Source organism: Xiphophorus maculatus, chromosome 9 (assembly GCF_002775205.1).
Source record: "Xiphophorus maculatus strain JP 163 A chromosome 9, X_maculatus-5.0-male, whole genome shotgun sequence".
NCBI classification, from domain to species: domain Eukaryota; kingdom Metazoa; phylum Chordata; class Actinopteri; order Cyprinodontiformes; family Poeciliidae; genus Xiphophorus; species Xiphophorus maculatus.
Genome location: NC_036451.1, coordinates 19,806,747 through 19,878,835, shown reverse-complemented (window position 1 = coordinate 19,878,835; position 72,089 = coordinate 19,806,747). Strand labels below are relative to the sequence as shown.

General features: G+C 41.6%; 1 protein-coding gene across 1 annotated transcript; it reads right to left on the bottom strand.

The window, feature by feature from the left end:
- Nucleotides 1-33,135: 33,135 nt before the first annotated feature.
- Nucleotides 33,136-57,982, bottom strand: midn (midnolin). Its single transcript, XM_005795708.2, has 8 exons — nt 57,654-57,982; nt 55,498-55,726; nt 53,954-54,041; nt 53,760-53,822; nt 43,126-43,692; nt 42,252-42,375; nt 41,823-42,137; nt 33,136-34,235 (listed from the first exon to the last, which is right to left on the bottom strand). The coding sequence occupies exons 2-8, from the start codon at nt 55,716-55,718 to the stop codon at nt 33,973-33,975; spliced, it is 1,641 nt and encodes a 546-aa protein (XP_005795765.1). The 5' UTR covers nt 55,719-55,726; nt 57,654-57,982; the 3' UTR covers nt 33,136-33,972.
- Between the last annotated feature and the right edge of the window lie 14,107 nt (nt 57,983-72,089).

Here is a 72,089-nt window from a genome sequence, read left to right as displayed (position 1 = left end):
TTCATTGTAAAAGTGTATTTAGTGAGTGCTAGTCCAATTAGTACTCGCTGAATGCTAATTGGGCTATTGCTACAACATAGTGCTATCCATCGCTGCTTTTAAATGGTGAATGAAATGTTGTATATTGTCTCTGCGTAAATAAATATATAAACAGCATAAGGAAAAAGTAATATGTGGGAGCAAAAAAAATGCATATATTGAGACAAAAAGTAGTGCATACCAATTAGGAAAAAAATAACTCAATGCATGTTATAATGGAGCTATTGTTAATGTTTCCATTAACAATATGGAAACATTAACACTATGTTTACATAGTGTTAATGGAATATTGGGCTGGGTATATACCAAAATATACCAAAAACAATATACAATTGTTTTTGGTATATTTTAAAATATTCCTAAAACAAAAATTCTGCTTTACTCCAAAGGGCAACAGCATCACAATTTGAGGTAAAATGGAAATACTAGCAGCATAAAAGGCTGTTTCTCAACTGCCGTTTTAATAGGCCAGCCTCTTCCTCTACCACCCACCACATCATTCCTCTTTACTGCTGTTCTTTCACCTCGCCTTAACACACACGTAGAACTATCACAAGGACGCACACACACACACACGCAGGCAAACATTTGCCTGGCTCATTAATTAACAGTACAAACAATTTACCGAAGTCAGCTCTTCCAGCTTTTCAGAGGAAGGAGCTTTTTTTCCCCCCCATTTGCAGAGGAATGTGAGGTGATCTAAACTGTCTAGTTAATGTAAATAATTTACCTTTACCTTTATCCTGAAGGGATCTTAATTGTGACTCCCTGGCTCAGCTTGCTGTAATTTATCAATGTCCTTCTTTGCTGGAAAAAAAAGATGCTCTGTCTATCGATGGGAGGGGTAGAAAGAAAAAAAATCCTTGGACTTTGAAATAAAGTGGAAGACATTGGAAAAGCATAAACACAATACAAAAGAAACATGCATACACAGTGGATTAATGGCAACTCTTCGCCAATTAGATGAGAGTTTGTTTGTTTTTTTTTTGTTTTCATCCGATGCTGCTGGTCATCTGCTGTCTTGGGATATTGATCTATATATCAATGGAATAAAGAGCAGAGGGAAGAATATAAACATTATGGACTGGGGCCATTCTAGCCTGAACATCTGAAGCATTGTCTGTGAATCTGCTCACTCCAGTTCAAGATATGTTTTATTCCTCGAGACTGAATAATGCAAAGATGAGTTGGGGCCGTCGGCCATTCAGAAGGTAGGACAGTAACTGGAGCGCATGTGTGTATTTGCAAAAAATGGGAGAGTCAGAGTGGTGGAGTAAGTGAAGGGAGGGGGGGGGCTGCCTCAATATTTTTCATTCTCGGCATATCAGCCTTGGAGGGCCTCGACGGCGCAGTAAAAAGCCATGTATCTTGGTCATGTGACTGTGCAGAGCGTAATTGCAAGTCTCTCCAGTTGAAATGAAAGTAGACTTTGGCCATTTCTCAACACAAGGGCTAAAAAGAGACCGCAAAACCTAAGCACTTCCCTTAGCGAGAAATGTCCCTGCACACCCACAGCCTGCGCACTTTACCAGAAGCTGCAGCAGCTGACAAGGCAACCATGGCGGGGTGTGTGTGTGTGTGCGTGCGTGCGTGCGTTTTCACACTCAAACTTTACACTGGTGTATGCTGATTTATCTGTGTTTTATTATGTTGCAACGATTAGTCACAAATCGGTTATTTGCCCTGTGAAAATCTTCTTAAACAGTTCTCAGCAAGTACTAAAAAAAAGGAGCTAGTTGAGCTTCAGAAAAAGTGAACAAATGTGCTGTGACCGGATTATATTTGACCTTCACAAACCACAACTGTACAGTTTCAGTCATCTTGTGATTTTATGAGCATGACTGGTTTGAAGCGAGATTATTTTAAGTGCAAAACTACACCCACCACCCACTTTTTGGGTTAACATTACTAAAACCAGTTTGGGTCCCTTTTTGCTTTCAGAACTGCCTTAATTATTTCTTAAATTGATTCAACAAGGTGTTGAAAACATCCTACAAAGATTTTGGTCCAAACTAACATGAGAGGATCACGTTTCTTGAAGTTTTGCAACTTTTCATTGCACCATGTACCAAAGGATCTCGCGCTACAATTTGGTCACCATGGAGTCCACTGGATTTAAGTAACAGTAAACAAGTTTGAGTTGATTTTAATATTGTAATAAGATGCTTTATCTTGCAGGCTACATCATGAGAAGGCTACAATGTGGTCATAAAGGCATAAACATGGCATCGACATTACTCAGGTAGTTGACACAATGCTTGATTGGCACTAAGGGGACCAATCAAGTAGTAAAGCCTGGCAGACTTTACTAAGAAAAGTCCGCCAGACCATTATGTTGCCTCCACCAGTTTGTTGATAAAAGGCCACATTTCAACTCTACCATCCAAACATCACAGCTGAAATCAACACTCATCAGAACAGCCCTCATTTGGTGCAAATTGTAGCCTCCGCTCCCTGTTCTTTGCTGACTGGAGAGGCACCCACTGTGGTTTTCTGCTACTTCAACGTTCAATCTGTTGTGCATTCCTCACACCTTGCAACAAGTGGTTATCGGAGCTACTTTTTTTTGGACCATTCTCTGTAAATCGAAAAGTCTGGTAGGTGGCTTAGAGCTACTTAAATCTTATTCCTTCAACATTCTGGTGCTCAGTCTCTTCTAGCAAGCCATCTTTACTGTTGTTAGATGCCCAAATGCATTAAGTTTGGTTGATTTGCTGTTTGTGTTCACTACTGATAAATGTGTGTTCATTTGTACACAGAACATCAGGCAATTTTTTCTATATGTGCACAGGGGCTATAAGACGAGCCAAAGCTATGGTGATGATAAGGGGTCAGCTAAGGGCCACGCTGATCCACTTACGCTCGTCATTGATCCCTTTGATACGCGGCGCTTTCTATATTGACATCTAAACATTCAGGCCAATGCTGGAAGGAATACAGTCTTCCATGTCTGAGCTCTTTATTGAACACAGCGAAAGACTCTAATGACGAACATAGCTTCCAGTAAGACTTGTGCGCTGTTCTCCTTCACCTGCTGCGACCCCCGTTCTCATCTCAGAAGCAAATTTCTGTCTTGCGGACTTTTATCAATAATTACCTCTGTCTTGGTGTATTTTGTTGGTTTTGTTTTGCTCTTGTTTTATTCCAGCTTTAGTCTCCATTTTCATGCCTGTCTGCATCTCTGTTCCTACCCCCCAACCCCTTTCCTGTGTTTCCCCACCCAGCGCACCTGCTTCTAAGACCCAGCCCTGTGCCTCACAGCCGGGCTGGGTGGAGAACAGACGGGGCCCTGTGTTTTCTGATAATCATCACATAGCTTGCATGCCTGCTCCTCTTCTGTGTCTCTGTGTTCTTTATCCTCAGTGCCCTGCCTGCCAGCTTACCTCAGACACCCAGCCCTCTGCATCTGTCCCGCCATAGATCAGATGCCTGACAGGCTCACTCAGCACCCACAATGCCTCTGTTTCATTCTTTTCTCCTTTTGTCATGAATTGCATCAATTGCAGCTGTCAATGGCAAAGCACACATGTGGGATAAGTGTTCCCTTCTCAGCAAGTATGAGCAAGTTGAAGGATAACTTTTTTTTTTTTAAGCAACAGTTCAGGGTTGTTGTTTTTTTGAAAGCCGAACATATTTAATTTTATCTCGAAAGACCCGCATTCCTTCCCGTTCACGCCTCGTGCTTTCCGATTAAAAACCGCGACGTAATACGACCAACGAGTCTGAACTGCTTGGCTCCACAATTGCATGTTTGAAAAAGACGATCTGATAGAAAAGTATAACTAATCTCTGTCAACTGCCAAATGAGCCATAAAAGTAAACTGTAAAAACTATGCTAAGCGTCTAGTTTTATGACTTAATGTCAGCAGCGGCCTCCGGTCTTGTCTTGCAGGTACGCACAGCACATGAGTGAGACAAAACTGGAAATTGTGGACCCAAGAAAACTGAAATGTTTACAAGAAATGACAACTAAACTTGTTATTTTAGGCTGATTAAATCTCTCGAAGGAAGCATGACGTTACTTCTTAGAAGTGCTGCGTCATGTCTTAATATAATTTGCTTCACAATGTGGTTTTTACGCCTTATAGTTGTAGGAATGTAAAATGTATAGGTGGCTTGGTTGATTTTGGCTCACTGTCTCAAATATTGCATAAATAGCAGACGCAGGGAATGTAATGCTCAGGGAGAGGAGCCGTGGAGAGGATTCATGTAAAATACCCACATTCCTAAAACTCATAATCCTTTGCTTGAATTCTGTGGATGAGTTTTTGCATTCTTGTATGTAAACAGTTTGTCTTTCACAGAGAAAATTCAAATAAAAAGGAATATCAGCTTTTATAGTTTAAATGGGATAAACTCATAGTTGCTTCATCAGCTCCATTGCTACAAATGTGGAAAGGAGGTAAAAAGACTTATTTTGACATCACATTTTCTATCCATCCATTTCCAATACCTACTTGTCCTTGCTGGGTCACAAAGGAACTGGTGCCCATGTCCAACACAAGATATTTTCTATGTATTAAACAATTTTTAGAGGTATTACTATTGTTGTAAATTGAAAAACAGACTGGAAGACTTTATCCTGGCTACTACTCGACAGTGCTTTTAATCATTTTCAGAAGCCAACATATTGAGCCTAGCGAAGAGAAGAACCAAAATGTAGGACCAGGATTTTCCTCCAGAGCTATTTTTGTAATGTAAATGGAGAAAACAAGCTTAGTTCAAAAATTAGATGCCATGTTTGTCTTAATTTCATGTTTGTTGGTAAATGATAAATCATCCAACGCTGGCAACAAAAGTCCTGATTTACTTGTGCGTTTTTAGCACGCACTGATGGAAGGGACAGGACAGGAATACATATTCTCCAGTACTTAAATTGCTTTAAAACCTTACATTTAGAAATGTCAGTGGGTCACTTAAATTTTACCAGAAACTGAAGCTGATCAGCTGTGTTGACTTTTTACAAACCACACATAACGGCAAAAAAAAAAAGAATCTTTTTATATGGAAAGAAAATGCAATTCTGCCTTTCTCCCACTTACAGCATATTTCCAGCTCTAAACCACCCTGACACTTCTTTTTTCTCCTTTTTTCCCCCTGCAAGTCCCTTCGCTCCCCCTGCCTCGCCTGTCTCTTGATGCAGGTGTTCCCATTGCTTGGGTTTGAAAAGCAAAGAAGCTAGTGAAAGCTGAGGGTATTGAGCTAATGGTTCCTCATTCCCCACCCACGCTGCTTATTAGGACCTGCTTTAAATAACTGGGAAAAAAAAAAAGAGAACGAGAGAAGCGGCAGTCGCTTCCCGCCGAAAAAACCCAATTCACGGATCCCCACCCGTGTGTGTTACTCCGGTTGGCGGCATGAGCGAGGATACCATCTTTCGGTGTCATTATGCGATCAAGTGGTTCTCAGTCATCCAGCGGCCTGCGCAGTTTGTACTTGAGGGAATGAAAACCCCCGCGGGCCCCTTCTAAGTATCTATTGTGTCTGTGTAAAGAAACCCAGATGGAACAGGGGGCCCCTGTTGTAGGCAAAATTGCTCATTTATTAATTCATGCTATCAGGTTGCTGGGTTTCATGTTTTACAAAAAGTGCCAGCTAGGAACAGATTAGCTATCAACACCAGCTGTTCAGGATCGACAGGCTGGACTCTCTGTCCCCCTCCAGCAGCTCCTGATGTACCAAACGATCTGCATTCGTATGTGTTTATCTGCGCTCTTATTTTCTTTCCCACCGAAATTTATCTTCTCTGCGAATGAACTTATAGCGACATTAGGATCAGGCAGATGGACAGCAACTCAAATCAATAGGGAAGATCAATACTTCGCAGACTGGCTGAAAAAATCCGGACTGACTGACAGACGTCCGATCCAGTCTGCTCAGGTCTACGGGTTTGAATCCTGCCTGGTTTTGTTCAGGCTGGACATGTTTAGATTTCACTTTGAAATGTTGAACAGTTTGTGGATGACTTTTGTTTCCAACTCAGTCAGAATTTCAAAAGCTGCAAACAAGCTATAAATCTAATTTAAAGTATATTGAAAGCCAGTTTTTTTCCCTACCCCACTTACTTTCTTTTGTTTTTGAACAACCTTCATTCGCAAATAAGTCTTGGAAACAGAAGTCTGCAACAAAATGACACATAGGTGCACATGAAAGCAACATACTTCACCACTTAGTTCTCTTCATTCACAGCACATTAAGTGAAAAAACAGCCCTGTAAAATGTCAAAAAGCTGCACAGGAAAGCCACAGAGAGAACCCGGTTTCATTGTTTTTGCTTTTTGATTATACACAGGTTGAGTGGAAAGTCTATCTTCATCCACTGAAATAACCTTTTCTCTTGGAAAATTGGCATGTGCAGTTTTTCATAATTGCCATGCAGAAAAAGAAAAGAGGCTTGCAGATGAATGAGACCACTGTAACCACTTGACACCAAGTTTGATCTTCTCATTTTCCCTCCTCTATTTATCCGTCTTCAGACATGTCTGAGCAAAGCAACATTCTTACAAAAAAAGAAAAAAAAAAAAAACGGTCTGTATATTAGCTTACATCCTTTCCCCACCTGCCTGACACCCGTTTGTTCTGAGACTTTTTTTTTTGTTTTGTTTTTTTTGATGATAGACAGTGACAGACTTTAGAGTTTCATGGTTCCTGCCTGTCTTCCGGCTGCAGCGTCTGGTGTGTGTTTGATGTAATCCAGGCTCGCTGCCGGCCCCGTCACTGACTGTTAGCCCGTGACACCAAACTCAGACAGAGCTGAAGTCTGAAGGAGAGGAAGGAAGTGAGAAAGGAAGCAAACTTCCAAAAGAAAGAAAATCAACAGTGAATCTTCACCGTGTCGGCGACGTTATACGCTGTCACGTGGGTTAAGGATTTTCATGAGTTTCAAAACATGAAATGCTACAGAATGAGACTGAGGACTCCATTTCATAAAATGCTTAGAATATAACTAAATATTTATTTATTATGTAACTGTGACTTTGTGTTTGTCATTAACATCTTTAAGATAAACGCCACACCAAAACTGGGACTTAAATTCTCACTCTATGCCCAATTCTTCAACTTGGAAGAAATTGCAATCTTCAGCATAAGCTATGTTGACAAACCTATTGGCTCACCCTTAAAAATCATTGAATTCAGGTTTTCTAATCACATCCAAGGACACAAGCATATAAACCCAGGCATGCAGCCTGCTTTTGTAAACATTTGCGAAAGAATGGACTGCCCGATAACTTGCCTGCCTGAAAGTGTTGTAACATGATAGTATCCGACCTGTGCAATGAGTCCAGTCTTTGCTCACTCTTAAGTATTTCACAGTCAGCTGTTACTAGCATTATCACAAAGTGGGAGTAGAAACACCAACAGCTCAACAATGAATTTGTAGACCACATCAGAATCACAGAGTGGGGTCAGCGGATGGCGAGGCCTACAGTGTGCAGAGATCGCCAACCTTCTGTAGCATCAGTAACCACAGACCTCCTTCGTTTTGCCTTCAAATGGGCTCAAGAACAGCCTATACAAAGATTTATGGAATGGATTTTCAAGGCTAAATAGCTGCAAACCTTACATCACCAAGTACAACTTGCAGCGTCTGATGCAGTGATATAAAGCATGCGGTACTGAACGGCAGTAGAGACTTGTTCTCTAAAGTGGAAAATCATGCCTCTCTGTTTGGCAGTCCACTGGACAATGTCCACTGGCCGTTTCCAGAAGAATGGCATTTGCCTGATTGCATTCTCAGGAGTAAAGTGATATGCAGAAGGGATTTTGGTGTGCAGATGTTTTTCAGGAGTTCCAGTAAAAGTAACTCCTAAATCTGCAGAGTTCTGAGATATTTTGGAAAATTTTATACTGCCAACCTTGTGGGAACAGTTCGGTTACGGCTTCTTTCTGTTACAACTTGATTGCGAACCAGTGCAAAAAGCTATCTTTAAAAAAAAGATAGCTTCTAAGTGGAGGAGCAAGATTGGGGTTGATGGACTTTACTGACCATCTTTTGAGGTGAATTAGAGCTGAGACCGTATGTCAAACATCCCTGTTTGACCTTAAAAATGTGATTCTGGAAGAATGGTCAAAAACTCCTTTGAACATTTTCTAAGCTTCATTTTATGTAAAAACTCTTCTAGATGCAAAAGATGGACTGACATCATATTACACCCCATGGAATAACAATGGCATCTCATTCAAGTTTTTCATTGTGTGAAGACAGTTAAGCAAATTCTTTTGAATTTAGGTCTGCTTTCAGTACTTTTCTGTTTCAAAATGTTCTGTACATTTTACAGAGGGTGTAAATTGTGTGTGTAAACTGCAAATATGTTGCACTTACAAATATTTAATCTTGATATTTTAAATGGTACAATGCCAGAAACAACGTTATATCTTAAATGGGCTGATCTCTAAATAAAATCAAATAAGCCAAATGTCTGGATTTAAAAGAAGTGCAATAAAAAATACTTTTTTTTTAATGAAAATTCAAAATTTTCTGCAGTATTTGTTTATATCTCAAAACAACATGTAAATGAGACAGAATCAAAAGCAACATCAAACAAATTGCAATTTATGATTCTCTAACGTCCAGAAATCAGTGGGCGTAAAGCAGTGAAATAAATTGCCAATTTGTATGTTTGTCTGTTTATTCTGACTACATCAGTCACACACTGGCAATGTAGGAAAGCCGCTGTTTGCTTGAATTACTGAGTGGACTTGTAACTTAGTTTATTGAAAGAACCAACTTACAAACCATAATGGTTTCCCAAACTTTAAATAGAACATGCTCAAATTGGCTCTGACACAATTCCCAGGTTTGAGTTTAAACCTTCGAACGTAAATGGAAAGCGGCATGCGGATTTGATGAGAGACAAAAAACAGACCCAGCAAATCATAACTGAGTCAAACAAGTAAATACTTTTCAATTTAAAAAAAGAAAGACACAATCTATTGTGAATTATTTAAAATGTAATAAAAGGGATAAACATTTCTCCAGGGGATGTGGCTCCAGATATGCACGACTTCCTATATGAGAGAGGAGAGTGAAACCAGGCTACGACTGTGGAAGCAAATAGGTTTGCTTGAAAATGCTGGGCAGGTCATAAAAATAATCTACGTCTACTGACACAAATCCACAGGTGTTCTGTCAACAATAATCTTTTCATATAGAGTATTTATGGATGGGCCTGTCCAAAAATGTACCATTTATTTAAACTTTGACAGCAGAGGAATAAATTTAGTTCTTAATGACAGCTGAATCAGCCTTAATTTGCCATGATTATGGGGAATTATGGGAAAGTAATTTTATAAGAAGTGTAAAAAATTACTCCTCCCAAGGACTAATGATATTGCTTTCAAGTGAATAACAAGAAATTAGCAAGAAATTATGTTTTAATGCTTGCCAGGGGTTTGAAAATCCACATGTGCTGATATTGGACTGTGATGGCTGAAGTTATTCATTAGGTCCATAATTAGCGTCGTGCGTCTGAACTGCCTGTAGCACTAACCTTTAAAAGTAAGTTACTGCTCTGTAACGTTTTACATAGGGTTTCTGGGAACTCTTCTCAAAGTGATCTCCACTTCGATTTTGCTAGCTAATTGAAGACTCATTTATGTTTATTTTTGTAACGTTTAAGAGTTTTTACAAAAAAGATATTTTATCTCTTGTTATCACCTTTAAAGACAGTGTTTAGCTACAGTATGATAACATTGAGCATTGCTCAAAACTACATTTGTTTGACAAGTGCATGCAAGAGACATTACATGCATTAGTTTAAAAAATTATTGTAGACCAATTTTACAAGGCATATAGTGAGGGCAAAGTTTGTCATTCTGCCAAAGAAGAAGCAAAAAACAGAATATCTAAGCATTGTGGGGTTCCAAAAAGGCTTGGCTTTGGAAAATTTAGTACCAAGTGAGAGCTCCCAAACATTTTGATGATCTCAAATGCTTGGAAATGCTTGTATGGAAATTATTCTGTAGTCTTCTGAAACAACAACAGAACATTTTGAAAGGTGTGCATTACATGACATGATGCTGCTTTACTCTTTCAGAACCTGGTGATTCTCTGTGCTCTAGCAAAAAAATCCAGATGTGTAGGCACAGTTTGAGTTGTTATCGATGGTCTGCCTCTTTAGTCACAATAGTCACCATCAAGTCATCACATTTAAATCCACAAATCTCTTTACCTTAACCTGCTTCGTGCAGGCACTGGGCGAGAACTTAAGGTTACACACTCAACATTTCTTAACATGTGCATTTTTACACCCAGTTCCAGGAATTTGTACCATCTGATACCGTTTATGGGACATGCAAGGTGTCACAGTTTTCATGGAGGAAATGACTAACCATGTGACTCTACTTTACAAGATATCTCTGCTGAGACTAAATTTATTCTGCCGCTGTGAGGTTTGAAGAAGTATGGTGAAGCAACAACAACAAAAAAAATTGCATTGTGTACACTGAAATGCAAATATAAATACAGTTCCAGCAAATGCATCCGTATTCCTGGCACATTCCATTTCCTCTTTGGTACTTCTAAGACAAGCATGTGATAAAGGGTTCGGCTGGAGGTCATGGTGAGTCACAAAGCAGAGCGGGCTCGTGTTTCCTCTCAGGGGAGTCACAGAGTGTTTCATGCTTCCTTGTTGGCGGGATGTGGACGGGTAAGCAGAGGGAATCCCACAATATGACGAGGAAAGTCCACAGTGCCTCCCTTCAGACTGCCTTCTGTCTTTTCTCTGTTGCTCTACTGGTTCGAGCACACATCCACACACATCCACACACAAAAGGCATCGACGTGTGCTCCTCGCATCCTCAATCTGGGACCAAAGCTTTGAGTGCAAAGTCTTAGTGGATTTAAGAAGCAAAATTATGGTTGCTCTTTATAGATTATTGCTTCGTTCTACTCTGTAACTTTGGAGGATTTCCACTTTCAAGCTTTGTTTTCGAATGTGCGACCATGAAGCGTGGTAATTTAGATATGTGTTTCTTGGGACAGCTGGTGCCTCTTTGACAAAGAACATTACTCGCGCCTAGAGTAAACGAGCTTCAGTGGAAAACACAGTGATATGCTTTGAACGCGATCACCGTCGTGATGCAATAATGTGCAATGTGCCCTTTCAAAATTTTCTGGGGAATTAGCCTGGTCTGCGAAAATGTCATGGCCATTGCTCACCTTGGCGTTGCGCTTTCTCCCCCGTTAGCGCCTGACCTTATTTTCCTTATCAGCAGCAGCCATGCAAAACCTCTGCTCATCTGCTTATGTGTCGGATGTTTGTGGTACTCCATTATGAATTTGACGGGATCCAGGTCTGAGGAACTCTTTCTTTTCTCTGAGGTGACATGCATGTGTTATATGAATGGGGACTAAGGCAGTGAATGTTTCCATATTTTGACACCTTTCAAACCAGAAAGTATTTTACTCTGATTTTATGTGGCCGACCAACACAAGGTAGCACAAGCTAGTTTTGAATCTGCCTCCTCTGATACCCCTAGATAAAACTCGACCAATTACATTAAAAATGGATGCCATTGTCTGTAATTTAGACTGAACATAAATACAGCTATCGTGTAAAAGCCTCAGAGAGCATTAACAAATGGTATCATGCAGATCATGGAACACAACAGATATTTAATGGATAATGTAGTAGTGTATTTTAAATCAGGACTTTATTGCGCGATTCAATCAATCCACCTAAACCAGGGATCAGAAACCTTTACAATCCATTCAGATTTACCCTGGAATTCTGGAAACTGAATTTATAGGGACACAATATTTGCATTTTTTGAGGGAAAAAATACACTTTTCACATTTCATAAAAGGACTCGACAAGAAAACCTTTTACCACTGGTTTAGTGTTCCTGTAAAATCCGAATAAATCTGCTAAAACAAGCCTCTCCACCTGTCTTTGTATTAAAACAGTATTATTTTTGTATCATTTCTGGTTAAAGTTATTCAATGGATGGCTCTGGAGTCTTGGCAGCAGAACCTTGACTTAAATCAACTAAACATTCGTAATAAGCTGGTTGGAAAATGCTATTAGCTTTGCCCTTCATACTTCTCGTAAGAAGAAAGGCATTTTTTAAGTAAAGTGATGAGAAATCACATTTTCTATTTGTCACAAATTACGACAAAAACATGTGGAACCAGGTGGTCTGATAAAATGTGACCAATTTTGAAATCTTATGCCCTCTTCACACTATGTTTCAGCCACGTAAAATGTGGTGCTGGCAGCATCATGGAGTGGAGATGCTATTCTTTGATAAGAACAACCTCAAAAATACACACGAGGAGACGCCATTTACTGATCAGGTGACTTCCAGAGTCAGATGGTTGCAGTGAATTTATTTAAAGTTGTCAGAAAGAGAAAAGGCTTGAAAAGGTTTGGACGCAATGAAATTTGTGATTGCAAAGTGACGAAACGTGAAAATATTCAAAGGATTTAAATACTTTTGCTGGGCAGGTACTGTTTTGTTTTGACAGCATTGTTGTTTCATGATCTATCTAACAGCAAAGTGATCGAGCCTCCTGAATATTTGATGTAAATGTATTAGGGAAAGTCATAACAGCTCTGCAGATCTTAATTTATCCAGATGGAGCACTCATTGATTTAACCTGCAAATTTATGAATGGCAACTACCTTCCCCTCCCTCCACCGCTCACAGCAGTGTATGTCATGCTCATAAATCTAACATCCAAATTACACTGAGGGCTTTTCCCCCCCTTGCAATTTATTTTCTGGGGGGTTTAACTATCTCACTTGAATTATTTAGTTGTGGATTTGATAGAGAGACTGGGGAGCAGCTATTGACCCAAAAGATTTAGATCCCGTTTTTCAGCTAAATGGCAGCATAAAACCCTTAGTGGAAGAACTGGGAGATGAGATTATTTGCTCTCAATAAAAAAAATATATATATATACCTGTATATATATATATAGATATATATATGGCAAACAAAATAGCACAAGAATGCAAAAAAAATGCTGATGTTTTTCTATATTCTTTTTACGATGTAGAAAAATTATATAATCGATCACAAAGTAATCGTGTTTGCTGTACAGCTTGTACAGCAAACAAGCTGTGCAAATCTTAATGGGAATTTTGGCCAGCAGATGTAACAAAGGGTCACCAGTAAAAAGCCGAAGGCCACCAATCCCAACACTGGCTCAAACTGCCACACTTCTGCGACGACGATGATGACGATCCGAGGAATCATGCATCTGGGTCAATATGCTTCACTGCCACAGCTTCACAGAGGGCTGGGAGGGACACAGGACAGAGCACAGGGATCAATACATAATATCTTACAAATTGAATTTGACCTGGATCGACCCCGAGGGTGTGTGCGTGACCGGCTGGGACCTGTGGTCGAGCGCACGGTAAATCCTTCTGATCAGGGCAGAAAAGGCAGACGGGGAGGGGTGGGGTATAAGGCGAGTGGGGAGGGCATCCTCTCAGAGGGGCGTCTGTTCAGGGGGAAAAGAGGCGTGAAGAGCTTGGGTGATGGAGGACAGCGAATATGGCTGAGGAGAGGTGATGTAGTGAGGGGGAAGAGACAGAGGTAGTACCGGTTTATTACCTCCAGTCAGGGCTTCGCCCACTTCTCCCAGGCATTAGCTTCAAGAGGCTTCACCACCAATCCATCTCTATAACAGTCAACTTGTTTGGACACAGTCAATTTTATGCTCTAATCCTGTGTTCTTCAAACGTTGTTTGTGTCTGTGTCGGTCTGAATGTTTCCAACCACAAAGTCTTTGTACAGAGTAGAGAAATAAGTTTTTGAAGCACATCCTGAGGAAAAGGCATATTTATTTAAAGTTAGCGGTCCTTGTATTCCCATCATCCGGATGAATCTTTTATTATTTGAACGATTCTCTTTTTAGCTTACCGTCAGTAACTTTTCTAAGAATTGGGATTTTATTGTGGATTTCTTCTAATCAACACAGAGTCTAATGACCATGGTCAAATATATGCTTGCAAAATTAGTCAATATACCTTGACAAACTGTTAACTGTACATATGTGTAAGTCATTAAATTGTACTCCAATGCGTAGACAAATAGCTGGCTGAGGTAGGTAGTTACTTTACTCTTTGTGTTACTGCACCATATGTTATTTCATCACGCTTCTGATTAGACGTAATATGCATGATGTTGACATGTACTAGTAACATGTGCAACGACAATACAATTGAATCTGAAATTGGTCAGGTACCACAATGACACACGAGAATGTGTCAAAGTTTTGACAACAAGCTTTCGATTTATGGTAAAAAAAAAAAAATACATAATATGTTATAATCCTCCATCTTTATCATTCCATCCAGAATCACCAGGACCCCCAACATGTTGCTGGTGATCAGAGGGCCTGATGGCACTGATTGATTGAATGCCACACTTCTGTCAGTCTGTCCCAGGGCAGCTGTCTCTACAATGTGGCGTACCACCAGTACACCAGCATTCATGTGCGTATGAACGAGTGAATGACTCGAAAGTAGTAGAGAAATGTTCTTTGGAGTCCTTGTGCTCGATACAGCACTGCACGGGTGCAGACCATTTAACATGTACCAGGAATTATACGCATGCTTCTTGTTCAGGAAATCATATTGTTTTTGTTATTTTCAAAGTACTATGTGTACAAAATGTGCGTTTAAATGATCTGACTATTTGCTAAGTCAGTCTCTGGTTTCAGACATTTTTTGTTTTTATTCCAATTCCACATTAAAATTTCTGTGCTAAAAAGTGATATTAGATTATTCATGATGTTTTTTTATCCCATCGTATACAATCACTACAGCCAGGCAGCACACATATTTAAAAATCTTAGATGTCTTGAAAAAATAACTCCTTGCACTGTTAGATAAACGTTTTAGCAAGAGAGAAGCTAAAGTTTTAACCATAAAAGGTAACTCGTCGACAGGACGTCCACAGCGTCAGAAACATTGTCTGAAATTTTCTCAGGCCAGTCGTCGGGTCAAAGTGAAAAACAATCTGTGCAACGGAAAAGCTCTTGGTCAATTCTAACCCACGGGGCCCTTTGGCTCCGGTGACATGGGGGTTGATGTGTGGGTGTCGTTTACATGGGAGCCTCCTCATACGGGCAGCTCGCTGAGGTTCAGGGCACATTTATTTCAGTCTGTCTAATTGACATGTTGAGATCGATGGAGGAACAGAAAGCCTCTCTACAGAGTCTGCCAATACAGAGCCGCTCCCCTGGGCCTCCGCACGCCGGGGCCCCACCATCCTATCAGTCACAACTATAGCACTAAACTAAAAGGCACAGCAACCCCCTCCCAGCATCACTTAACTGCACGCCCAGATGGAAACACAAATGCAGGCCGGGTAACAGAAACCGACCACTGCAGACACATACGCTCGCCGACAAACACACTAAATCCCTATTGATCAAGACCCCCACCTTGTGCACCAGAGGCCCCCCACGGTTCTGGAAGATGAGACTGGGAGGGCGGCATGGCGCGAGAGTCTCGGATGATCTACTGATCCCACCACACACAACTGGATCATAACCAGTTGTAGCCGCTGGATGGCTTGTTTGTTTTCAGATTACCCTGAAGAACAACACCGACCATCTTGTATAAAACTGTTTATTTGACGTTATGGCCAGTTTGGTGAACCATACACCTGCTTTTATGGTGGAAAAAAAAACATTACCTTTTTTGAAATTTTAAAATGTTTAAATATTTTTATTCATTTTATTTTATTTATAAATAAATAAATTATATTCTTTGAATATGGATGTACTTAGTCTGATTTTTCATGATTATGATAATTTTTCTTAGGACTATAACTTACAAAATAAACAATTTCATATATTTAATAATCTTGAATGCAACTGAAAATGAAGCAACAACATGGTAAGCTTTATCTGATTTTTATAGAACTCTTAAAAAGTACAAGACACATAATGTTAGCAAATTCCTTTAAAGATCTAAAATGGTAGGTGTTCATGGATTGATGCTTGCAATGAAAATGACAAAAAAATAAAATAAATTCTCTAGCCAACTAAACGGTGCATTGTTTAGTTGTTCCCTGATATAAAATATTTTGTTGTGAATCTGTTCAGGATAACTCGTACATGTTCATAGTAGGGGAAATTTACAAGAATAATAATTTTAAGTAGGAGGAGATTCAGCACTTCTGCAGGAAACATCATTGGGACTTGAAAACCATCTTGATGTGTCACATCAACCAGACCATATGTTTTTTATATAGTTGGTAATTGTTGCTGTAGATTTTTGACAATAAATCTTCCAGTCTTCTCTTGTCTTCTTCTCTGGATATTTCTAGGTATTTTGATTTTGCCATGTTTTCCTGAAATCCAAGCAGTGTTCTCCCACAGAAGTAGGACTTCTTTACTGCAAGAGTCGTGTACTACCAATTACAAATCTCTGAGTCCAGTTGTTGAGAAGTGCCATTGGCGTTCTGTGACGTCATAAAGTCACCTGTAGATGAAAGTTTGCTTTACGGAGAGTATATTTTATCTGACAAGTGCATTTTATAACCAACTACCAAAAGAAACTGACAATGACATGACCCATAGGTTAAAAATGCTAAATGTGAAGCGACTTTACATCATTTTACAGAAAAGCCAGGCCTAGTAGTTTTAATACCCGATGATCTGTACTGGGGAATTTGCTCCGAAGTTCAGCTCTTAAACTGATTGTAGAATAGAGCGGATGTAAATGCCAACATAACATTCTTTCAAGAGATTAATTATCATAATCCAAGACAACTATATGTTCACAGTAGTCCAATATTTACCAGTGTAGGAGTGTGCATGTATGTGTGTTCATTTTAGCAGTGTGTAAATAAACTAGTAACATCCACAATCCTCCAGCACCTGTTTTTCGTCTTTTATAGGGATATAAGAAAGGGGTGAGTAAAGGGAGGAGGGACAATAAGTCATTATTGGACCAACAGGCAGGTGTTCATTGCAAAGTACTCGTGTGTCTCAGTGCACATTTAAAACAGTGGCAGGACCTCCAATCATACAAACTCCATGGCGTCACAGTGCATGCGGTAGTGGATTTGGGGCTTACTCCATTTGCATTTCCTCAGGCCTTCTCTCCTAAGCCTCCCTGTCTTGTTGCACGTGTCTCATTGTATGAAGCCACCCCCAACAACATGCACAGTGTTGTGAACCCTCCCCTTTCCCACTATTTAAAAGAGATTTGTTGTCTAGCGATTTAGGCTTGAGGGTCAAACAAAATCATATCACCACCTTTTCTTTAACACGTTGCTGCAACAGATGTGTTCAGAAGTGCCTTCCAATGTTTGGAGATGACACCTGCAGCCCAGTTGGGAGCTTTGAATGACATGTGAAAATGTAAAGGAGCAATACGAAGTGAAATATTGTCTATTGGTTTGGATTTTGAATTAGATATTTATTATATTTAATCACATCAGTAACTTCAGTGTAGTTAACGGATGTTTTAGAAAACCTCTTCAGCTACAGTATGTGAAGAAACTTGTTAAATACTTTAGAGTAAATAAAGGAATACGACTTGGGACCCTCAACCATGCACAATGCTGATATGTGTTCATAACAACTACATGTTCACACTCATCCGATATCGAGTGATGTACAAATGGGCAAAAAATGTATATGGTGGTGATGTTTGATCTATGGTCTTTGACCTGCTGACACAGATTTAGGCTGATTTTTTTTAAGAAGATTATGCGTAATTGGACATAATGTTTCCAAGTCTTTCAGCGGAGACTGGTTGTTATCTGTCTATATTAACAGCAGATGCAACTCCTTGCCGCTGAGTAACAGAGCACTTACTGTCAAACAAGCTCAAGGACAAAGTCAATGTGCAATAGACAGATCAGTTTTAACATCTTACGGTAGCAGTTTGTCCAGTTAGCACAGCTATCATGGCAAAACAACTCTCTGTGGAGAATGTAGATTCCCTAATTCAGAGATTTCAAAAATGCTCTTAAATGTAAAAATCTATCTGTTAAAAGGTCTTTTACCCTGAATGACCTGCAGAAATGTCTGAACGTGCTCTGAAATACACTTTCCCTTAAATTAGCTTCTTTCCATTTGAAGTCTCCTTTGATCTTTTTTGAAGTTTAAAATATAGTTCATTTTAAGTTAACAGAGAATCTGTATATGCTCATTCAGGTTGGTAACATCTCATAGGCACTAGGTTATTTTTTAAACTCCGAAGAGCAACTACTGTGGTGGATGGCTTGCAAGAAAAACAACTTCATTTTTATACCACCTGATCGCTAATCTAAAAAAAAAAAAAAAATACAGTGCATTACCTCAGATTGGTACGATTAGAGTCCATGCAGTACCTGTTCAATACTCTTGATGCTGTTCAGGATCTTCATCACTTATGAGGCAAAGGGAAAACACACCTTGGCCCCAGTCCATTGTATGTCCAACACAGAGGCACTGTAACATAACCACACACAGACCCAAGGCAGATTTAGGACCAGGCAAACCCCTCAAGTAAGGCCTGAACAGGGTTTGGAGTCCAACGCCTTCCTGCTACAAGGCAGGAAGGCGTTGCTAACCCATGAGCCACAATGGCGCCCACAGAGTCCAGCTTTGTTACAAAGAATGACATGTTTTTGTACTGACATCTATTTCAAAATAGATGTTATTGCCAAGTAGTAATCTATTGATTATTCTTACGATTGTAGCACCCCACTGCTCTGTCCGCTAGTAACTGGGACAAGAACTTAAAACTCACTGGTGGGGTGGCTATTTGGGTTCGTTAAATTCTGGTAGATACCACGCAGGTTTACCTATTTTGAGTAATTCCTTACTCATCAAATTACCATATACTCCTTTGTGGTAACATAAATAACTCCAGACAACCAGCTACCTGAACAGTTTCTTTTAATAAGAACTTGGAAAAATAAAACCTTAGCTCCCCAATACCTCAAAATAATCAAAAAAACTTAAACATAGAAGGTCATCAATTCTTCACACTAAATGTTTCCCAAAATAAAATAAACCTGATAAGGCACCTTTTCTTTTCCGCCCCTTATATTTTACTCACTTGACTTTTGTGTTATTTTTTTTTTAAACTTACTTTTAAGTGTTGTTTTACTATAACCAGAATTCCAATTTTGTCACTAACAGAACTCCATACGTTTCCCGAAAATTTACAGTTCAAAAACACAATATCACACATGGGCCCATACTCTCACACCCACATACTGTCCGGTACCGGTTCAAGTTTTCGTTGCAGGCCAGATGAAGCTAGGGTAAGATGTCGCTACGACAATCCTCTTCTCCCCGTTTAAACAACGAACCAATTCAAACCTGTTCGCTCAGCCGACGTCCCCTCCGTCAAGGACGCTTCGCGAGTCCAATCTCTTTTAAAACTCCACCACGCGAGTTGCAGGACTCAGTGTCGCCATGTTGACACGTTCCTCTCGCCCGCGTTCTTCTTGGATCAGCCGCAGTTTTTCCTCCGTGCTTTTTACTTGCGCAGGTATCCCACACACCGTGTGCAGAACACGCCCGAAAAACCCAGTTTCTTCTCGCACCTCAATCTCTACGAACATTAGCAGCGGTCTCCATTAGCTTCCTCCTTGTCCTCTCTCCCGCGTTCTTCTTCTCTCTTCTTCTTCCCATAATTCCCTTGTCCCGTTTTTTTCTCTCTGTTGAGTTCACTTGTCCCTCGTTAACCTAAACTACTTTCATAGATAGGAAATTCAATACAGTCTTTAAACAAATGAGATCATTGATCACACGAGAATACACTTATTTAAGTATACAAGTCACCTCCAGAAAAGTTTTGGATTTCTGTTTTTCCCCATCATTTATATAATCACTCGGATTCAAAATGTACGAAAACAATAATACACATTTCTCACTTATCCCTTTTTTTCTTTTTTTTTTTTTTACATAAGACCAACCTCGTAAATACTTTGTAAATATTAAAGGGCCTTAAGTGCATGGTTAACCAATTAACCGATTAACCAACATAACAGCAGTATTACTATCGCATATTGTTTTATCAAAGATCTCTGTGCAAGTTTAGTAATATGTGGGTTTGGCAGATTTGAGAAAGTCAAAGTCAATGTTTTGAAAATATGCACATTTGTTTTGATACTCAATTCCATATTGTGGTACACTTACAGTTATGATTTTACATAAGCAATTCTTACTGACATGCACAAAAAAAAACCTGTTATTATAATTTGCGGGAAAGTTTCTGAGCAACAGAGACACAGCATCTCTGCAGCGTCACCAGTTCACTTATGTCTCATTAGCATGTTGCACATGATGAATGCTTTCTTCTAAAACGGCTTTTACTTGTTTTATGTGTCACGCACATGAAGCAAGTGAAAGAAACTAAATGATACATAGTTAATTTTATTTATTTATTTGAATAAATAAATACCAGCCTTAAAAGTGTGGCAGGATTTTTTTCCCCACAAAGTCAATACTTCCATTTTTTGCCCTGGAGTTTGACTGAAGGGTGTCAGAGACATTTCGACATTTCAATACAAATTGAAAGCTTATTTTTTTCAGAAATGTTCAGCTTTAGGGTTCTTCATTTGAAAATAAGATGGAGTAGAGAGAGCGGGAAAGGACATGCTGCAAAGGAACCGCTAAGCACTGTGCCTCCGCACAACTCCTCAATTCACCCTTTGTAGCTGTAGCTTTTCTTTTTTAAGGAGCTGTATACATAAATAATATGCAAACATTTAAAAAAAAAAAAAAAACTTAAGCTCAAGGGCCGTGAATAGTTTTGTAACATGCTGTGTGAAGTCTGATTGCATAATGATGTAATGGTTGTGTCCAGGAAACCAAAATAGTGGGAAAGAATCTATGAATAGATTATGCACAAACATTGCCATGTTTTAAACAATAGGAATGCAGACTCAACATAAAATCCTGCTGGCATTTTATTTGGTGATGACTGAACACGGGAGTCTAGTTGTGTCTGGTTGTGTGAACAAAGGATCTACACTTGGTTCACACACCACAAATCTGTAAAAGCACTATTATAGTTTAAATATGTGCCTGTAACCGTACTGTTAACTTGGCGCTTTAATATTCATCAGTCGCACTTTTCTCGTAGTTCTCATGCCGCTTTTGCATTGTTGTCGGTGAGAGTGTTGAACATATGGGGGATTTTCCAACACAGTGCTCTTAAAAAAACAACAACTTTATCTATTTGCACAGCTCAGCACAGAATCACGATTTTCAAGAGAACTGCCCTTTTCTGTGTTTCACTGCAAGCTTTCAGAAAAAAAAAAAAAAAAAAAAAAAGTTCCCTGCGCCTTTGTTTGCTCTGTGTGCGCCCTGTGGCTGTTTGCCTCTCGGTCGTAGTGTGTACTAGAAATGACGTCAAGACGGTGAGAAAGGCGAGTCTCCCTCACCGCTTCAGGTTTCAGTTTGTTGCCATGGCAGCGGCAGCCACTTCCTGCCAGAGTGAGCCTTCCTGTGTTCATTCAGCTTTGTGTGTACGCTCAGGAGGAGTTACGAAGCGCACTGTTTACATTACCATATATGGGCTTTAACGAACAATGGGCAAAGGGCTTCCCCCAAAAAGCTAAATAAACACCATTAATGGTAACCGCACACGTGCATGTTTGGGCCCAGGCGATTACACACCAACACACACAGAAAGCCATGAGCGCTGGTTCTTATCCTACAAAACTGCACCCGTTTGCACACAATTATCTCCATTTATAGTTAAATGGTATGAAAATATGTGTCGGGCTCAGTGTGAGGTTTCTAGGGATGGGAGCAAATATTTCAAGCACTTGGGGTGAGGTTTGAGTTTATTTGATTTTAAAGTTTTTGTAATGTACAGTTACTTAGATCCTGACAGTTAATGTGGTAGCTTTTATCAAATCATCACACATGCACTCCAAATGTTTTTTGTTGTTGTTGTTGTTTTGTTATGGTTGCACATCTCTTACTTGGGGAGGTCTTAAATACACCTTTTTCTCAGTGGAAACTTTGTCAAACCCACGCATACAACTGGTATTTCCTCGCTAAGTGCTCTGCAAGGCAAGGAAAAAAATAAAAAGAGGCAGAAAAGGAACAAAAACACAAGAAGCGGGGGGGTGCAGTTGTCAGAAACAGTTTGTGTTGGAGAAGAGCTGAGACTCTCACTCCCTAAGAGGGATTTCTGCCCTTTTACTCAGTGTTTAATGCTGACATCTCTCACACACAGCTGTACTCTTGGTTGATTACCAGGATCTTTGCCCTTCCTGGTGTCTCCGAGGGAAGGGGGGCATGCTTATCTCTGCTTCGCTCCCGGCTGGAGGAGGGACCGTCTCATTGACATTCAGCACACAAGTCTTCACGCCCTCTGCCTGTATCTGTGACCTCCGCTGTTTCGACACACCGCCACGCCGTTCCATAACTCGCAGGGCCATGCTCGCTAATGTGGGGGTTAGATGGAAGGGCGGCCGAGTCGAGACAGGGCAAGGTGGATCACAAAGGTGAGGCCGATGATGGGTGCTGGCAGAGACAGGGCAGCAAATATGCCCTGACTGTTCCAGCGGCAATGAATACCTGTTGGAGGGCATCCAAATTGCTGGCCTGCCCCTTTTAGATTATGTGCTTAGTGTGAGAAGTCATATTGTTTGTGGATGATGAGTAAGGAGTTCGCGTTCCACAATTACCGTATTTTCCAGACTTTAAGTGTTTGGCTGGTTCTACAACTTGCAGATTTTACTCCTCATGGCGCTTTTTTTTTTTTTTTTGACTGATGCGTTAAATGTTAATGTATATTTACTGACATGAACCAAGGATTAGACATTACCGTCTGCAGCCACTAAAAGCAACATGACCGAAAGCTGGAAGGAACAAATCCATAGTTCACAATGCATTTTTTTTGACTGACGCAACATATGTCCTGGAGCAACTTGTAGTCTGGAGAATACGGCAACTCTAACACAGGCCTAATGAGGCAACAAGACTGATAATCCCCAGAATGTGAGGCTCAGGAGACCTCAAAGTGTGTCAGGTTACAGAGGAGACCCAGTTAGAAGTACGGCACTGAACTGACATATTACACATCCTCAGCCCTGACTTAAGCTTTCCTGCTATGCTATTCAGCAGCGTGTAATCATAGAGGAGGGGTTAATACCACATTGTCAGGGGTTTTACTGCATGTGGAAAAACTGTGCAATTAACTCCTGTCATGTACTGAGAAGAAGGTGTAAAGGTAAGAAACTGTGCTACTACCTTACAGGATCTAGGTCAGTTCCTACTATGCAAATTGGTTAGGTGGTGGCCCTGTAACTCAGAATAGTGTGCTTCTGCAATACATAATGCTACAGACGCACAAAAGCGTCGCGACAAAAACGACCTTCCTAGGCAATTTCACCCCTACAGCTGCTAAAGGTCACCAGAGCAACTTCTGAAATGTGCCTGATCTTGTCAGGGGAAAGAGAGATGGAGGACACCAGCAACAAGAGCATTTGACATACAGCAGCTGTGAGAAGCCTCCCAAGAGCTAAATATGTACCTGCAGCACTGAAAGTGCACGCACACTTACACTGACACTTTTTTTGTTCCTATTTCTACAACAAACACACAATAAACTGCAGTAGCCTGTTACTTTAACGACGGAAGATCACACAGCATGAACAGATGTCTTTCAAAAGTTTCATTTTGTCCACGTTTGGCCATGTTAGAGCAACAAGCATGGGCAAAAAGTTCAAATGTTCTCTTAACTGACTGGGATGACTGTGGCTCTGTGGGTGGAGTAGATTTCTCGCAATATATAAGCTGTGAGCAGCTCTGGACAAGAAATTTAACCCCAAGTTGCCTACATAAGTGTATCAGTCCATGAATGTGTGTGAATCTGTGATAGTAATTGCGTATATGTGGCTCTAGTATGATACTCCTACTAGTCGGTATCACTATGAACTTGCATTAGAATGGAAATTCAGTCTATTTACCATTTTGCACCTTCCACTTGTCTGCTGTGTTGCCAACATGGCTTGTGGGAAGCTCCAAAGAGGAGTTCCTGTTTATGTATCTACTGCCGCCATCTCCTTCATAGATAGACCTTCTTGCTGCTTAAAAATCTCCCGGCCGTTTAGATTATGTGGATGATCTTACATTGGTAGGTTTGCAATTGTGCCACTCTCAGTGCCCTGTAAGAGTTGTAAAGTCTGAGATTTTATTTTTTTCCGTGTGTTTGTTCACCAGTGTCATCTGGCCTTCACACTTAGATTTGTGCTAAAGTTAAATTTCATACCAGTGGACGTACTTAATGGGGTGACTTTTGAACGAAGTTGGTTCTGCTGGATTTTATTTAAGGCTGTTAGTAAAGGGGATTGAATTTTATTAGCAAAAAAAAAAAGTTATAACTTTGTAACATTGTCCTTCCATCTAATAATTGTGCGTCTTTGTGTTTGTATTTCAAATAAAATCCCAATGAAAATGCATCAAAGTTTGTAGCTGTAAAACAACATCTAAGAGATATAAATACTCTTACGTGACACCACAAGACAAGATTTTGTCCCTGAGTCTTATTTTTGCTTGGAACATTTATAAAGAAATCCAATTTAGCTCTTTGACACACACACACACACACACACCCTCCCCCCCCACACACACAGACACACACGCACAAAATACATATTTCTTTTAGCGAGGTCTGGTTTTCTCCAGTTGCTAAATTGTTGCCCACATGTTTCTGATTCATCCAGTGATTCATTTTCATTTGATTTGTCTCAAACTGATGCTGTCTCCTGGCGGTTAGCAGCTTGAGTGACCATTCGTTTCACGAAGGATCGAATGGGATGGAGAGAGCGGTCCTGTCTGTAGCGATCACAGCTGGATCAGCTGCACGTTCGCAAAAGCAATATGGGGGAAAAAAAACAACTGACGTGCTAGTCCCTCCAACTGGAGTGGAGGAGGTATTAGGAGGCATATGACTAATGGGCAAATGACAGAGTTGTTTGCACCTTCATTATCGGTGCACCATGGTTCTCTGTGATTGGCTGCACGAAACCCTACTTCACTAAGTAATACTTTGACATTTCTGTTCATTCTCACAAGTACACCCATAGTCTTAAAATAAATCGCAGTACATTCGACGGGGAGCGAGTCCTCAGTGAACGTCGGGAACCGGTTTTGTTGCTTAGCAGCTCGGACTATTATATAGCAGAACAGAACATTTGTACTAATACTCTGCAGAAATATTATTTAGAGATTGCTGGGTTTGTTTTTATTTTCTCTGAGAGCAGTGTTTCATGTGATTGCTGAGTGTCCTGTTCCTGGGTGGGTGCGCGCATCCTGTTTACCCAGTCTCCAGGATTTAATTTAACCGCGACCTCTGCACCAATACCACCCCCGGGTCGCAAAGTCGGACTCTGAGGTCAACTCCTTGCTGATGGGGGATAGACAGCTGTACAACGTCGAGTGCAACTTATGCTCGTGTGTGTCGTCTCAGCGCGGCTCCGCCGAGAGACTCTGCTCAGGCTTGTGTTTCTGTGAGCCTCAAAAAGATATCAAAGGTTCCCTCCACTGCCTCACAGCTGCACAAATATCCATCAGGTAACGTCCCGAACAGAAACCATTCTCCTCTTTCAACTACGCAGGGAACAAACACAAATAGACAAAAGACAACAAGGTCCCCGCTGACCGAGCGAACGGCCCCCCGGGGGTCTTAGAGAGGAGGAGATGCGAGGACGAGAGCCGATGTCTATGCCCTGACCAGCAAGAAAATGCATCTTCAGCGTGCGCGTTGGGGTTCGCTCCATTACTCTCGAGTGCAGATGGGGCTTTCATCAGAGCAAAGAGGATGTTTGTTTTTCTTATGTAAAATGATGAAAGCGTGCCCTTAAACAGGGAGCAAAATGCCTGACAGAATGTAGGAAGAAGGAGGGGGGAGAGGTAGTTATCTGACAGCAGCCCTGGTTTAATCACATCCAGTGCAGCAAGTGGTTATTTTGGGAAGTTTGTATCAGATTTGAACACATTGCACTTCCTATCAACACATGCTTCAGTTCCAAACACCTGAAAATGGCTCCGCAAGACTCGCTTTTTTTCACCCCCTAACTTGCAGAGGGCATGCATTTACGATATTACTGTTCTCCACTTTGCTATCTGCAAAATGTATGATATTTTATAAAATACTGCTCTGCGCCGTCTTGATCACAGGAAGCCATTGTACTGCTGTATGCACCTCTGGGTCTGTGCTCACCTCACCATGCTGTCTATCCTTGGCGACATTTGGGTGGATATTTATTTCTATTTCACATTTTTCTACTTTTACAGTGCAGTTGCTGTTCAGCGAGGTTCTGAGATGTATTTTATGGTCAGAAATACACAAAAAAAATCATTGTTGTAAGAGTCGTGTCAGTGCATCCTTAACAAGACCTGGTTCTATATTCAGCTCAGCCAGTGTGAGTGAGCTGATTCATGGTCACAGCTCCAGCTGACCGTTCTCAACCAAGTTCACAGCTCCAATTTAGTTGATGATCTCATTCACAAATTAAAATATATATTATGCCTCACATTTTTGATTACATAAAATGTACAGTATATCATAATGGACAAATTTCAAAGACAGCTGTTTCTGTTCACTAATCCTGGTGCTTTACTGAACAGAAAACATACCTTTTGACAAAAAAAAAAAAAAAAAACGTGCTCCATTTCAACTACATTTGTACATGGGGTCATATTTTAACCCTCTGACTACTGGCACTTGACAACGCACCGTCAAAAATCAACAGCAGTGCACAATAACGACAAGATAGTAAAAACTATCATGTGATCGCTCATTGAACTTTTCTTTTGTAATTCCAGAGTCAAAAGTAGAAAAAGAAATCTCTATCTGACTTGAGTATAATTTTGATCATAAGGGAGTTACGAGACCACAATGCTCCTCTACAATGAACGTTTGGCTTCATTACAGACTTTAGCAGGCAAAAATCTCCTGCCATGTAAGTTAAAGATATTTGTGCAGTTACTTCAGTTTCTTACCTGTAAGATGGTCTAAAAAAGATTTTAAAAAATGTAACAGAATATAGCTACATATTTGTTGGCCCATGGTTACTCTTAATATTTAGGTTTGGTGTTTGAGCCTTCAGTAAATATTTTTGAATATAAAGTGAAGGCAAAGCCAGCGAAATCAAGCTTAAATCTTTTGATCACATCAAATACATTATCGTTAAGACGACATCAGGATAAGCTTGGCTCACTTAAAGTTCATCATGTAAAAAAACAACATTGTTCAGTTCAAAGTTCTCAAAAAAGTTAAATCTGTTCATGCACGCTTTCCGTGCACGACGCTGCGGCGTGCATGCCAGTGACATCGGGCCTTTAAGTCTGAGAGATGCAGCTTTACCAGCAGTCTGTTAGTTTGATTTGGTAAGGAGACAAATAAAAAAGTTAGTGCATCTGCTTAAAGCTGCTTGTGCTTTTTAGCTCGTTAACGAAATTACAGGACTAAAAACATTGCATTTGAGATAGACTGGGAGCAGTGTTTCCTGTGTGGGGATAATTACTTCCTTTTCACTTCCTCTTTAGTGCAAAGTATATTTGCAGCCTATGCAGTGTTTCATGCAGTGAATGCATGAAACACATTCACTGGCAAGCTCAGAAAGCACAAAGGGGGCTTCTTTGACATTCTTAGCTCCTAAACTCACACATCATGCATGCAGACACATGGAAAAGCAGATGAAAGTATTTATATATCAACTTTGAACTTTCAGGGTGTACTACATCTGCTTTCTTGCGTCAAGACATTCTGGGATATTTTCCGTTGTGCTCGTGTTTACGTGCGTCGGTCTTAAGTTTAAGGCAGGATACAGCTGAAGCAACCTTATCTCCGATCACACGACGACGTGTGAAACACCACTGCTGTGGAACTCCTCTCAATCCCGAAGCCACAGGGTTTCAGTTTGCGGTGGCAGCTGACTTCTTCTGTGTTCTCTGAAGGAGGCAGTTAAATCCACCGGCGGCAAGAGCTCGCTGCAAAAACGCTGCGGAGGCTGAGAGTTGAGACGCAGTCAGAAATAGGCAGCGACTTCTCAGAAAAAGGCTTTCGGTAGTTGCAGTATGACTGGAAGTCATGAGAAGAAGTTGTCGGTGCACTGCTGCGCAATTGTGCTCGTGTTGTATCCAGTAAAACGCAGAAACAGCGAGCACTTATGAGACAGAAGGCAGAGGCTCGGCATTAGGGAGTCTGTTGGCTGCACCTGTAATGCTAACTGTAAATGTGTGTCAACATTCACACTTGTGGTTTTGTTGTGTTTGTGTCTCACCTAACTGACAGAAAGAAGGGTAAACCGCTCCTCGGAGCAACACACTGCCGTGATAAATTTGGTTCTGTCTATTTTCAGCCTTGTCTCGTTTTAGACTCGACACTTTTCTTGGAGTAGTCCACAACCAAAACTCAGTTGATCCCAGTAAGAAGAAGAGGAGAACGAAAAACAGAATTGGCTCCATCAACCAACAGCTGTGGCAGCACCACATGCTACAACAGTCCCCAGGAAACTCACTTTTTAAGCTGCAATACAACTTAGCAACGGTACAGCAGGTGGTGACTTATCCATTATGAATAAATCTGTATCAGTGGGAATAAATGTTGTTTTTACAGAAGTTATGACCCAAAGAAAACATGCACAATGTTAATAAAACTGCCCCCAACATGCATCCTTATGGAACTCCATAATTAACATGGTACTGTTGAGAAAGATACATTTCCATATCAAAACCTGCACTGGGACCCATTGAAATCACAACATTGCATTACCAACTGTCTTCTTGTCTGGTCAAGAGAAGGTCATTACAGACGTTTACTGAAGCAGAAAATCTGTGTTGGTACTTTGTGTGATATATCGCTGTCATATCTTCAGCTGACATGATTAATGCGTGGTAATGTTCGTAAACTGCTGGAAGACTGACTGGTACCAAGTAAGCGTTTGTAAAATAAATTCACCTTTATTTGCAGCAGCATAATCTCACGCCAAAACATCGTCCTCCATTTAGCATTAGCATGAAACAAAGGATGACTGTGCAAAAAAGCAGGTCTTCCCAGTGTGGCAGATATGTGATGATGTGATTCCCATCCAAAGTTGCTGGAAACATTTTTAGTGTGAACTCTTTACACCAGGATGGTCTTGTGAATTCCACAATACAACTTACATTTAATTTATTATTTGGTTATTCAAAAGGATTGGATAGTGATTCAAACATACAGCCAAATTAACGTGGAAAAGGTTGATAAGACACAAAGTTGAACTGCAATAAGCCAAGACCAAGTGTTGACCAGTTTGCAGAAAGGGATTGGACAAAGTATTCATTGTAGGGGTCTCAGTAATTACGCCACCATGAAATAAACTAAAATAAAAACACAAAAGAAAGAAAAGACTAGTATTTCTTAGCATGGGTGTTTCCTGATTGAATAAATGTACAAAATTTCATTGATGGATTTTTCCCAATTTTGTAACGTGGAACTGTGCTGTCGCAATTTAATGTTTTTTGGGTTTTTTTTTTTTTTAAAGAAACATCTTTTCAAATGGGTGCCAAAATGTCTGACAGGCACTGTACTTTGGAGTTTCCAAAGCATAGTTCTTTAATGAACCATCACAGATACTCATCTCTGCTTGGGAGCCACACCTTGCCACAGGCCATGAGCCAGTGCAGATAAGGAATAGAAAAAGGGACAAGAGCCAGGTGGAAGAAAAAGCCAAAGGATATAGCAAGTCCTCAGCTGTTATCAGGAAGAACAAAAGAGTTCTGGCTGGTCTGACAAGAATTTCTTCATGTTGAGGCGCAAGAAATTAGTGTGAGGGCAAAGACGATTTTGTCTTATTACAGGAGAGCTAGTTTCAATATGAGTTCATCTGTGTTTTCACTTAAATGGCAAGCCTATCGACCCAAAACTTGCTGCAGTTTCTCACTGCCACATCGTCGCCATTAGAGCTCTATTCTGACATGTCTTCTATTCTCTCATGTTCCTTTTCTTCCTCTAAGAAAGTTCCAGTGTCAGTGGATCAAAATGCATAAAATCTGATGGAGTGCTTCCAAACATGTGATGCTGTTGGTTTGCATATTTAAGGAGGCAGGTCTTCCTGCTTCCCAGGCCTGCTGTCTTCTGCCTACATCGTGAGCGATGGCATGCTTTGAGCATGTGAGGAATTTTATTAATTAATTCTCAAATGGAGAAGAGAACGCATGCAAACAGTATCGTTCTGTACATATGTATGAGCCAACATCATTTCTATCAATTGGCTTCAAAGATCAGCAAAAACAGCTCAGATCGATCATCAGTTGCATCAGCTTTTTATACATGGAAGGGCCATATTTTATTGATGCAACTCGAGGCTTCTTTGCGTTTCGAAATGACTCTTATATTGAGTTACTTTGTGAAATAAAAGGCAGAGGAGCTTGTTTGATTCAACGTTATTGAATGAACACACATGAAGACCAGCCAATGTTCTCATTTTGCTTTTTATTTATTTATTACCTAAAAAAAGAAAATGTTCTATCACAAGTCACACTGAAATGTATTGCTTAAGAAAAAAAAAATATATTCATGTCTTTTTTGTTTTTAAACCCTTTTTTTGCGTTTTTTTTGTTGGTTTTTTTTACTTTTCGGAAACAAGTCTCGGTTTCCATCATAATCCACCAAAAGAAACAAAAAGAAAAGCTTGTTTTCCGACACGAGCGTGAGCTGCGGCCCGTGCCCCGACAACCTTCTCCCCCACCGATTTTTTGTTTTGTTTGTTTTTCTTAAAAATGCACAAAGAAATACATAATTCACAGTTACCATTTTGGTTTCATAAATTAATACAGTCACACATGTGCTACACCGGTCTAGAGCTAGAACATTGTAAATTGTATTCTTGAAACCTGTTATTTTCAATAGTTGGCTACAAGAAAGAACAGGCAACTTAAATGATCAGGATTTCCACCAACGTACTGTCTCTTATTTATCCTCTCTGTAATGCTTTTTGTCATCTTTTTTTTGTTTGTTTTGTTTCTTCTTTTTGAGTTTCACACAGAAGTGAGGCACACACAGAGTATATTTCATACATATACGTAAAAAAGAAAGAAAAAAAAAATCAGAATAAATAAAATTTGGGAGGGGCTCGGGGTTCATTTGTCCTTTAATAATTGTCATATCCACGGAAACAGGAAGTGCATGTAGTCTGGAGTCCTTACAGGACCTTTCTCATTCTGAGTCAGGACTGCTTCTTTCCGTCTAAGTACTGCTCGGAGGGACATGAGGTTCAAATAACAGAGCAACAAACATGGCAACACAATAAAGAAACGGGACAAAGACCTTGTTTGAGGAATAACACCCACCACTGAATAGTACTGGCTTCGCTCAAACAGGATTCACCCCTAAAATCTATGACCGTCATGGCTGCGAATACTACAGTCACATATTAACCAATGAAAACGAGCTTCAATCGACACTGACACTGCAAGGGCAATTTTTAAGGCACAGAAGCCTTGACATAATAGAGACTCCACCAGCTAAAAGCACTAAACAACAAATGCCCAGTGTCCTCAGTGACAACAAAATGGTGCCTTGATGAAAAGTCCAACGACGATATGCACAGAAAGTTTAAAAAAAAAAAAAAAAAAACAAACAACAAGAAAAGAAAAAACATTCCCATTCCCATTGTCCCCAAATGTCTTTTTTTTTCTTCTTTTTTTTTTAGTGAAAGGTAAGGCCACTTAAAAAAATAAAAATAAAACAAAAACAAACAAAAACTATGAGGTTTACCCAAAAAAAGGTAATCTCTCACTGCAATCTCTCGGAGTGCAATAGTGGTGTAGGGCGGTCAGTCAGACAGGCTGATAAACGATGCTTCTCTCGGGTGGATTTTGACAGACAGTTCTTTTAAATCCACTGGTCTGCTGGTTCCCCGCGGACGTATGTCCACGCGAGCCTCTGTTGGCGTTCGGGCCGGGAGGAGGAGGAGGAGGCTTGGCTAAACAGTTTTTGTCGGCTGTCTGGGTAACAAAAAGAAAAAAAAAGAAAAAAAAAACAGTGCTTGGGGCATTGAGAGAGAGAGAGGAAGAGAGTCATTTGCTCTTTTGCTCATCATCATCTTCATCGTAACATAACAGGAATGTTCGAGGCCGAGCCACAACACGAGTTCATCTTCATCTGTTTTGGTTTTGCATTGTCACTCTTTAGCGGGACACTTTTTTTTTTTTCTTTAAACAAACATTAAAACGTTAGGTTACAAAAACCTAACCAACAAAAGCAGCATTGTTTCTTTTTTTTCTCTCCACAAATTCATGCATGTTGTTAACCTTCATTACCAAAGCACCACTTTGTATTTTCTCTTCCATCAATATATATAAAAAAGGATCTTTGTAATTTCACACCTTTGCATGCAAAGAAATGTCACCTTTTTCCCCCTGTAGCTTTGATTTTCTTTTTTTTCCCTCTTTTGTGTCGTTTTAAGCTCCCATGTGTAGCAGCAAAGCTGTGAAAGGCCTAACCTGATATGACAATGGGTGTACTGGTCCAGGCACTAGATAATGATGCCAGAAAAAAATGACGCCGCTGCTCCTCCCTCTTTTGATAAAACTAGTGATAAAGGGCCTCAAACTTTAAGAGAGCCGCTTCGGTCAACCCACGCCTCCGCTGCGGCTGATCGACACGGCGTGAGGAGATCGTAGGGTTTACTCAGGAGGTGACAACAAAACAATGGAATATTCTAAAAAAAAAAAAAAAATCATAAAAATAAAAGCCAAACATACACACACACCCTCATAAACATTTGCAAATCGTCACAGTTATGTACACAAACTCCCTCGGATAAGTCAATTCAGGTCTGCAAGACGTCAACCTGGGGCTGGATGATGGGGATCGCGCTGTATGGTTTGCTGTGGCGAGACGAGATAATTCCACAAATGGGCAAACAAATGGTTGAATGGATGCACATATTTGCTGACAGTCAACAACTTGACTAAAAGCCGCAGAGGGCTGCTGTTTTTAGAAAACAGCAGATAGGAAGAGAAACAAAAATAGAGTTTTCTATCATATATTTTTTCTTTAAAGATTTTAAAATCCTCTAAAGCACTTTGTAATATTAATTCATTTTGTTCATTTATTAATCGTTCCTATCGATACCCTTTGTCACTGAGGTCAACATCAATACTTCAATAGTCATTTTCTTTTTTATTATTATTATTATTATTATTATTATTATTATTATTATTCTATTTCAGGCCCCAACACCACCTCCTCCCCCTTGCACATATTGACCAGCTGTTATAAATCAACATCATGTGCAAATAAACAAGTACTTTGAACTGTTATATGAAAACCTGAATGCTTTGTGAACAATGCTACATATTGTTGTTTTTTTTTTGTTTATAAAATATAATATGCTTAAAAGTGGAAAAAAGAAAAAGAAAAAAAGTTTAACCACTCCGTAACAGAGGAAAAACAAAACTGGACTCCGATTGATTGGTTTTGAGAACAATAAGAATGCCCATCGGAATATTTCCACAGTCTCTGGTGCTCCTGTTCTGTTCATAAGTCCAGTGTGGATCTCTTCATTTCTGCCCAGAGTGCACTTAAAAAAAATGTAGGGAAAAAAAAAACAATTTCTGAAAATACCACCACCACCACTCACTAAATTCTGCTTTGCTCAAGTGGAGATATGATCTGTGATATCACACCTCAAAAATAAAAGTCTTGTACACTGTAAAGTCCAGTTGTTTTGCCTGTAAAGTCCAAGCATCACACTGAAGTTCCTTTGCTATTGTTGCTGCTTTTCACAAGGTCAGCTGTGAAGGACAGAATGGGATTAGCGTCTGCAGGTGGGGGGGGACAGGGAAGGGGTTGTTTCTCCCATGTGGCAGATAACAGTCACAAGGACAACTTTTCCTCTCCCCTCACCTCCTGCCAAGACACAGCCTTCATAATATAATTCCACATTAATCCCAAGAAACGCTTCACAAATTCTACGAATCTTCACGAAGAATGGGGGTGGAAAAGGTTCAGGCCATCACGTACTCGGACTTTAAGTCGGCCTTGACGTCGGGCTTCCAGACCGAGTCGTCAAAGTCCAGATCCAGGGAGCCCTCGCTGGACATGCTGCTGTTGCTGTTGCTACGCCCGGCCTTGCGGTTCGGCAGCCACTGGTAGGGCCCTCGCTGGTCCCGCCTGGCCTTCCGGCGCAGACGCTTCTGCTGCATCAGCAGCTGCAGACGTTCCACCTTGCAGCGAGTCGCTCGGTTCTCAGTCTGACGTATGCGGTCACCTGCGCAAAACAAAGGGGCACGTTAGTACTTCTGTTTGAGACTTGTATTGAGTAACTGGTGAAAAAAAAAACAAGATCATGTAGTTTTTTTGTTCTTTTAAAACTGCTCAATAAATGCATTATAAGCGGAAGGTAGTGGTGCTCATTTATTATGCTGCTTGTCGTTTATGGCGAAAAATTCTGTGTGATAAGAATTTTGATCCAAAACTGACAGTATGACTGGAAATGTTATGTTTGCCATTTTCTCCACTTTGGTCCACAAGAGCATCAATAAATATCAGTAATTTTGGCAATATTATTAAATTCAGTCACTCTGTACAGTTTAGTGATATAAGTCACACTTTTTTTTAAGTAAGTGGTGTCATGAGGGCACCTATTTCAAATGAGAACGTTTTTCAAGAACAATATTTGTGTTTGAATGCTGCTCCAAGAACCCACAGCCATACAGTTACCTAAAAAATGAGTTACACATAGTTTTTATAATACTCTTTATCATTATCACAATAGTCCCACAAAATATCGAACTAAAGTCCAGATTGCCCAGCCCGATGGGTTATACACACATTATAAAACATATCTTAAAAGTTGCACAAAATTCTTGCACGAAACCAATTTCCTATTTTCAAATATCTAAAAAAAGCCAATCCTGTTTTTTTGTTTTTTGATAATATTTCGTTAACATGTTTCGCTCCTTCCCTGTGTGTCTCAAACTTAAAAGCAGACACTCCATGGGGCTGACTGTTAAATCTTTTGGTTAACTTCCCATCAGCTTCCTCTTTCTGAGTGGGGAAACCATTCCCCCCCCCCAGAACAGAATCTCCTTGAGAGCCATAAGCAGGGCCGATAAAGGTAAAAACACATGAAAGAGCCAGCACAGGCTCGTGGCTCCCTATGATATTTGCAAACACAATTAAGTATGACATGCTTCAATGGGTGTGTGTTCTCCTAAGTGCATTTCTAGCTGTTGATGTGCCTATAGGAGACTCCAGTCTCCAGGGAGAGGTCTTACATTGCACTGCGAATGCTATCCCAACACCGGCCAAGTCGAGCCTAATTCCATTTATGCGTATATTCGGAGGGCTTAGAAGGAAGGGAAGGCAACCGCAATCTATTAGCTAGCTCCATTAGTATCTGTCTTGGAATTAAATAATTAAATATTGGGCTAGGATGTCAATAAACCGAAGCACAGCGGCCATCTCTGCCGTGCACGAGAACACACACAAGGACACACTGGAATCCGCATTACACAAACACACACACGCCCCCACGCACACACACACACACACACGATGTGTACAGTCATGCATGGCTATGGATGCACACAAGCACTTTCTCCAAAGGTCCACACACACACCCCTACACACACACACACACACCCATGGACACAGCACCAACAGGCGCAGTAGCTTTTAACGTGGATCGATGGCAAATTAAAAAGACCTATTGATTAAACCTTAGCTCTAGTGCAGTCATCCATCTCCAGCCCCGGACAACGCTATTGGCTTTCAATAGAAAATGCAAGCGAATGGAAATTGTAAGCGATGAGAGAGCGAGAAGCGAGAGAGAGAGACTAAAATAGTTCTTTTTTCTTCTATTTCTTTATTATAGCTCTAGCTTCCAAATCGCAGCTCGTTGAGTGCCCCCCTCTTCCTCCAAACATTGCGCCCTTTTTACCCCTTGGCTCGCCCCTCCCTCTCCAGTATCTTGGCCCATGTCTCCCCAGAGACAGCTAGGTAGGGCTGTGCGGAGAAGAGAAAGAGGTGGAGGGACGCAGCGAGGAGGGACAGTGGCGTGGGTTAAGGAATTCCTCCCACTGAGCCCGGGGGGATGGAATAAACGATGGAGGAAAAAGATGGAGGGTAAAGGATCAGCCGTAGGTGTCAGTTTGCAGAATCGATTATGGCCTCCTCTGCTTTCCCCCTTTCTATCGGAATGAATTCCGGACTCGGTGTGGGCTTCATTTACCTCTTTTCTCTGATTTGCTTATCAGGTTGAGCAGTGCAAAGCATTTTCCCCTTCCGGGACTATTTATTATGCTATAGCAATGTACACTTAAGTAAAGTGGTGAGAGGCTTTTGGAAAACTAGAAAAGGAGGCAACGAGTCAAAAAAGGTTAACGTCTTTACATTGCATTAGTCTTACCATTTTTTTTTTTTCACTTCAATATGGTCAGCTCTGACACCAGCATACATGTGCATCCAGATGCTGCACTTTGTCTGAGGACAATGTGTCACCCCTTGGGAACGAAGCCAGTACGCCAGAGGTGAGGGGTGGGTGAGGGGGGGATGGACGGCAATACATCCATTGTTCCTTCTGCACCATGTGATAGCCACAAACGTTGCTGCGAGGCTTTGTTCTCCTCACTGGTTCTCCCTTTGCCTCCTTATTATGTGCACAGACTAGTCTGAAGAGAAGCTGGCCGCACATAATGAAACAGCAGAAAGCCACTGTTTGCCTATGGACTTAAATCTGTTTCTCTGCACCAATTTGCTTCTCTTTACCTTGACAAGATAGTCCGTTAGTCTTGATCTTGGTTTCTAAAGGAGGGGGTACATCTGCTCTCATCTCAGCATTGCAGAAGGAAACACACACACACACACACACACACACACACACACACACACACCCACACACGCACACACACAGAGGGCAGTTTGGTGGGGCGGCAGGAGGTCTTGGCCTTTGGCTTGGCAAGAGTTCTGGGAATGTGCTTGGAGCACCACCAAACTGGTGTGTGTGTGCGTGTGTGAGCTTGGCCATTCATGAGCGTCACTACCGGAGCCCTGGGCGGCTGGGCCGGACACAACTGGCCGCAGGGATCTCCAGACTATGTTTATGACAGTAGGGCTATTATTAGGGCTGAATACAAAAAGAACAGACAATCCACGTAGCACAGGCACACACACATACACACACGCAGATTGGCTCAGTCTGACTGGATGGGCTGGGGTTTGACGCAAGCACAATTGCACCCACAGAGAGCTGACATAGGGTATAAATGGAAAGGAGAGATTTAGGGAACCCTTACCCAAACACAACCTTGTGTGACACAGGAAAGACAAACAAGGAAGCAACAATGGTTCCTTTTTTTAGAAATGCACCACTGGTATCAAACAGAGTACAGCTCAAGGGCACAGAGGAAGGAAATGCCAGTCTCTTTCCCTCTTTTATCATAACACCAGCCACACCAAAACCCCCTGAGCGGTCCATTCTCCCTCTCCAAAATGATCCTAGCCCGTCCCTTTGAAGCACGTTTCGTAAATATGCCAGACGTTGTAGAAAAAAATTAGAAAAACAGTCAAAGAGCAAAGAGGTGATCTATGAATAATCAATGCATCAGTCAGTTTCTCTTGCCTTTGAGCCCAGCCCAGCAACACAGCTAGGACTGAAGAAGGGGGGGCGGGGGCAATAGATGGTCCAGTGGGTGGGTAGAGTGGGTGGACGGAGGAGTAAGCAGGCAAAGGATGAGAGAAAGGAAGAATAAAAAAAGGAAGAGGGCTGCAGCGTCCAGGACACAGAGGGAGATTAAAGGAGCTTCTCCTTCTATTGATTGTGTAAAGATTGGCCTTCATTTGCAGTTGTCTTATTGCTGTTGTTTGTTTGTTTGTCTTGATAAGTCTTGTGATCTTGCACAGAGAACATTGTGTTTGCTGAGCATCCAGGAAACCAGAGGAAGGAGCGAGGGAGGGAGGGGAAGACAATGGAGGGGGGAAAAAACGAGGCCAGGAAAGGAGAGGAAGGGAGAATCACACTGCAGCAATATCTGCTTTGGTTTCAATCTAGTATTACTGACCGCACTCTCCCCATTGTAGGTGCAAATAAAATAAACAATTCATTTTCGAATTAAACTGGTATAATAATGACCAGTAAGACATACTGGTCTTACTGGTCAATAAGACCAGTAGACAATAATAGTCTAAATGTATCTTAGACTATTATTGTAAGGGGAAAAAAACAGAGATGGATAAAAACAAACAAACAAACAAACAAAAAAAAAACAATTGTTGACCACAACAATTGCTTGTCAGGTTTTCAGATTAGTCAGCCTTAATTGGTCAGAGGGCCAGCTAAAAAAATATTTTTTTTAAATTGTTTTTTTTCTTTACCTGTGAACATACCAAGTATAAGTGCTACCAGGTTGAGATGGACTTTCTCTAGCCAAAAAGCAAAAAACAAAAAGAAAACACTGGGACTACTGTTTTTGTAATGCTAGCTAGACATGCTGATAGTGATAGTAACAGATGATTTATTGGTTATTAGTCAACATTTGCTTTAATATATTAGGAAATCCCTACTTTACATCACCTGCTTTTGTACATGCATAGTGCAACTTTGCTCCTACTTTGACTGCCAGTGACAGGAAGCAAAAAGGTATTTTGAGCAATGTTCTTTGAGTTTCCTTTACCATAGTTCCTAAAAACCAGTTGAAATCAGCCAAAATCTCTACCAGAGAGTGACAGCTTTACAAAAAGCAGAGTTCAAAAATGTGCCTCAACGGTTTGATAATCCTATATGGAATTAAAAGCTATAGTTAGTATACCCAGTTCCACTCAGTAAAAAACAAAAAAATACTTAACCTACAGAGATACATACTGAAGCAACCAATCAAAGCAGAGGTAATATGAGCATCCTGACAGCCAGTGAAAGGGCACTGACGGCCCTGCAGGGACACAAGCTCTTCAATGACTTTTAGACTTCATTTGCATTCCCTCCTTCTTCTCCTCTCCTTCCCGACTATGAAAGGGCAACTGATGTGCTTGGCTAGCTTTCCTGGATACCTCTGTGGCTGTGTAGAGTCGCTGGGGGCATTTGGTGAGTTTTAGTGGCGCATGTGCATCCCAGTGAATATTGGCTGGCGATGAGAGAGGAGTCAAGTTTGCTGGCAGAATGAGTACCATGTGGGTCATGGTTTTAAGTACAAGACTCGATAAGGTTAAGGGCAAAGAATCTTTATCTGTCTCTGCCTCATTCACAGTCACCCTTCCTTTTCCCCTGCCTTGCCCTGTCTTAGCCTGCACGAAGTTAACATGAACTGACAAATCAAAAGGAGACAAGGGCAAGTTAAAGGATGTGGAAGACACACATGAGGGGGAAGGGAGCTGTTGGAGAACCTTTTAGAGCCAACTTTGCTTCTGTTTTGCCCAGTCTTTGTGTGCTCAGTTTGAACGAAAGCAGCTGTAGGGCTAAAAGGTACCATATAATCCCATGGGCCTCCCCTTCTCTGACCCACAATGGTCCAGCATGGTGCTCTATATACACCCCTCACACAATAGGATAGCCTGGGCAGGGGGTGATCGACACTGAAGGCTGCAGGGCGGATGGTGGGGTCAGTCCACGCTACATAGCAAAGGAATTTAGCTTAACAATCAGTCTGCTAGACCATGCTAATGCCCTCCTGTTCAAACTCAACATGACTCCCATGTTGACAAATCCTCACAACTCAGCAGTTTTACACAGCGAGAGCGGAAAAGCTGGCTGCTTGTGTAAGCCCTGGGACTAACTGCATGTGAATGTGTTGAGATTTTTTTTTCTACTCGTGAACTTGCAGCAGAAAGGGTAAAGACTCAAGAGACAGCCGAGCTAGGTGACATTTTCGAGAGGCTGCCTCAACCTGAGTTCGGCTATGTGCACATACTCGGGCAGATGAGAAGTGCACTTTTTCTTTAACTGGAGCTGAATGAATGAAGGTTCCTCTGAAGCGGAGTTAAGCTGGAGTGTTAAGTCCAGTAAGTCCTCCATCAATTGTCGAGTGATAAGATTGTCCTACAGAGCTCAGTCATTGGTTTGCTTGTAGCTTGTTATGTAGAATAGAAAACAAAGAGGCACATGGAGTCTGCCATTGTGTCACTAAGGTTTGTAATACTCAGCAAGTCAAGTCTGGCTCCTATTTCACCCTTAGCCTCTGGTTAAAACTTAACATTTGATATGGTTGATGGCAGAATATAAACACTCATAGGATAAGTAGCTCGGAGTTGTGGATTCAACAACCCTTGTTCTCCAGTCTCTCCTCCTTCTCTTACTGCTGTAGAGCTCACAAAGAAAATGCTTCTCAGGGCTGATTTTTGGAATAAGTCTATTTTTAAAGTCCAAATGAACACAGACAATGTATTGATGCACAACACAGACATGGAAAGAGACGGGGCGAATAGGAGACGAACAGAGAGATGGATTCTACAGTCGGAGCTGTTTTTGTCAGCTAATAGGGAGAGGGGGCAGTGGCGTGGGTGGTTGAGTGCAGATGAAGTGACATGGCAAGAATAGGGAAAGGGGGAGGGGAAGAAAGGGCGGGGTGAGTATGGACAAGTGGGGAAGTGAAGGAATGGTCTTTTCTAAAACAGGAAAATAAGCCTGTGTTATTACAACTGTTCAGTGAACACTTCTGAAGGTACTCAGAGTATGGCAGTGGAATAGTGGTTAATCCCACTGATGCTGGGTTCAGTCTTTACAATAACTTTGAAGGTTCTTGTACAGCTTTCAAGCAGGGAACACACAACATGGGACAAAGCCAGAAGACAACAATGAATATGTATGTGTTTCTTTTTCAGTCAACAGAAAATATTAAACACTAAGCACTTTCTTTTCGGGCCCACCCAAAGAGGTCTATTCCACAATATGTGGTCATTGTCCACAAGATTCACTAGTGTTTCACTATGGAGTGGTTGAATTTCCTCAGCAGAAGATAAGGAAGCATTAGAAGACAATGTAGTTTTTCTCCACACAGTCAGTCTAACCTCACAACACTGCCTGAATGTTATCAGTTCTGGACATCTGTCAGACACTCAACATCCTGAGTGGCTGCTCAGAAAAAAGGGTTTGAAAACATCTAAGCTTTGCACCAGAATCGTATCATGTGCACTCCAACACCTGTCCTGGCCCAGCCCTCTTAAAACGAGAACCTGTCAAGGTTTGTCCGGCCCATGCATGTCCCAGCTGCAGCTCTTCTTTAGGACACAGGCTAAGTAACCCAAAGCCTAATCTAATCTAAACATAGCCCAGCCCAGGCTTGAAAAGGTAAACCTATCTCCTTGATGCACAAAAACAAAGCCAACTCTACTGACTGACAAGTGGAGCCAGACTGAACATGCCTGGAGAAGCTTGTATTGCATTACTAAGGAGACCCCCATCTCCTTTATTCACTTCCTCTTTTTGTAAACCCAAGAGACATATATGCTTGAGTGTTCTTGTTCTTTAGTCAGAATTTTCAGTTCAACTACTGTCAGTATTTTAAAAGATAAAAATAAGCACATGAAGCACAGTGATGTAAAATCATCCCAAACAAACTGAGATACCCATGATGAGTTATGAGAACAGAAACAGAAAGACAGAGATGACAATGGATTTTTCATTTGATTGCGAAACAAGAACAGAGCTTTGCAAAAATGAGTGGCTGTATTGTCCATTTAACACAAATGTGCACACAGACATACTCCCCCAAAGCGGTGCCAAATGCAAGAACATCTGCTTCGTGAGGCCATTAGGGTGTTAAGGGACTAACAAAGACTCAGAGTAAGTAGGGGTGAGGGGTGTGCTTCTGTTTGTGTTTTTGACATGCTTAGATGAAAAGGTGTATGGAGAGGGCTCACTCACCAGGGGGTTTGCACATGCGGATCTGGCTCTGGCACTGCACCAGTGGATGAAGAGTTGGAGGAGGGCTGCCAGCAGGCACAGAGGTAGCTTTGGCAGAGAGGCCCGTCATCCCAGCAACTGGGGGTGAAGGAGGTGGTGAGGGGGATGGGGAGGTGGGCGACCCACACTGAGTCTGGTAACGGAGCTGGGTGAGGGAGGGGGGCATGCCCTGGTAGTGCCGAGTGGCACTCAGGAGGTCGTTGAGGATCTGCAGGATGGTACCGATATCACGTCTTGGACGCCCATTGCTGTCTTGGCAGTTAGGGTGCAAAGTGCCTGAGAGAGGAAGAAAGATAGAGAAAAGTTTTACAAAATGATGCACTATAACTTGCTTGACTTCATTTTGTGCAGCAAGCAAGATTTTCAGTGTGGAGCTCAATGTCTGTTTACCTGAAAAGGTCCCTGAGAAGACTCCGGGAGCATGGTTGACAAAGCTCTCAATAATGGCTCCAGGTTTTCGTGAGCGTGCTGAAGGACTAGAGCCACTGCCAGGGCTGTTGGTGCTGCAGTTAGCCTGAAGCAAAAACACAATAGAGACAAAAATTAAGTGTGAGTGTTTGTGAAATACACTTTCCACTTTATTACACAAGCAAATGTTCATATATGGGAGCTGTGAAAACCTTTTTAAAAATCCCTATATTTACATCATGAAAGCTTAGTTTACTATTCCACATAGTACCAGGTCACTTCAAACTTTGGCTTAATACATCTTGCCATTTTTTAGACGCCACCTTAGCTTTATTGCAATTATTTAATGCAAGTGAAACTGAACTGCTGACAAAAACCCCTTTGTGTGTAGTTCTATTTAAGAGAATGCATGTTGTACCGTAATGAGGAATAATCATATCTTCTTCCTTTTGTTAAATAGACATTGAGTTCACTGATATTTGTTTGCTTTCACTTTTCACAGCAGATCGCATGCAGGTCAAGAGAGTATGAACAGCACATTTCGCTGTTAAAGATTTTCTAAGTTAAATAAATTATCATAAAAGTTTATGACTGATGACTGACGGCAAGAAAGCGGTTTACTAAGTCACTCTATCTTTAGCCCTACAGCAGTTTGACTAAGCCAAAGATTCCTCTCCATTAGTCTGGTTGCTACATTGGAGAATTGAATATTTGTGTGCATGATAAAGTTTGTCTTACTATTTAATTATGACAAAATATGGATGAATTTAGTGTAGATGCAAGATAAGCCATAGATCTCTTCACAAAAAAATACTTAAATATAAAACGGAAGAACATGCATTTCTTGGGGTCTTACCTCAGGGCACACAACCGGGGCTACAGGGCTGACCTGGCCAATGTCATGGCTGGGTTGACTGGAGGAGGGCTGGTGGTAGTGGTGATGGTGATGATGATGATGATGATGGTGTTGATGAGACGGAGAGCGGAAAAGTCCCCCGGGGATGTGAGATGGGCGAGGGGAGTGGGGTGGCGGAGTAGGGGGGCTACAGTGAGGGGAGGAGGGCGACTGGTGGTACATAGGAGGGAGCGGCTGGTGGTGCGTGTTTGGCAATGGGAAGGAAGGTGAGCCTGAGGAAGAGGAGGAGGAAGGGACAGGATGGGGGCTGGGGTGATTGTGTGGTTGCTGGGGGTGGTGGTGGGGGGAGAGCGGGTGAATGTGGGGAACTCGGGATGGCTGCACTGTGGGCTGCACTGTGGGCTGTCCTGTGGCGGCCTCTGTGTTTCCCCGGCTGATAAGGTGCCGGTGCTGGAGCTGGGGACCCCCAGATTGCTGTGCTGCCAACTGAAGCTGAACGAACATCATGTGGTCCCCTACACGCAGTGCCAGGGTGAGCGGGGAGCGGCCGGACAGGAAGTCACTGACCTGTATACACATAAACATAAAAACAGAAATTACTTTGAGTAATGTTTGCATTTTATGAGCACTCTCAGTATGTTTTTCTCAAGTGAAGCAAACTGAATTAAAGTCCTTTATGGTAAATGAATATTTTTTTTTGTCATAGATAGCGTTTGAGTTAAACACAAAAGCGCTTTGAGCCCCTCTTCTCGTAGAGACACAGGCATACCACATTTAGACCACCGTCCAATCATTCACAGTTCTGTAACAGTGGACTATTTACTCCTGAATAAGGAGACCTATTGGAAAACACACAAACACACACAGACTCCACTCTTTGCTCTCCTCCAACTGCCTCTGGGTCCACTCTTAGTCAGCAGTGTCATTCAGCTCAGAGACAAAGGCCACCCTTCTGTCTGGCTTGTTGCCTGAAAAATCTGTCCCACGTTCAGGAAATACACCCCGCCTGCCTCTCAAGCACAGAATAGTCAATTGTCTGTGGATCTCCAGCGGATCTGGAAGTGCTGCCCATTTTTGGAATTCTGGCAACGATCAACAAGGGCCAAGTGTCGAGGTCTTCACTGACCCACCCATGGCCCGGATAGATGCACGCAACGGCTGATTTGTTAGGACTTGGCTTGGAAGCTTCACGCTAAATACCAAACATTCTGTGCTGAATGTGGCTTTTAAAGTCTGCGTCTTTTCAACGCGGAGTCATAAGGGGTCAGAAAGGTTCTTGGTCTTGAAGATTCAACAGTGATGACATCTAAAGCTGTTCCCAAACTAAAGCAAACAGAAACCACCCTTTACTAGCAAATACAAAGTGACACATTTATCCAAAAATATTTCAACAGTCCTTGCTGCCTGTGTGCTTTTAGGCCCAAGGGGAAAAGGAGTCAGAAACAACAATCTAAATAAGGGCAGAAAAGAGCATGGATTTTGGCAGGAGATGGAGAGGATGAAGGGCCATTCGTTCTTGGTTGGCCTTTGTACTATGTACATTTTTCAACGTTACTTCTAAGATCTTGGCAACGGTTAACCCCAAAATCACCAGCCTGTCCTCAAAAAGAACTCTCCATTTTCTTGTGCTTATTTATTTCTCTATCGACCGCGACTCCTGTATTGCCAGGGTGACCTTTAGACATCGCTATTGACATGGTGAGGGGGAAAAGCAGATGGAAAACGACAGGATAGACAACTAAAAGATCTGAGCGAGTTGAGATGATACGATGGCTGAAGTTCAAATACCAAAGTAGCAAAAAAAATTATTATTCAGGAGGTCCCAGTACAAACATAACTAAGGTTTCCTTTCTTTTCTGAATGCAAACTCAGCTGCTGATGGATTGTTGATACAGTCCACACCCGCAATGATTACCGCAGCATGGTAAGGCAACAAACTCAGCAGGCGTAAGGTGTGGTGTGAAGTGAGGAGGAGGGCAGGGTGGGGCAGGGTATTGCATGAAACTCTCTCTATACACCAAAGGTTGCCTGATAGAAAGGAGGCGTGTGTATGTATGCGACTCAAAGGGGGAGGCAGAATCCAAAGGTCGTGGGGGGGAGGAGAAAGAAAAAAGAACAGGCCTGACTAAGGCAGTGACTGACAGCTGTCAGGAGAGAGTCAACAGTCAGCCAACACTACGTCAAAGACCCCAAGGGAGACCACAAAACAAGCACAGAGAAAAGCATGTGGGGGGTTGGTATTATTGCTAATGAGTGAGTATTTCTCTCTGCTCCTGATCACACCTCTCATTTTACACATGCATACAGTATTCATATTGATTCTAAACTCCACCTGAGACATTTAATTGAGAAATCAGAAAAACTAACAACTGTTACTACAAAAAACATGCAAAACGTGCAAAACTCAGTGCTAAAGTAGAAGGTTGTGAGTGTAATGAACTTTACCTACACCTGTATCTGGGTGTGTGAGCATCAGACAAAAGAGAGTGCATTTGGCAATCTCTTTCCCGAAAGGATCATGTGAAATTAGGACTCCTACGTATTTATCATGACAATAGCCTATGATTTTCCAGGCTCACATTTTTAGAGATTGGAATGATTTTCATCCAATTACCTATGTACACCAATACAAAACTTTATGAGTTTATGACAGACTTATAAAGCATGGATGTATAAATGCAATATTTCTAAAATACGATAGAGTCTTAGAAACACAAATTTCTAAACTCTCCCAGGTCTGGAAAATATTTCAATCCAAAATCATTGTTTAGGAACATTTAAAGATGCCAAGACTAAACAGGGTATTTGCTTTAGAACTTTGTTTTAGTGTGTGAGGGTGTGTAAGCAAAGGCAAAAAAGAAAGTGACAAAAAAGACATGACAGTGAGTGACAGCAGGAGAAACAAAGAGGAGGCTTGATTACCCTTATAATAACTAGTGTGGATTATTCAAAACCACCAAGATGAAAATCATGTACTCCCACTGAGCTCACAATACCACATGGCAGGCTTCAAATTAGCCTCCAAGCGAGGCAAGCTTTCTTCCTCGCACCTCGTTAGTTTTTTCCTTCTTCTCCTTCTTTTCCCTCCTCCATTCGATTTTTGACACTCACAAGTCTCAGCCATCGAGTCATGAAGTCAAATTAGAAGTCGCTTGCACAGCCCGTGTTAGATCTCACATGCATGTGAGCTAAATGTGTGTAACACTGAATGTGACTCATTTGGGGTCTCTGCAGATACAAATGCCACCAACCACAACCTCGGCTTCAGGCAAGCAACTAAAAGGCCACAAACCCACATAAACATCCACGTCTCATTAGAAGGGAAAATGACAGGGAACATCTCGATGACTATCTGATTGGCAGCTCATATCTCTGCGGTCATCTTCCACATTCCCCCAGAAGATAAACACAAAGAGCCACATTGAAACCTTCAGGTGTGAAATTCCTCTCCTGAAAACATGCCGTTTCCCCAACATTTCTTAGACCCCCAGAAAAGAAAATATAAGAGAAGGGCAAATGGTCTGTGTTGCGCTGAGCTGTGGAGTGGAACACCTGAAATAGTTCGTATCTCTTAAGGGATGGGAGGAGGCGGAAGATGTTACAGCCTGCCTGCCAGAGGCTAGATTGGCAAGCGATCGTGTAACAACAAGCCTTTTCCAGACGGACAGAGACTAAGAGAGAAACAAGAGGAGGAAATGTGTTGGAGAGTATGTCTATATGTCTGTATGAGAGAAAGATGGTAGATGGGAGGGAGTGGGGCTCTCTGGCGCTGGAGAGTTGGCTAGTAAATGATTCCCAGTGGTCTCGGCTAGCAGCTCAGCTCCAGTCCAAACATGCCTGTCTGCTCTCTAGAGCCCAGCCAAGACAGCTAATGTAGCTGGCCACTGCTGACGTCAGGACCAACACTAGATAGGCTTTCTAGACATTACAGGCAAACAAAAGAGAGTTTTGTTTTTGCTGGTTTTTCAGCCTCTAACCATCCGCCACCTTTCTTCTAGGTTCAACTTTTGCCATTTTATAGGAAAGGCACAATGACTGCTGGTCTCTTAGCCATTATGTAACTTTGAAGTTTTGGTAGACCCCTATTTCTCTAGGTATAAAGTGAAGACATCTATTGTTGGACTTTTCCTATATACCAAATATGAATTAATATCCACCAGGGGCATGTTCTGTACCGGTTTGGCAACTGACAAGTTCAAATAAATCTCTACACTCCACACAGTGTTCTGTAAGTGTTCAATAAATAATATTTACTAGCAGGAAGAATTGGATTAGAATGAGAAGAATTAGAATTGTTCTGATTTAATCAGGGTTGCTAAAATTCAGCTGGTAAGAATGGTCACCAGAACCAAAATAAATGAAAATAGAGTACTATGAAGTTTTCAGAAGTCATTTTAACTGTTTATAACTGTTTACCTCCACAAATTATAAAATGACATGGCTACAAACAAAAATAAATTGATATATAGAGGTTTGAATACACAGCTATAATATGACATACATGTTTACAGGTAAGAACTGGAGACAGGAAGTGCCACAATGACCAATTGGAGGTAGAAAATGTAGGTATAAATTCGAAAAGATAGACAGACTTTAACCACTAAAGGACAAGGAAGGTGGAGGGCCCCTCTGAGACAAAGGAATCCATCATCGTGCTCAAAAGGCTGCAATGACAGAAGTGGCATGCAAAAAAATTAAGGAGCTGGCTACCAAGCCAGTCCCATCAATCCCTCAGTTTCATCACTGCCGGCCAGAACGAGGTATTTTGTTTAGCAGGAGGCGTTGGTTGCCATGCACCGAATGGGAAGAATATGATAAGGGGCAGTTTGGAGGGATGAGTAGTGGAGACAAGATGGAGGAGAGGGAGAGGAGGGGAAAAGGTGGTATGAGGGACAGACAGTACCAGGATGGTGAAGGGGGGATGGAGGATGCGGGCAATGGGGGTAGGGTGTCAGAGTGGTAGAGGGTGATGAAATATTCAGCGAGAGTGTGCCTCTGGCTCCCACCCCCTTTTTTTCCCTTTCGACATCTCTGCCTGACAGTTTTATTTATTGGGGTCCCTGTGGTTCAAGGAACTCATTTGCAGTCGTTCTTCCTTTGCACACTAAGCGAAGTAAGGCAGAGAGATAAGGACTGAGGGAGGAAGAGAGAGGCTGAGAGTCTAAAAGAGGCTGGGAGGGAGGTGGTGGGGGATGGAGCGTGCTGGCAGCTCTGAGCTGACATTCATGAACAACTGAGCAGCTTTGTGTCAGAGAAAAGAGGATAGAGGATTGGAAGGCGGGACAGGAGGGGGTTGGAGGGAGGGAAGTCACAAGAGAAGGAAGCCGGTTTCTCCAGCCACATTTCGGTTCCAATCCAGCTGCTCACCTGTCGAACGGCAAGGTGAAAGGTAAGCTTCAAAAAGCTGCTTACTAACCTGCCCATCGGCCTAGATGGTTTGATCGCACCAGGACACTATTGATAGTCTCTGAGCAGACACACAAGCTAAAGATGCAATAACAGGCTCTTGAAAGAGACAAGAAAAAAAATCAATGAGTTGCACCATGCCCTAAATCCTAAAGGTAGCCAGGAGGGGGTAGAAGGCTCCTGAATGGGTATATTGGAAAGATAGCTGTCTGTAATACGGTCTGATAAGAAACAGACAATGTGATCAATAAGTAATGTCCAGCTCACTTCCAGAGAATTTATTCACCTGAGTTAAAAGAGAGCCTAGACTGGCAAAGTTCAAAACAATCAAGTTCATGCAAATAGTGCACCATATACAGTACTTGATTTAAACTAACCACGACCCTAGAATTGACAAAACAAAATGACCACAATTGCTGTTGTGAGGATGTGGATACAGTTAACAACAACATATGCTGCAAATGAAGGTAAAGATACGAGAGAAAAAGTTAAGGGAAAGACAGTGAGGGAATAGGGATACAGGAAGTCAACAAAGCAGTGCAGAAACAGCTGTGATGCATCCGTGAAGAATGCTTAAGTCTTTCCAAAACTTCCTCTTTCAAAATCTCTTCGTAAAAACCTCAGTCACTTTGACCTATGCCTGTCTGTTTCAGACTGGGAGCTTTAAATATGGGTGGTGGCTATAAGACCTGATATTCCTGGCCTCCATCCTCCCACACAGTAGCCACACTAGTCACGATGCCTGCTACTCCAATCACAAAAGCACCGTGTCACAGAGGAATGGAAAACAATGACAGTCACGACTCGAACATAGGCAAATAAGACTCCCCTGGCCGCTCAACGAGGGAACACACAAAGATAAAGACATTAAAAATGAATGTTGGCACATGCGTACGCCCACATAAGCCCAATGCGACCAGATGCATGTGTACAATAGGACAATGAAATTCAGAGCAAAATCCACCTCTCTCTTGATTGCCCCACAACACACCTTGATTCCCTAAGCTCATTCCAACATCTTCCTTCGACTGTGTGTTTAAGCAATACAAAAGGGATTACACAGGTGCAAAAATACTGTGTGATCAGCTTATTAATGCAATTTTCAAGGCCAGGATTTACATGAGAAGGGACTGAATGGGCCTTCAGATCAGCATTGTCTTTTCTTCCGTATACAATTTGATTTAGACATCCAGTAACAAATTAATTTCTGTAGCTTTCATTGATAGAACAAAGAATGCAAATTATCATTGTAGAGACCAAAGACTCTTTCTCTTAAGCTACAAGCATAAAAAAATGCTTCTTTTTTTTTTTTTTACTTCAATGATGGCAAAAGGACACGGGGATCTTGTCACACTGGCCATTGGACTCAGTTGGTAATTTTTCAATTCTTTGCACTCAGAAATCCTCAATGCAATTACTCTCCAATGATTTCCAGTAGAGCCAATAGGGCTGATTAACTAGCATGTAGATAAGGTGGTGCACAGGTAGCAAGACTGGAAAGAGAAACATATCGACCATGTGCATTGAGCTGTTTTACACACAGCCTCAAACCGAGACATAAACAGTCACAGGTACACAAATCTTTCTGTATGTTACGGCCTTTATTGCCCAACGGCATGTGTAGTCATCCCATCAACTACTCCCAATATTCCAGGGTATACCATACACAAACACAGCTGGACGTATTACTGAATGACTCGTCCAGACCTCTTCCCTTTCATCTCCCCTCCACCTGTCATGTCGACTTTGGCACTCCCTGAGGGATGCAGAGCGCAGGAAATTAGGTAAGGGTGACTCAGAGGTAACTGCAGACAGATTGTTAGGTCTTTTTAGTTTGCATCTGTCTGATTGCAGGGACAATGGCAAAGCTGAGCTCCATCCGTGGTTACTTGAGTGAGACAAAGATGAGAGGGGACCGTGGGTTTGTGGGGAGAAGGCGGGGGGAGCATAAGGACGAGAGGTGCCTGTCAGTGGGAGCGAGAGAGGAAAGTAGAGCAGATATGTAACAGTGTATTCTACTGGGACATATGAAATGACAGCACACAGCTTCCTCCTTCAGCAATCTGTGCGCAAAATTTTGTCAATTTGCAGCCAACTGAGCATCACTCCAGTTGGGCAGGGCATTGATTCTGAAATCAGGATGCACCACTCTCGCTTGACTCGGCGACAGCAGCCAATGCATGCATGAAGTATAAGCAAGGACCGTGGGGTTACAGCTCATCTTAAAGAGTGACTCAAGCATTGATGGTTTGTGAGCTGGGCAGTTTGGTGCTGATGCTTTAAGACAGGAACAAAGAGATGACTAAATGGGGGAAGTGCATTTGGAGGGGGATGGTGAGGGTGATGACTGCCCGCCTGGTTGGCTTTTATTCGAGCATCAACGTGCATCAATGAGCAAATAGTCTCTGTGTTTCGAAAGTAACACAATTTTTTTTTTGTTTCTGTCAACTGCAATAATCAATAAAAGATTAAATTATGTCACTGCTTGAGTTCCCTTCATGTTACTTGACTGGCTGCTATACAAGTATACGTTCGCTTTATTATATGGTTCAGGTTTTTTATTACAAAGATCGTAAATCCTACTAAGTACATCCTTTCAATTCAGATCTGAGAGTGTAAATATAAGCTGTACACACAATGTCTCCTTAGCAGACAGAAGGAGAAGAAAGTAGTGCAGGCGAGCGCATTCTGATGGGCTGTCAGGAGTCAGTGGCTTAATACAGCTTAGATGTCATGAAAAAAAGGTCCTAGTTGATGCCAGACGAGGAATTAAGGCAGCTAAAGAAGCCAGCCATCATGGCCAAACAGAGGCAGCTACAGCCAAACTTGCAAACCGCAGCACATTTAAATTATAGGGCCTTGAGAGAGCTGTTAAGCAGGAACAAGAGAGGGAGAAGGAGAAAATGGGGGACACTGGGGAGAAAAACATAATTTCGATAATTACCAGATCTCGACTTCCATAAAACATTTTCCCTATAACGTGACACAAACACACACACACACACACACACGCACGCACACACACACACATTCCTCAGACAAATCAGCATGTTCTAGCAAGCTGCTTTCCTAGCAATATAGCCGCTAGCCGGGGACATCTAATCCAGATAAAGGAGAACACATGAGGTGATCCACCCAGTCCATATTCCATGAACACACACTTCCTGGAAAAACACTCAAACTTGAAACGGGACCTCAATTAACCAGAGAGACATTTAGAAAGATAAGTGCTTAAATAAAGGGGGTCTGCGGGTTTATGTCCACTTCATCTGCGACTACCAAAAACCACCCTGAATCACCCGGAGGCTATTTTTAGGTGTTAAGGGATATCAGTTACCGTGTCAGACACTTTTAAAAAGCTAAGTGCATTGATTGATTTTTGATAGCCCGCCCCCCACCCCGAGTTAGAAGGAAGAAAGGAAATGAAGGAGAGCTTTTGTGCTCCTATTTTCTAATCTTACCCCGTATCACTAATCTCCCCACCATCTAGAGCATTCCATTTTGCTGCATGAATTATAAATTCAATCAATTTCTCAGGATATGAACACACAAAAGTAGTGTTAGGCCTTTTCGTGAACTTTCCCACTCATTTTAATATGATTCACACGCTGCTCTTTATTGTCACAGTCCTCTTATGCAGGACTACAATCAGCATATGAATCTGGAAGTAATGTAAACGGTAAGCAGTTCTTAAGAAAAAGTGTATCTGACTCATAACGAATCTTAGCGAAATAGGGTTACGACTCAGACGACAGGCAAAGTGAGGAAGCTGCTGTTCTGGGTTGGCAGTTGAATTATCATCTACATCTGGTAAAAAAACATATATATATATATATATATATATATATATATATATATATATATATATATATATATATATATGCGTGTGTGGGGTTTTTTCTTCTTCTTTTTTATTGACGGGCAAGGCTTACTTCCAGCACACTAGTGCTAAAACAAAAAAAAACCACACACACATAGAGCGACATGTCCACACACCTACACACACGCAGTCATCTGCTGTCAGCGCTACGAGGTGCATGCTGAGTTCACACACAGACGACGAGTCCAGGATTTCCATCATAAAATTATCAGGGAGGCCATAGTGAACCACAGCTTGCTATCTCTGAGCAGTCTGCATCCTCCGATAAAAATTCTGACTGAGTGCAGGTTGGCGTCGTTCACTGGACAAAACCTTGCACACCCGAGTGCTCAGTTTCACCATCGGTTTGACATCACACTGATGCAGTTACGTACGTCTCACCATTGCCCAACACCGCCAATAGGAAGTGGATGTGAGTCAGTCAGTCAGCTGCACACAGCTTCACACGTCACAATGTTGTTTAAGTGTGTTCGGCCTTATCATCTCTTTTCTCGCCAAGTTTCTTTCTGTGGCCGATGCAAAGCTTTTTTTTTTCTGCTTTACTCTCACTATTGATCATTTCAGTGAGTCATATCACACTGACTCAAATACATACTGTATTTAATAAGGCCTAAAGAGCTGTTTCACTGTAAGTGCAGGGTGTGGGCCCATCTTAGGACATATATGCATGCGCGGCTTCCAGGAACCCTATGCTAATACAGAATGAGAAGGCTGCCATCTGATGATCCAGCACTCTGTTTATGAGTGAGTGAGACTACAGTATACTCAATTGCCATGCAGCCTCAGCACACTTCCTGGAAACTAGCCAGTATGCGTGCGTGTATGTGCGCGTGTGCATCTGTGTGTCTGTTAAGTCCGTGAAATACAGAAGAAGTGGAGAGAGAGATTGTAGAAATAGAAACATGAAAGTGAGCATCAGGCTTCTTATGCGCTCACAAATAAGTCTTTTTGTGTGTAGTTTACTCTCTGATAGCCTCTCGCAGCAGCGTGCATGCACACCTCAACGCACGCGCACACACACGCTATCGCAGACGTTACTAGGATACAGAAGGGTGTTGCTGCTTATTATATCCCAACAGCTCACACAGGACGCCTAGCTTGGCTTGTTTAGGGGGCCAAGATTAAACAATTGAAACATCATTGTGCAGCGTTGCACAGCTTGTATCAAATTAAGTAATTTCTGAACACAGCTAACTACAGTTAAAACTCTTAAAAAAAAACAACAAAAAGAAACAAAGGGGCACAAAACATCCAGATTTTGAGAAAGCTCATAAGCAGAGAGAACAATAAATATAAAAATCTGTTAATTTGCATCGTTCTTATAATTCAAAGCAAACAACTTCCTTACCTGAGTTTCTGTTAGACTCTCCAAGGCTTGCATTACTGACTGCTCTGGTCTTGATGCCTGAGACTGCACAGAAATAAAAAAGACATTTATGATTTATGTAAGCAGATGTATTTTTGCAGCTTTTAAATAAACTGAATGTGCTTTCTCTAATTTTATTCCAAGCTAAACCAAAATAACATTAGGACGAGGCTTACCATTAATCCTGCTTCGACTGTTGGTACAAGTGTTAACTTGCTCCCATCAGAGATGCCTAGATCCTGGAGTTTGCCTGAACTTAGTCGCCTGCAGGGTTACACAGATCGAGATAATTAGACTGTGCTGACAGTATCTTCTCTCTCTATAGACACCCAAACACCCCTCAGCAAGGAGTGCTTGGGGGACTTCGGGGGTGTTAGGCAGACTTCAAAACTAGTTTGGAAAAGAGCCGTGGGTGAAAAGCTTCATGAAAGAGATGTATTGATTGGGCTGTCATTTTTCAATTTCGACTATAGTGCAGCTTGACAAGTGCTCGCAGTGGATATTTGGCACTGCTGCCACTTGCCTAAGTGGAGGTAAGTACTTTCTTCTGGCTGTGCGAACAGGCAGAACAAACTGCAAAAGCTGTGACAAGAAACAAATGGCTCCACAACGCAGTTTTATGATTGGTGGCTTAAACAATTTTACAATTTTAGATTTTAGACAACCACACATCCCAAAATGGGTTTTCTTCATTCTGCACTTTGATGTTTGTTGCAGAACAGGAGCAGCCATACCTGCTCCAAAATATTGCTTCCCTGTAGATCGCGACACCCCACGAATTCATGTGTTGCTCTTCTTCTTCCCCAAGCAAAGGATACTTAGGACAGCCTGCTGCACATGCATAACCCAAATGTTACCCTGTGCAGCTGAACAAAGGCCGGCAGAGCCGGCTTTGCAGTAGGCCTACACTTCCGAGGCGCAAGAGGAGATTAAGAAGGGGGTGTTCAGGTTTTAAAGGATGTTGTGATTTATAGGGTGATTACAATAGGTAGGAGGGGAAACAGATCGAAAAACAATGCCAACTGTTTGCATGTAAAGCAACCCCCCTTTCCAGTTTTGAAATAACGCCACCTGCGCTGCCTTTCGCTTGTTTAAGTTGCAGAGCGTTTGAGAGCTTTAGTCTTAAATAACAAAAGGGTTAACTATTCCTTCTCCCTTGCAGGCCTGCTTTAATACTGCTATGGCTGCAGTTCCTGAGTATTCAACAATACTCTAGCCAGTCGATCCCACTACATTATTATCCCAAATATGAGTGTTGTTAAGCACCTTATCAATGTCCGCTGCCACATACATGAAACTCCTCTTATGAATGCATGTTTTGATTCATACAGCAGAGCTACAGAGCCATGCTTTCTGCATTTGAATCAATCCAAGTCTGCAGATTTCATCTCCCAACAGTCCTCACGCAGTTTTAGCAACGGTGTGCTAAAACTCACTCAGCAGTTTAATGTGAACGCTTTTCATGTACAAGAAGACCACCGCAGGCAAGGTTACTCCTGCTATTCTTTCCGGGCAAAAAAAAAAAATCACCTGAGCATGAAAGGGTTAATGCAACAAATGTGCCCATCTTAAAACTGCAGAATACTGTTAGGGCTGGTGATGTCAGTGCGCGTAAAGAGAGGTTTCTTAAAGGAAAATACCACATAGAAATCGCGAGATCGTTATCCTACACAATGCATTCTGTTAAAACACCACCGTCCACCTTGGACGATTTACTCACGTTTCTTTGTGCAGCAGAGCGAGTCTCTCTTTGGGTACTTTGAGTCTTTGCGAGAGCCTTCTCTTCAGTCCCTCCACGGTCTCCTCCTGGGGCAGGGAGAGCTCGAAGCGTGTGCCGGTGGTGGAGTGGATGTACAGATTCATGGAGGGTTCAGCCGGGACGGCCTCGCAGGACGAAGTCCCGCGACTGGTGCAGCTCCGGGCGCTAGGATGCTGGTCCATTCGATAACCTGTGCTCGGAGACGGCGGGGGGGAAGGGACGGGAAGGGAGGAGGGAGGGAAGACAAGACGAGCAAGAGTCGGGATGAAGAAAGGGTTTAGGAGGAGGAAGCGGAATCCGTCGCTTCGACTATCGTCTCTTGGAAGGCAGCATTCAGAGCTTTCTGTCTATTAACCCTTCCGTGCGTCCTCCGGGCGTCAGAATAAAACCAAGTCCGGTCGATTTCATGAGAACGTCCCCGCAGGAAATCAACTAACACTGCAGAGTGGCTTTTCTCTTTTTTGCTTGATCTCCTTATTTAAATCTCCTTGCAGCGGTTTTTTTTTCTTTTCTTTCCAAGTTGCAAGCAAGTCTTCCGAAATGCTACATTGGGCAAAAGCCACACAGAAACGGAATTATATTGTCAGCAAAAAAAAACAAAAAAAAAATGTAGGCGATCGTATGTAATAACCTTGAAAAATGCGAGGTTTGATTAGAAAAAAAAATCACTAGTAATAAACTCCTTCTGAATGTTAACTGAGGTTGCTGCAACCTTCAGAGGAGCGGAGCTGCAAGCCCTGTTCGGCTTAGAAGCGAGAGGCTCTCCGCAGCGCTCTCAAACCTACAGCAGCCCCAGTGGATGTACCGACAATGAACATTGTCACAAAGTATCCCACTTCCACCATCGACCAAAATCCGCCCACAACCCCCGGAGCGACCGAGCCAATCGCGGCAGAGCTCTTTCAGGACGCTGCGGATGTCGGCCAATTAAAATGTGAGATCCACACCCACGTGGAGGGCAGACGAGTTTAGGCCATTCATAATAAATTACAGCATAGAACAAAGTATATGCCCACACCGCAGAAGCTCAAAGCTGCTTGTCCGTGTTCCTTTAAATCTACCAAGGCAGAGGAGAATTGGAATAATATGTTTATATCGATGATTGCCGGCTTAACTAACTGGTACTCACACTTTCTATTATTTTGAAATTTCTCAGCATTAATTTCTGCACAGACTGCTGTGCGACACGCTCAAAATTGCACTTCTCCTCAAAAATAACTACTCACCAGAGTGCAGACTACTATTCTGAAGCACCATACTGTAAAAGTATCAGTATTAAAGATAAAGGTTCTGGCAGTTTTTTGTGTGTGTTTTTTCTTTCAGGTAGCGCTATCTACTTTAAAAGCCTGTTGCAAACCGTAACGACCTGTTTTCGGCAAGTCTTATCAGATATACTGTAATATTTATAGAACTTCCCCCATGAGCCCAGAAGCATGCAGTCGTGCGGCATCACTAAAACGGCCGAGAATATTATGCAAATGTCCACATTGTAAACAATCAGCTATTCCCGAAGGGAACAAGGATACCACCTAACTCATAATGGGTCCTGTATTTCTCCCACGTGTTCCAGCGAAAAGAAACCGGAATACGGCAGCCAATTGAGCATGTTCGTGCAAGATGTTACATCATGCACTGCTCCAATCACCTTTTGTGATCCTCTACTCTTAATTTGAAAAAAAGAAGGGAAATGTGTCATAGAACACTTGGAGGTATATTTACTTAAGAGACGTCGACCCGCCTTCAGAGTAAAAAGAAGATCACTGACATTAAAGGAGATACTCAGTCGCCCCCTAGTGGAATAGGCTTCCACAATAAAAACCTGCAGTCGTGCCATTCATTCTTTAGTAAACTAATATTATCAGTAAACTATATATATATATATATATATATATATATATATATATATATATATATAACTGATGTATAGTGTAGCATACTTAGTTTTCACTTTTAAGTATCACAATACAAGGAGACAATTCTATGCGCATGATGACGTTGTTAGAATTTACACGAGGAAAGTTGACCCTTGCTATATAGAACAAAGCCCGAGTCAAGCTTTTCTGAAACTTCTCAACCACAGGCAAACTTTCTAAAAAATGCTATAATTGCGTACTTACCAATTATTGTGGCGAAAACTGTAAAGCTTCGCTGGGAATTGAGCTGAGTTCCAGTCTGTTCCCCCAGCTTTGGTGTGTACGGCAAAACCAAACTCTTAGATAAATCCAAAACAATTTGAATATCATCCACAACAGTTTTGTATCTCTTAGCTCTCCGTATTTCGCTGGCTGCTGTGTGTGTCCCAGCGCGCCTCTTCACGCACTTTAATAGCAGTCCGGGAAGTGTTGACCAATAGCAGCGGATATGTCCCAATGCGTCCGGCTGTTCTTGGTACGCCGGTGTGTTTCTCGGTGATAACAGCGTAGCCGGGAAGGTGAGACTCCTCTTTAAACCGGCTCCGTTCGGATATGGGTGGAGAGAAGAGTTCTTGTTGTGTCAACAGTTGATTTAAGGTGGAACTCCATCCTCGCGCTGCAGCGGGATCACGGCAGTGGTGTGGGGGGAGGGTCCACGCAAAGCAGCAGCTGACAGAGGTATTCAATATCCAACTGCGTCAAAAAACCGTGACTATGTCTGCGTCTCAAAGAGGGGGCTCGCAAATGAATTACACACTATACGGTGAAAGTGAATTCTCCAAGTCGGTCTCATACCACCTTAAAAGAACGTCAATGAAACGAAGCCTTCGCGTCAGGGGCGTTGCCAACCACTGACGACGTACGTGTCACCGGGCAACAGAGCAGGTAAACACCCTCCCCTGGATACCGGCCCTGTTCGCCGGTAAACAAAAAACTCTGCTGGCAGGGTTCACCGCTTTGTTTAGGGAAATAATATACGCGCTGTCAAAGCTTCATGAGCATAAGCAAAACAAACAAATCACCGAGTAATTAGTTAGACGTAATCAGTAAATCTCAATCTGTTAAAAGCATTATTAAGTAAAATACCCGGAATCAAACCGTACTATTCTGTCTTTATGACCAGATTGTATTGGGATCATTTGATTATATATTTCTGAATATGAATTGAATTTGTGTGTCTTGTCGGGTGCTTCATTTGTTGCACAATAAACCAGTCTGAATAGAAACCTTTAAAAATATTGGTGTTGTATTCCAGTCAGGCACAACATTATGACTTTTGACAAGTGTAAGAAATAACACTGATTACATCCTCTTCGTGCCATTAGCTGGTGAGTGTTATATGTTAGTCAGCAAGTGAACAATGTGTTCCGAGGGAAAAAAGCAAGCAAAAGAGCAAGTTTGACAAAGGAGAACTTCTGATGATTCAGGACATCTCGAGAACGTCATGTCTTGTGGGGTGATCCTGGTTTGCAGAGGTCTTTGCACGTATCTGTCAAAGGTGGGGGGGAAAGTGGTGGGGAAAACAATGGCAAAAAGGGTTTAATGTTTGTTTGATAAGGAGGGTGACAAGTTTGAGGTGCTGAATTTCCTTTCATATTTCCCCAGATCTTAATCCTACTGTGCAGTTGGACAAGCAACTCTGATCCATGGAGGCTCCATGTTAAATGAGTGTTTTTAAAATGTTGACTAAGTCACAGATTTAGACCTTTAACATACTTCTCCCTACCGTAACCTTTTGCACCTCTCCGACAAGTAGGCTTCTGTATTCATACAAGTTTTGGGTGTGTTCCACCACAATGTTCCACTTGGAGATATGCAGTTTGCAGTTCAACCTAATTGTTAAGAAAGTATTATTTTCTCATTAAGTTCAATAGAAAGTTACAATATAAAAAAATCATTTTTTTTTTTTTTTGTCTTTAAACTGAACCTCTATACACTGTAAATGATGCTGAGACGTGGGCTGTTTCCAAAAAAAATGTTGATATAAAGTCAGTCCATTGTAGCCTTGTGGAGTGATTGCTTCCATCATGATAAAGTTCACATCAAGGACACAAGCAACATGTTGTGCAATGTGATAGTAAAAAAACAAATAATTACATAAAAATGGACTTGACAAGAACTGTCCCTCCTTGCTGCCTCCGGCTCAGGAGCAGCACAGACTGTCTGTCTGATAACAGCAAGCTACACTCCTCCCCACTTTGCAGGGGACACTGTGCCCCACCAGCATGTTATCATGCTGCCTAAGAACTGAATCATCCTTTTGTGCATCTGTGTGTGTGCGCGCGCGTGTGTGTGTGTGTACAAGGGAGAAAGAGACAGAAAATGCAGTGTGTGTTCAAAAGAAAACACTGGTGTTATCTCACAGAGGCTACATAAGCAGACAAAGGTGGCTGTCTTTTCGCAGCCTAGGCGGCTCCCTCTGGCTGCTTATCTGCCTCGGCGTCTTTATTCCTCACTGGAAGATGCTGACTCAGTGAAAGGAGTTGGTTCGACTCCTACTTGAAACGAACCCCCCCCTGTTGGAGTCGAATGCTGCACCTCATAAGCTTGTTTCGATGCTTGTCATGCTGGTTTGTGAGACTCTGGCCAGGAGAAAGAGCTAACTGGTTCTGATGTTTGTCTCTCTGGTCACTCGAGTCAGTTTCTTTCTTGGCTGCGCTTGTCAGCATTTTTGGCTGGGGTCGAACGGAATACCCTGACCTGGTTAGACCAGATTAAACCCTGCAGTTGAATTGAAAATCTCACAGGTTGCCTGACAAAGGCACAGTTCCCGCCACATGTAATCTAAATCTTGCCTCGTCTTCTACATTTCTCATCCTTCAGTCAAGCAAGGATTCGGGGTTCCTGGTGGGGAATTATGCTTTCTGTATGTCATTTGTTTCAATACACAAACACCTGATGCAGTATGTTTTCTCATTCTGTCGCTGCTAATGTGACAAATGAAGGTGAAAAACAAAAGTTAATGCTCAGATTTGTCATCACGCAGCCCAAACGCTAAATGGGTTTGACGACGTTGCACCAGGATGCACATGGTGAAGCCCGTGATGAAGAACACAGGCGCAACCCCCACAAATAGCCATCTACATGATCATGCATCACACATACTTCTGGGAAGAAGTTTATTGACAGAGAGGAAGGCCATGTGGGCGGGTCGTAAACAATTCACACAGAACGTCAGATCTGCTCGGCGTGCGTGCATGCGTGTGTGTGTGTGTGTGTGGTTGAGATTGTGTATCGGTCTGCGAGTTTGTGCATCAGAGCGTTGCTGTTGTGAGTGTGTGGGACATGTGTGAGCGTGTAAGTGTGTGTGGGTGAGCAACATTCCTATCCATCAAAGTCAGCTACGGGCCGCCCAGTGCCCCAGGAGAAAAATGAACCGTGCCCGGCGCTACTCAAGCCGTTGCTGCGGCTGCCACCATTTCCTCCTGATTCATCCTGAGTGGCTGTGAGTAGGACGGCCACACCTCGCTAACTCACAGCATGGCCACAGGAATCTGGCACATGAAGTAAGGATGCTCGCTTGTCATGCAGGCTGATGCAGACCGGATGATAAGACGGATCATGCAAGGTGTGTTCATTTAGAAAAAAATCATTTCTCGAGAAACACTCGCACAAAGAGAGGAAATAACGAGGAAAGCAGTCCTCGGAGACAAAGATCTACGAGTTTCATCTAAAAAAAAAAAAAAAACTCTTAATAGAAATTATGTAAAATATACTTAAAGCTGTTAATCTTTATACATTTTTTTTTTTTTTTTTTACAATTTTCTTAGTCATTAAAATGAGTTAAATCAAAAATGGATGAAGCATTTTTTTTGAGTTTTATATTGACTCAAAATTTTAACAGAACAGGCAATACTTCTCCATTTCCCTTTTTGTTATTTGCTAAATAAAACTGCAACCCCTATATCATTTTATTACGACATTTCTGCCAGATTCTCCTTGACAGCAGAATCATAACTCATCTGAACTGTTCCTTTTAGAAATGTATCTAGTATTTCCTCCATGGTAAGTATATTTAAGTCATAAAATATTACTGAGATAATCATACATTAGGTATTTGAAACACACGTAGATGCTTTTTGGTTTTTTTCATCTATTATTTCCTTATATCTGAGAAAATAGCATGTACGTGTTTTCCTTTAAGACTATTTAAGGCTAAAGCAAAGATGAGCCGTTTCTTGGCAAAGACTGCTTGAAGATTAAGAAGATCCCCTTGATCATATTCAAGGGGATGTTAAGGGCATAAGTCCTGTCGCCTGCATATTGAAATAGCAATAAATTAACAACTGACTAAGTAAAATGTAAATGTTTTTAAAGTGTCATGCAGAGACGTCAAGAACCCAAATGCAGAGCGAAGAAACACAGACCAGTGAAAATGATATTTTAATTAACAGAACCAAAAAATTACTTTGTGTTTGTTATGATGCAAAGCACTTTGAAATGCCTTGCTGCTGAAATGTGCTATACAAATAAAATTTGATTGATTGAAAATAAATTCAGCAGGACGACAACTGGAGGATCTGACATGAAGGGACTGAACTGAGGAGTACCGGGGACTTTATTACTGGATGCGATTCAGGTGAGTGATTGAGCAGGTGGAAATCAGGTGTACAAGGGCAGAAAACTGAGACATTGAGGCCAAAGTAACACAATGACAGAAACAAAATACCATACCATACCATACCATACCAACTTTATTAATAAAGCACTTTAAAACAACCACAGCTGATACAAAGTGCTGTACATCAAAACACAACATAACAATAAAAAACATAAAATAAAAACTTACAATTTAAAAACAGAACATACAATTTAAAACTAGATCCCGCTAGAGTTGAAAGCCAAATAAAATAGATGGGTTTTAAGACGAGCTTTAAAAGTGGACAGTGAAGGGGCCTCCCTAACCTGCAAAGGCAAGTTGTTCCATAATTTGGGGCCCATGACAGAGAAAGCTCTGTCCCCTCTGAGCTTCCTTCTTGATCTCGGTACCTCCAAAAGCAGCTGATCTGCGGACCTAAGAGACTGAATCATAAGATGGAGCAACATATTGAAAATAATTAAACCAAACTTAAAGTCCAACAGATCAAGAAGATTTATGTTTCCCGGCCTCGTTGTTATTTGTAATTTGTATAAATAACATCCACAGTTAATCAATAACCATTTTGAATGACGAAAAATAATATACTTGGTTGAAATTGAGGTTTTTATGATTTTTATTATTTGGTAGATTTGTTAGAAAATTATGAATCATGCTAACAAATGGGTTTTCAAGATTCTGCAGACAATGAGGGATTGAGATGGTTTTTCTCTGTCAGCTCTGTGATTACAGATAACTTATCGCTTAGTGCAAAATAAGACACTTGCGATGTGGAATTTCTACAACACAATAAAAGGGATGACATAAGAGTTAGCACACCTCTCCGATGAGTAATGTTGAAAGTCAATAATAAACTGCTGATCCTCTAAAACAAAATGTTTTAGCTGCATTATACTCTTACACTCAGCTCTCTTATGTTTCTTCATTGTTTGTTGATCTCTGTTGTGTTCTTTGAAACCTGAGATACGAGGAGGACAAAGCAGAAAGAGACAAGAGGAAAGATTCTTCTTTCACGTCTGATTTTAAGTCAAGACGCTGCTGGTTGACTACTCGATTTTTTTTTCTATTTTGAAACAACAGGGACAATGTGTTATTTTTACAGGCTCCTTACAAAGCCTGTAAAAGTACAAACAAACAGTGCAGAGGCTGTCATGGATTCATCTCATCATTTCGGACCAAGCCTCCTGAGCTCCTACATGTATATGATGTGCATGTACTGACTTGTGATGATGCACAACACTTTTATGTGCACATGATTCAGAGAAATTCCCAAGAGTTTAGTATTATGTTAATTGCAGTAATAAATTTTAGTCTCCCAGTGAATTCAAGTGAATTGCTTAAGTAACAAATTTGATCAGGCCTTTGTTAACGTTTTCTGGTACTTATACATGATTTTTACTGAAATCGTGAATTTTGTCAAGTCAATTTCCTTCCAGGTAAGCATTTCTATAGGGTTGTTCAGATTTTCTCAGGGTAGATGTAGTTCCTGATAAAATTCAAATTGTGATGCCTGATATTGGTGTTGATTGCCAGTGTTACCCCCAGTAAGTCTTCGTATAGTGTGTTTTTAGTACAACCTACTGCACTGTGTCATATTGTTTTTCAGTGTCAGTTCTCTCCACATTGCACTCAGATACCTTCGGACCAAGCAAAGTCCTACATTTATAAAGGTAAACCTTCTTCTCTGTCAGTATTCTCTGCACACAATAAACTGTATCTGCACTGACAGGCATTATGGGCCAAATTATCAATGAGTCATATCAGAAGACATTAACATCCTAACATTAGCATAGCACTTCACCAGACTAATCACAATTACCATTTTTTACCAAGCTTATACATAACAGCAAGGAATTTGACTTCGGTTCTTCTTTGCTCTTGATAAAGACAAAAAAAAAAAAAATAAGCAAACAAGAAATTGTTTCTTTAATTTAAATACTTACAACGAGGGAAGGTCAGTCCTGGTGATCCTCTCTGCAGAGTTACTTGTTTGTTGCAGTTTAGACCTGTCCTGCTGAGGATAAGCCACACAGAGATGGACGAACACAGAACAGGCTGAGTAACGACTAAACTTTCTCAAGTTTGTGCTTTTTGAGTTGCCACAGGAAGTAAGGCCTCTGCTGGGCTTTCTTCCAAACAGTGTCCATGTGTGAGGACCGAAGGGTGGCTCCAAGGATCCAGTAGTATTTGAAGCGCATTTAAAAGTGTATGTTCTTTTGAGTAATTCCGTACATTGGCTTCAATAATTTTGGTACAGCGATAATAATTAAAACGTGGAATAAAAAAAAATATTTAAATAATGTATTTATTGTGAACATCTGAGAAAGCTTGGATTTTGCCAATCTACCTAGCTTCCAGTGGAGGTTAAACAATCTCAACTCTGTTATTCCACAAACTCTGGATTACATAACCCAAAGATGCCTGGTCATAGTAGTAGCGAGTAGTAACAAATGTGGTGTGAGAAGAGTGTTACTTTTTCAAACACAGCACAAAAGAACACAAGGTACTGTGTTGGTATCTGAAAAGGTGTCACATGAGCACACAGCGGAGAGGGGCCGAACGGGGAATGTTTTTAGTGCAGACGGGCCCTTCGATCCCACACCTGCAGAAAGGCGCCCTGTTTGAAGTTCGGCCCGCTCGCCCTCCCGGCTCACAGCACAGATGATTGGTGACACATCCATCTCGGAGTTCTGCGGCCTCGTACACCGAAGCAGACACCGCGCCAGGGCAAGTGTCGGCGAGAAAAAAGGGAGAGAAACTGTGCGGAACATGCGGTAACAGTGGACAAGAAAAGAAAGTGTCACTTTTTAGACTACGATTTAGTCACAATCACAGTTTACAGTAACTACCGAACATCCAGGCCAGGAACATTCTCCACCAGAGCCCCCATTTCCAGAAACGCGAGTCACGACATTTCTTCTGGGAAACTTTTTTTTTTCTTTTCTTGTTGTTAAAACTTCAGCGGAGACCTACGCATCCACTTCAATTCAAAGCAGAGAGTTCCTCGTGGAGATGAGGGCGTACATTAAAGCACAATACTTTTCCGTTGCTTCAGACTGAGCGAATACCGACTGAACCCGTCGAGATCTGTTGACCGAGCGGCTCGTACGAGTGTGCTGGATTCCTTCCAAGGGTTTCGCAATTGTCCTAACTGCATTCAGACTTCACAGATGGCGCATTCATCATAGGGTATGGTATGGAGTGTTTATATGTCCCTCCACAGTTATGAGTAACAACATATACTGCCTGTATTTTGTTTCTATAAAGGACTTAGAACATGTTAGTCACTCCTTCCTTAGTCAACACATTCCCAAGTGGAGGGTAAAACGATGAGACGCTGCATGTGAGCCAAGTGAGTAATGACAATGCCGTTCCTCATATTTTGGCTCGGGGGTTTTGCAGCATTCTAAGTATGCTCTGACTCTACAGTTTACTCACTTTTTCTGGCTGAACTGGAAAAGAAAGGAGCACTTAATTAGCTGCCATTTTATAACAATGGAAGGGTGATTTGCTTGGTGCAAAGTGTGGAACACATCCAAGAGGAACGCATACTTGTAAAAGTGCTTGTTCCTCTTGAGCATTTTTTTAACGTTACAAATGCAGCCGAAAATCTGTTTTACTGGGAGCGTCTGTTAAAGTGGCAATTAAGTAAAGCATGACTGTGACACGGAAGAAAAATGATACATGGTTTCAATTCGCTTTACAAATAAAGAGAAGTGTGTGTTTGCATTTTTGCTTCATGCTAATAAACATAAATCAATTTCAGTGCAATAAATTTACTCTAGAAGTCGCAAAATCCCTTCAGTTTGTCCATCTGTTTGTAATTTAATCTCACAACTGTTTTATGGTGGCCTCGGGGGGTTGTTAAAGAATGTGATGAACATACAGCATCACGAGGACAATGGAGCACAACAAAGTGGTCAGGGACAAGGTTTTGGAGATGTTTAAAGCAAAGCTAAGTTCAAAACAGTATCCCAAGTTTTGAAGGTCTCTAACCTAAGAAACGGAGAGAGTATGGGACAACTCCAAACCCATCAAGACATGGCCATCCATTTATTCTGGCAGGCCAGGCTAGGTGTGCATTTATCAGAAAAGCATCCAAGTGACTCTAAATTACTCCACGTAACACCATGGTAAACCGCAGAGAACCAGAGCTGAGTTGTGTTAATCTGCTGACAGGGAAGTTGAGCATTCCACCTATGCTGTCTTCATAGAAGAGTGGCTTGAAGAAAACCATTGTCAAAAATAAGAATTGGAAAGTCCCTTGTCCCTTTTAGCAATATACTAATACTAAACCCACACAATGAGCGAGAAAGGAACAATTTATATAGTTTGTGGTTGTTGTAATGCGACTCAATATGAAAAAGTTAAAGGGTAATAAATACTCCTGCAGTTCGACATTCAGAAGACTCGTATTCAGGAGGCAGTTTTCACATGATATAAGATATATATACACACATAGAAGTTCTTGTAGTTCGTGTGCAAAGTCTTCACAAGGACGTTGCATTTACTTCCATCCAGTTTTCAATCATTTCTATAACCAACCCTGATGCTAATCTGAAACCAAACCAGTACTATTACATGCCTAACCCTAAACTTCACCTAAGCTGAATTCACACCTTTGACCTAAATCTAACTCCCACCCCCACATCAGAACATCTCCAGGTGTTTTTCGGTGGGTTCTTATAACATAGTATTTGCTGGAAGAATGGAACTTACAAGGTGAGAAAAGCTAAAATTCACAAACACATAAGTTCCCCCCTAAATTCCCATTTATTTACTACGAAACTCAGTGTCCTGCAGGAGCGTAGTAGTCATCTTTGAAAATTCAGCCTCCTCATGTCTCCTGTGAGAATACAAAGTCCTGCTATGACTTGGCCTTTCACGTTTGTAACACAAGGCTTCACACAGCTCGGCATACTCTGTGCGTGTGCGGCGAGACATTTGTCCCGTTCACAGTCTTTGTGTCGTGATTCTGTGCTGTCCCAAAGTCCTGATCTGGGCCTGCAAACCTCTCACTGTACAGCCTATTCCAAGTGGTATAACTACAACAGCCCCCGCAAAATCAACCTGATAATTGCTGCTTTTTACAGAGCCGGTCTGCTCTCACTAAAAAGGCCCACAATAGGACAGCCGGGAACTGGACCGAATGTGTTAACTGAGCTAATGAAATCCACCCACAGGACACAAGCCGTCCACGATAAGAACCTTTTTAGCTGTGAAACTCGACCAAGCTGGGAGGGTGTCAGCTCTGCGTGTTTGTTTATTTGTCTGTTTGGCTGCCCACGGCTCGGAGCTGGAGGGATCCGTGGTCCGACAAAGGTTAGGTGTCAGCGCGGAGAGGAGAAAATAGAACAGAGCAGAACAAAGTAGAGAGATAGACGGGAGAGAACAGGAGTAAAAGAGGGAGGAGGAGGAGAGAGAGAGACTCAGGGCAGGAAGTGTGGGTGTCTGGGTAGGTGGTTTTGGCAACACAGAATGGACTTCTTGCGTATTTCTTCTGGTAAAACAAAAGATATGGACTTTCGCAGTGGCTCTGCCCATTCACCAAGCGGCATTAGTTGTAAATGTTCCGCTCTTGGAGGTCAACGTGAAATGAGGGGGACACCAATTCAGCTCACCAGCTCTGTTTTATGAGCACCACTACTCCCAGAAGTTAAGCAGCGAGAAACAACTGATAGCAGATAATAGCTATGAATGTATGCAAGCGTGTACGTGCGCGCGCGCGCGCGCGTGTGTGTGTGTTTGTGTATTTGTACAGTACACACTGGTGATGAATACCAGATGCAGGCATTTCCTTTGTTAGTGCAAGCAAGTTCAGAACTTGCCAAATCGCCCTGCTCCCCACCCACACAGTTGAAAACTTCCACACACTCCCACACATACACACACACTCACTCTCTCTCCCGAATCCTAGCCCACTAATCCTCCTCCGTCCCAGGCTTAGGGGTAGCCAAAGCTGGAGGCTAATTCAATCTTGGCTGGTGCGCCTCTGCTCTGTCCGTCTCCTGTTGTCTCTCTGTTCTCCACCCTTGAACTTGTGCTCTTTCTAATTAGTTCTCACTTTTCTGCTTTGGTACCTCACTTTTTTCTTTTTTTCTTTTTGAGGAAAAGGTCTCTTCGGGTCTTTGCTTTGCTTTCTGTATTTCCCCCCGTTGTTTGGACCAGGCCTTAAGCCTGTAGCAGGTCTTCGCTCTACAGCTGACACAGAGTAATTTAATCGTGGATTGCGAAGGTCACTCCAGGTCACATGATCGAGGCGTCAGGTCGTGCTGAGCTGATCTCATTTGTGACGTCAACCAAGAGGAGTATACAGCAGCCCTCTCCACCCTGTCTCCCCCTTTCACCTACCGCAAATAGCCCTCCGTCCCCACTGACAACGTCATCCATTTCTGTAACCCTCTGACTCCGCCGCCCCCTTTTCCTCTTATCTTTTCTGCGTCTCTCCCTCTCTTCCCCTAAACTTTCCAACCTTCTGTCCCACCCACCACTTCCCCCTGCCCATTAGTCTTCCCCTCACTGCCATCGCTCTCCGTGGTTCTGTTACGATAACAGCAGTAATTCCATAAAAGAGAGAGTTCACTGGACTTTGGGTTCATTGCACTTTGGCAGACATAGTTGCTTTCATAGCAGTCCAAATCAGGGAAGCCTTCCAGGATTCCCTTCTAAAATAATAAATAAATAAATAAATAAAATGCTATGAAAATGCTGACAGTTTCATACATGTGAACCCAGCCTTCTGCTGCCTGCCACTTTTCTACCACTTCAATAAAAATCTCGTGTTGTCGCTGAAATCAATGAAATGCTGCAGAATCTTGAACCGAGAACGCCACCAATGACGCGGAGTTAAATATTTACTGTGTATGGGTGGATGACAGGGGAAGCCAAAGTGACTCACAGTGGAAAGGCTGCACTGACCTGTGATGTTGTGTAGCTGATGATCAAAGCGAAGGCTTCACTTTAATCTAATACATGACGAAAGCAGCATTTCCTGTGCTGTTTCAGCTGAAATGCCCACTTAGTGGATCCTAGCCTAAAATAGCTAAACTGGAAAACAGCTACAAACAGCAAGATAATATCAAGCAATTCATTGCAGCTTTAACACACAGAAAAACATCTACATATTATTAATAGCTCTAATTACCAATAGTGACTTGCCAAAATAGTCATAATCCCAGAATTAAAAAGAAAATATTGCAGTTACAACAACAAATTTCAGTATATTTTGTGTGAAACATAAAGCAATGCATAATAGTCAAAAGGAAGCCGGGGGGAATCCCATTTCCATTTGCTAAATATCTTATAAGAGTGCATACATTCTCAACCACCTTTGTTCTGACAACCCTAAATAAAATCTTGTCCACCGATTGCCTCCACCCTTTATGTGTAAATTAATACAAGTGACTTGTATATCGGTGGATAAGCATCATCATATATAATATATTTACATTCAATTGTGATTGTTTTGTAGGAATCCATTCTCACTTTGATAATGAAGTTTTTCTGTAAATATTTTTTTTGTCAAAAAAAAAAAAAAAGCCAAATTTTGTTGATCATGATTAATTTGTAAAAGCAACCAAAGGATAAAACATCCAATGGTCTGGATACTTTTCACAGGTACTGTATGTTTATCTTCAAGTATTAACCAACATTGGTGTTTTCTCTGCGTTATTCTACTACAACTTTTTCGAGCTACTACTTTCTCTTGCTTTTTGAGCTAAAGCAGTTTCAGAGTCTCAGGAAGGCCTGGAGGCAAACGTCGGGCAGCACGTTGGAGGCAAACGTGCTGCCCGACATGAGACATGTACGCATGTCTCTGAAATGTACGCATGTCAGAGCCATGCGTACATTTCAGGAAGAAAGTTGTTGTCTCAGATTTTGGCTGAGCTTTCTTTCTGTGTCGTGTTTCCCAAGTTCTCTTGCATATGTATGGGTTGTCTCCACACTTTCTGATTTTATCATAAAAAAAAACATACATTCTAGATTAATTATAACTTATCCATTGGTGTAAGCACATGCATGCATGCTTGTTCGCTTGAGTGATAAACAATGTGTAAGATTGAGTGTGCCAAATAACCCTGTTTTGAACATGACTGCGTTTGTATCAGTTGTTGATTTGGGTTAGGGTTACGAGCTCATCGACTCGTGTGTGTTAAAACGCTAATGGGTTCCATCAATATACCAGGAGCGAAAGCTAATCTACTAACCTCTCTTTCTCCAACCAGACTTTGGACTTATCTATGTTTAGCCATGTCTACTCTTTCTTCTCAACGTTACTTGATATAGCCAGGGAGCCAAAAATGAGTTCACAGTTAATTAGTCAGTTGTGTCTATTTCTGCCACGCCAGATGACGTGTCTGGTGTTGACTGCTTGTAAAGGATGTGTTTATCGGGCCTCCGCTAGTGTTTGTCACACAATAGCAAGAACATGGAGGAGAATTTTACATAATCAGACACATTGCATGGTGGGCTGGCTGTGATGTGCCAAGTTCAGTGCCAGTTTAAAGGGTAAATTGAGACTACAAATGGGAGCGGAGGCAGGAATTGACTGGAACACAGTGTGTTATAGCTAAATATGCAGCAATATTACAGGCAGGTCAGGTTAATTTGGGCTTCTGCTCTCCGTGGGTGTAAAATATCTGGTAGTCAACACAGTTTATGAATAGCACTGTGGGATGTTTCCGCTTGACATGCTCAGGCATTCAAATCAAAGTTGGGAATAATAATTAAAAGCCACGGCCACTTCAGTTTTCGAAGGTAATCAATATTTTTATGATCTTTTGTCAGATGACATTATGACTTTGACCTCTGGCTGATCACATTTCCCCACTGAAAGAACTAACATTTACTCTGTTGGTTTGTTCCAGTTTTACCATTGTAAACCTGTATGAAAATGGAAGGAACAATCAGTACGATACTAGTGTTAAATTCATCATTTGAACTACTATCATCATTTGAACTACTATCAAATGAGCAAGTGACCAGCATGAAATGCAGCTTATTTAATCTACGTAAATGTTATTTAATGATGGATATGTAACTTAGTAAATTGTCATTTTAACTAAGAAATAAACTGACTGGCTACTTTATTTAGTCCAATATCTTATTAGCACACATAATCAACAATTCAATGCATTTAGGTTTATCTTTCATGGTGAATATGTTACTTGACAAAGTTCAAACACTGTGAGCAACAAAACGAGTTTAAGTGACTTTGAACGTAACTTGACTGTTAATGCCAAACGGGCTGATCTGAGTATTTCAGAAGCTGGTGATCAACTAGGATTTTCAGACATAATCTTCTCTCTAATTTGTAGAGAATTATCAGAGAAAAGGGAGCATATCCAGTGGGGGATAGTTGTGTGGATGCCTGGGGTTAGAAGCAAATGGGCAGACTGGTTTGTATTTAAAGAAAGGCAACAGAAGTTAAAATGTAACAACCTTTGTTTGTTCCACATTGTTGGGACTATGAAGAAATAAAGCAATTCTGAAGGCAAAGTCAGCAAAAGGAGGCAGACGAGAGTAAATAAATCAATAAATGAAAGTTATTGAATTTTTTTTGATGACTGAGAATATAAAACATAAATAAAAATATACAATATTAAGATAAATCTGTCTTTCAGATCAAGTCATATCATGCTTTGTCTCAGACAAGCCGTCTGCTTGTCTGAATGACACATACCTACACATTTACACATAGTTACCATATGCAGAAGTGAGCCTACTCTGAAATGTGACCTTTTCAGAGGTGTTTACAGTAAAACTTTGGCTTGCCATTTGGAGTATTGGAACAGATTTTTTTGGCAACGCTCTACTTGAGAGAACTGTCAGTAGCTGCATTCAGAGCATTTCTGACCAGGGTTGAAATGATGTGAAACATCCGATAACGGCTTTTTGTTACAGACACCATACGCTGCAGTGCAGCAGCACACTGCCATATAAAGCGCTTTAAAAAAGCAGTTATGGCCGGTGATTTGTTTTTTACATTTTGTCATGCTGCAAACCACTGTGTCTCAGTTTAGTATATTGGGATTTTATATGAT

Bases quoted from the DNA above. Each gene is read 5' to 3' on its own strand.
- midn (XM_005795708.2), bottom strand. From the start codon at position 55,718: ATGGACCAGCATCCTAGCGCCCGGAGCTGCACCAGTCGCGGGACTTCG. The intron at 53,823-53,953 runs GTAAGCCTCGTC...ATTTCTGTGCAG, and splicing joins CAGTCGAAGCAGGATTAATG to TCTCAGGCATCAAGACCAGA. The intron at 43,693-53,759 runs GTAAGGAAGTTG...ATGTGTATACAG, and splicing joins AGAGTCTAACAGAAACTCAG to GTCAGTGACTTCCTGTCCGG.